The 72089-nt window shown below is 42.1% G+C and overlaps 3 protein-coding genes across 4 annotated transcripts; 1 reads left to right on the top strand and 2 right to left on the bottom strand.

The window, feature by feature from the left end:
* Nucleotides 1-15208: 15208 nt before the first annotated feature.
* Nucleotides 15209-19883, bottom strand: ZNF593 (zinc finger protein 593). The gene is made up of 3 exons (XM_070764941.1): nt 19626-19883; nt 18331-18393; nt 15209-17319 (listed from the first exon to the last, which is right to left on the bottom strand). The coding sequence occupies exons 1-3, from the start codon at nt 19820-19822 to the stop codon at nt 17187-17189; spliced, it is 393 nt and encodes a 130-aa protein (XP_070621042.1). The 5' UTR covers nt 19823-19883; the 3' UTR covers nt 15209-17186.
* Nucleotides 19884-23891: 4008 nt separating this feature from the next.
* On the top strand, nt 23892-35366 carry C11H1orf232 (chromosome 11 C1orf232 homolog). The gene is made up of 4 exons (XM_070764315.1): nt 23892-23978; nt 25628-25714; nt 25939-26036; nt 35069-35366. Exons 1-4 carry the CDS (start codon nt 23892-23894, stop codon nt 35364-35366), a joined length of 570 nt encoding a protein of 189 aa, XP_070620416.1.
* A 4204-nt stretch (nt 35367-39570) lies between these two features.
* On the bottom strand, nt 39571-57516 carry FAM110D (family with sequence similarity 110 member D). 2 transcript variants are annotated; one of them, XM_070764891.1, is made up of 3 exons: nt 57433-57516; nt 43397-44700; nt 39571-39888 (listed from the first exon to the last, which is right to left on the bottom strand). In XM_070764891.1, the coding sequence occupies exons 2-3, from the start codon at nt 44416-44418 to the stop codon at nt 39762-39764; spliced, it is 1149 nt and encodes a 382-aa protein (XP_070620992.1). In that variant the 5' UTR covers nt 44419-44700; nt 57433-57516; the 3' UTR covers nt 39571-39761. The 2 variants fall into 2 exon arrangements, with proteins under 2 accessions (XP_070620992.1, XP_070620993.1); XM_070764892.1 differs by lacking the exon at nt 39571-39888 and having other exon boundaries at nt 40753-44700.
* Between the last annotated feature and the right edge of the window lie 14573 nt (nt 57517-72089).

The raw sequence follows: 72089 nt of genomic DNA, 5'->3' as shown, positions 1-72089 counted from the left end.
TACGGTGAAGCCCTGCAGACGGTATCGCTGCCAGATATCAAAGAATGTTTGCCGAGGTTCCCGTCCTCCTGTTGTGTCCTAAGCTTCTCCCTTTCCTTCTACAGCTTCGTCCTGCCTAAATAACTCCAAACACCCACAAGACGAGAGTCTCTGTTTCTGCTATGGTCTTCCGACTCCGACGTCTGACTCCCGGATACTTCCGATTGTTGCAGGTAAGCAGAATTTCCCTCCCCTGTATCGGAGATCAGTGAAGGAAGGACAGGAATAGCCTGGCTGGAAAGTCATGAATTCAGTTATTACAGGCTGCAGATCCAAAGGAATCTTAATAATACAGGAAAAGACAACAAAAGGGGGGGGGGGGGGGAATAGCAGGAGTCCCACTTTTTCTCATATTCAGGCTGTGAGGGTTGGGTCAGTCACATAGAGGATCAAATCAATAATATAGAAACATAGAAACATAGAAGACTGACGGCAGAAAAAGACCTCATGGTCCATCTAGTCTGCCCTTATGCTATTTCCTGTATTTTATCTTACAATGGATATATGTTTATCCCAGGCATGTTTAAATTCAGTGACTGTGGATTGACCAACCACGTCTGCTGGAAGTTTGTTCCAAGCATCTTCTACTCTTTCAGTGAAATAATATTTTCTCACGTTGCTTTTGATCTTTCCCCCAACTAACTTCAGATTGTGTCCCCTTGTTCTTGTGTTCACTTTCCTATTAAAAACACTTCCCTCCTGAGCGTGGCTTGGTGGGTATGGTAGGGGAAGGATACGGCAAAATCCCCATTTTCTCCCGATCAGTTGAGACTCAGGAGGCAGAGAATGGATGGGGACAAGGCCAGTATTTATAGATTCTTCCAACTACAGTGGTCCCTCTACTTAAGAACTTAATTCGTTCCGTGACCAAGTTCTTAAGTAGAAAAGTTTGTAAGTAGAAGCCATTTTTGGAATGTGCTCAAATGGATATGCTAACCAAAAAATTAGATGGGAAAGAAGAAAGGGATTATTATAGAGTTTGGGATAAATTCTACAATTGGTTTAAACAAAGAAACAATCAAAGGTTTAAAAGATTAATTAAACAGTATGTTTATCTCTTTTTTCAAAATTGGAAACTAGATTTTCTCACTTTTTTGAAGTCTTTTCCCCCCCTATTCTCTTTCAAGTTCTTCTCTAAAATATTTCTTAGATACATAGAAACATAGAAGACTGACGGCAGAAAAAGACCTCATGGTCCATCTAGTCTGCCCTTATACTATTTCCTGTATTTTATCTTAGGATGGATCTATGTTTATCCCAGGCAGGTTTAAATTCAGTGACTGTGGATTTACCAACCACGTCTGCTGGAAGTTTGTTCCAAGGATCTACTACTCTTTCTATCTATCTATCTATCTATCTATCTATCTATCTATCTATCTATCTATCTATCTATCTATCTATTGTTAGAGTTGAAAGGGACCATGTAGGTCATCAAGTCCATGACCTACATGGACCTATGTCTGTTTCGTATTAATTTTTTAAAAAAAAGAGAATGTTCCATAAAGGTATATTAATGGGAGAAAAGCTATGGGCATCCCACTAATCTTTGCAGAAGAAAGTCCTTGTTCAATGCAAACCCAAGTGGGTTTTCTTCTGAGCAAGTTCCCCTGAGTACAGTAAAACCTCTTTCCTAATAGGGAGGAGGCTAAACTGGTTTGTATTTTAATGCAAAGGCACTGTAATCATAATTGTTAAAGCTTTAGGCAATTTGGAGGGCAATTATTCCAATTATTATTATTATTATTGGCGTAATGGTTTAAGGTGCCAGTTAGAACCTAGGAGACCATGAGTTCTTTTTTTTTTTTTAAATTTTTTAAAATTAAATTGATATACAGTGGAACCTCGACATACGAGCAGCTCTACTTACGAGCTACTCGAGATAAGAGCTGGGAGGGGAGCGACATTTTTGTTCGCCTCCCGAGCTCACATTCGGGATACGAGCGCCAAAGAGCTGTCTCCTGAAGCCGAACGCTAACTTCCGCGTTCGGCTTCAGGAGACAGCTGCGAAGCGGCGCGGGTGTTTTAAAAGGTTGCAGCCGGCCTGGGGGGCTCAGGGGGGTGCTGGCAAGCCCCCCAGGCCGGCTGCAACCTTTTAAAACACGCACGCCGCTTCGCAGCTGTCTCCTGAAGCCGAACGCTAACTTCCGCGTTCGGCGGCAGCGGTTTTTTTTTGTTGTTGCACGGATTAATTGACTTTACATTGTTTCCTATGGGAAACAATGTTTCGTCATACGAGCGTTCCGACTTACGAGCCTCCTTCCGGAACCAATTAGTCTCGTAAGTCGGGGTTCTACTGTACTGTACATTTAAAAGAAACATCCTGCAATCAATAATTATAGATCATAAATGTAATAACACCTAATCCATCTAAACGAAAAGACAAAAAAGAAAAAAAAAAGAGAAAAACACGAATAAGACAAACACATGCTGCCTGTCTTGACAGCTCATCCTTTTTCTCTAGGTTTATCTTACGGTGCTATCTATAGTTTACACTCAGTTTTTATATAAGACCTATCCAGTGAAGGGCTGCAAAAAAATTTATTTAGATTTGTATGTCACCCCTCTCTGAAGACTCGGGGTGGCTCACAACAATAATAAAACAGTGTGACAATGTAAACAAATCTAATATTTAAAAAGCATCTAAAAACCCATCATTTAAAAACCATGCCGCGCACACATTCCATACATAAAACTATAAAAAGCCTGGGGGAGATGTCTCAATTCCCCCATGCCTGGCGATACAGGTGGGTCTTAAATAGTTTGCAAAACACAAGGAGGGTGGGGGCAGTTCTGATCTCTTGGGGGGGGAGTTGATTCCAGAGGGCCGGGGGCGCCACAGAGAAGGCTCTTCCCCTGGGGCCTGCCAGATGACATTGTTTAGTCGACGGGACCCGGAGAAGGCCAACTCTTTGGGACCTAATCGGCAGCTGGGATTCGTGCGGCAGAAGACGCTCCCGGAGGTATTCTGGTCCGATGCCATGTAGGGCGTTAAAGGTCATTACCAACACTTTGAATTGCGACTGGAAACTGATCGGCAGCCAATGCAAGCCACGGAGTGTTGGAGAGACGTATAAGTTTAGAAGAGCTGTGTGTGCGAGTGTGTACATACATTTTAAATAGTAGATAATGTATATTTTTGTGTACCTGTGTGTAATATTTATTTATTTATTTATTTATTTATTTATTTATTCATTCATTCATTCATTTGATTTTTATGCCGCCCTTCTCCTTAGACTCAGGGTGGCTTACAACAGTGGTCCCCAACGTTTTTTCCACCAGGGACCAGTTTCAGCAAGACAATTTTTCTATGGCCCGGTGGGGGCGGAAAGGGGTGTGGTTGGAGGCGGGATTAAGCACAGGGGTGCTGGTCCTCCCCACCCCTCTTTACTGCCATCGCCCTGTGGCCGGCAGAACCTGCCTCCCAAGCCCTCTTGCCCAGCGGGAGCTAAGCGCTGGAGAGAGGGGGTCAGGCTGGCCCTCCTGCCTCCCCCCAGCCAAAAACGCAAAAGTGCCCCGCGGCAGAAGCCAAAAGAGGCTTGAACCTCTTGGTCCTTCCCGCCCCTCTGTCCCGTCCATCGTCCTGTGGCCGGCAGAACCTGCCTCCCGAGGCCTCTTGCCCGGCGGGAGGCGAAGCGCTGGAGGGAGGGGGTGGCGGCATGAGGGCCGGCAGCTGCTGACTCCACGGACCGGTGCAACATGCCCCGCGGCCCGGTACTGGTCCGCGGCCCGGTGGTTGGGGACCCCTGGCTTACAACATGTTAGCAATAGCACTTTTTAATAGAGCCCCCACAATCTGGGTCCTCGTTTTACCCACCTCGAAAGGCTGGAAGGCTGAGTCAACCTTGTGCCAGTGATGAGATTTGAACTGCTGACCTTCAGATCTACAGTCAGCTTCAGTGGCCTGTAGTACAGCACTCTACCTGCTGCGCCACCCCGGCTCGTTGTATGTATACATATGATATACGTAGAATAAATTGTATATTTTGGATGTTCAGCAATAGTTCAGCCCATAGCGTGGTAGTAAAAAAAATTGCACCCCTTCACTGGTTGCATCCCTCCATTTAAAATGTTTCATGTACTTTCCCTAAAACGTCTTTTCCCACAGATGCAGCTGGCCAGTGGGTCCGAATCGGAGCCTGAGGATCGGCTGGTGAATCACTTGGCCCTGATCTTAGCAATGATGGGACTGAGCCTTTCCTACTACAGTGTCCGGCAGCTGTCGGAAGAGATCAAGTCTCCTCCAGAAACTTTAGGCCCAGCTACCAAACAGGAGTGACCCAGACCAAAGCAGATGGCAGCATCTCCGGTAGTGTAATCAATCTGTGGACCCTTGGACATATTTCTGGTGGAGTTTGTATGCAGCCTTTAGTCCTGTCCATTACAATCAGCATTTTTTTTTTACAATGTTCTCCTACAAGGGAAGGGTAGTTCTTGATACTCCTTTCATCTATGCTTGCTTGGCTTCTCTGGATTCTCACCCAAAAGGACAGGGGGGCTCCAATGTTGTCAAGCCTGTTGGTATGTCTCGCTATAGCTAGGCTGTGAGACCTTAGACATACACCGAGCAGAGAATTTTAACAAGAGTGTGGATGTGTGATAAAGCCAAAGAATAAAGACACAGACTTAGTTATGCTTAATAAGTACTATTTACATATACAGTGGTACCTCATCTTGCGAACGCCTCTTCTAACGAACTTTTCAAGATACGAACCCAGTGTTTAAGATTTTTTTGCCTCTTCTTCCGAACTATTTTCACCTTACGAACCCAAGCCGCTGCTGCTGGGATGAAAGGGTTTCTTTTTTCCCCCTTTTTTGAAGAAAGAAAAGGGAGGGGCGGCTTGGAGGGGGAAAGACTTTGCATTAACAAAAGTAGAACAGCCTGCTTGCAGGCACTGAAAGAGTGTCTTTTGAAGAACGAAAAGGGAGGGGCAGCTTGGAGGAGTAAAGATTTTGCATGCTTGCAAAGGCACTGAAACTGTGTCTTTTGAAGAAAGAAAAGGGAGGGGCGTCCCCATTGCCTTTCTTCCTTCCCACTCACCCTTTAGCCTAGCCTTGTTTCTTCCACCCGGCCCCTTTAGCTGCTCCTCCCTGCCCTCTGTTCGCCTCCCTTCTAAAGTTTGGGATTTTCCTGAAGGATTTGCACGCATTATTTGCTTTTACATTGATTCCTATGGGAAACATTGTTTCGTCTTACGAACTTTTCACCTTACGAACCTCCTCCTGGAACCAATTAAAGTTCATATCATGAGGTACCACTGTATACAAAACAGAAACAATGCATAACAAGCACTAAGCCATACAATATAATAAGCACTAAGCAAACACACTCCACCCTCAAGGCAAAGCAAAAACGAATGAGCGTTAAAGCATCGTTGAAGGAAGGAGTACTGGCGCCCTCTTATGGCGAACCAGCCCAAAATATTTAAAGTGATAGTACAAGAGACTACAATAGGTAGTTTACAATGGCAAACCCTAACAACCATGTACCTTGTACTAACAAAACCTACATCATTTCCCTTCAATGAGGCTATCTTACAAATGTTGCAGGGTTTCATATAACTGTGTTAAGATGAAGATCTGCTTGGTTCACAAATCTCTCCCTGGATGTCACCTTGCTTTCCTGGTTCATAGAGAGCTTTTTTATCTGGCTGTATCACCTTTCAGCTAATCAGGTGGGATTTAGGCTTAGCAGTTAAATTGCTGGCTGGCCCTGTACCCCATTTTGGCTCCCAAGAGGCCTACTAGCAGTGAAGGGCTGCAAAAACATTTACTATCACACTGTGGGTGTAGCTTATTTTCTGGGTGTGGCTTGCCAACTATGTGACCAGGTGGGAATGGCTTGACGATCATGTGACCGGGGTGGCTTAAAGGTCATGTGACTGGCTTAAAGGTGGCCAACTTGGCAAATCATTTTTTTTATTTTTTTCTCTCCAATCACAGTACAATAAAAATTATAACAACAACATCAAATTGTTTTACAATAAATCAATTTCAGGAAATTATAGAACACAATGCTACCACCGTCACTTTTGACTTTTTGTAGGTGAGGTCTCCAGAACTGAACACAGTAGTCCAAATGTGGCCTCACCAGCGCTGTACGTAGCGGGATCACAATCTCCCTCTTCCTGCAGGCATTTCATTAACAGTTTCATTAACATCTAAGCGGTGACTTACGACCAGTGATGGGCTACCAAAATTTTTACTATCACACTGTGGGCGTAGCTTATGCATTTCGTTTCAACATCTCTCAGTGCAAATTGGGTGCTCTGGGGTGGAGCTCCAAATTTTGCTACCGGTACTGCATTCCTGACGGTACCCGTAGGAGCCCATCACTGCTTACGACACACATTCACTGGATCTGTTGTGCTGCTTTACTGCATTAATCTTCACTGGGTGGATTGGGAACTGCCCAGTGATGGACTACCAAAATTTTTACTGCTACACCGTGGGTGTGGTTTATTTTGTGGGCATGGCTTGTTGGCCATGTGACCAGGAAGGAGTGGCTTGACAATCATGTGGCTGGGGTGTCTTAAATGTCATGTGACTGGGTGGGAGTGGCTTAGCGACCAAGATAAGTTTTTAAATAGGTGCTTGGACTCTTTTTCAGTTGATTAAGTCACATTATTTGAATAGCCACAAACAGGACAAATGGTAGACAGCATTATTGGTTGAGGAGCACAGTAACATTTTAAGGTTTTGTCCTGAACCCACAAGGTTCAGTAGGATAACAGATTAGGCAAGTAGCTCAATTTTCTTTCATTGCTATAAAAGGTCAGTTTTTATGAATAGAATAGAATAGAATTTTTATTGGCCAAGTGTGATTGGACACACAAGGAATTTGTCTTGGTGCATATGCTCTCAATGTACATAAAATAAAATATACATTTGTCAAGAATCATGTGGTACAACACTTAATGATTGTCATAGGGGTCAAATAAGCAATGAAGAAGCAATATTAATAAAAAATCTTAGGATATAAGCAACAAATTACAGTCATACAGTCAACCTGGGAGGAAATGGGTGATAGGAATGATGAGAAAAACTAGTAGAATAGTTCTAGAGAATGATTAAAATTATTAAAGCATTTATGGGTAAAAACATAGTCTTTAATTATTTTCTATTTTAAAAGTAATTAAGGATCTTATTAAGGTACTAGAGAAGGAAGGACTAAAAAGCCCATTACTGGAACTGCCTCTCCACCCAGTGAATGGCAACACGGCCAAAATTGTGCTTCTGGGCTTCTCTTGAGATTGTTTGGAGGTGTTTTTTTCTCCTGATCTCTTGCCCACCGGGTCTATTTTACTTCCTTTTCTAACCAAGGTGCATAGCTACCTTAAAAGGCACAGGGTCAGGAAACGTGATTCGATGTGACCCGAGGAGAAAAAAGGGGGAAAAGATGGGAGAATTAGCAAATAAAATCAGATCAACCCTGGGTTCGGTGTTACAGATGGAAACGGTGAACTCCAAGGGAAAAAACCCACCTCATTCTGGCGTTCTAAGGATAAAAGGTTTCCAATGGGTCACTTTAGTGTCATTTGCCGATGACTCTAAATTTGCCGATGACTCTAAAGTGTGCAATAGGGTTGATATTCCTGGAGGGGTCTGTAATATGGTAAATGATTTAGCTTTACTAGATAAGTGGTCAAAACAATGGAAACTGCAGTTTAATGTTTCCAAATGTAAAATAAGGCACTTGGGGAAAAGGAATCCTCAATCTGAGTATTGCATTGGCAGTTCTGTGTTAGCAAAAAATTCAGAAGAGAAGGATTTAGGGGTAGTGATTTCTGACAGTCTCAAAATGGGTGAGCAGTGTGGTCGGGCAGTAGGAAAAGCAAGTAGGATGCTTGGCTGCATAGCTAGAGGTATAACAAGCAGGAAGAGGGAGATTGTGATCCCCTTATATAGAGCGCTGGTGAGACCACATTTGGAATACCGTGTTCAGTTCTGGAGACCTCACCTACAAAAAGATATTGACAAAATTGAAGGGGTCCAAAGACGGGCTACAAGAATGGTGGAAGGTCTTAAGCATAAAACGTATCAGGAAAGACTTAATGAACTCAATCTGTATAGTCTGGAGGATAGAAGGAAAATGGGGGACATGATTGAAACATTTAAATATGTTAAAGGGTTAAATAAGGTTCGGGAGGGAAGTGTTTTTAATAGGAAAGTGAACCCAAGAACAAGGGGACACAATCTGAAATTAGTTGGGGGAAAGATCAAAAGCAACGTGAGAAAATATTATTTTACTGAAAGAGTAGTAGATCCTTGGAACAAACTTCCAGCAGACGTGGTTGGTAAATCCACAGGAACTGAATTTAAACATGCCTGGGATAAACATATATCCATTGTAAGATAAAATACAGGAAATAGTATAAGGGCAGACTAGATGGACCATGAGGTCTTTTTCTGCCGTCAGTCTTCTATGTTTCTATGTTTCCTTCTTAATCTATATTGATGGGAAAAATTGGGAGGGTGGGGGGGAAGAGAGTTAGAACAGCAGAGCAAAGTGATTGTGTAATGTCCCTGTGGCTCTAGGCACAAAAACTGCTTTATGGGAAAGTGCAGCCTGCCAGCGTTGCATAAGAGAACATGTGTCCAGACATCTGTGACCTAAATAACATTAAACTGGTGATTAGAATGGAGGCTGGGGGATTGAGAACATTCTTTTTTCCATTAGAATAATGCATCAACAGGGCGAGAGGGAGGAGGGTTGGATGGCTGTATATTTTCCTCCCGTGATTTATTTTTAAATAAAACCCTCCCGTATCAAGACAATCACATCCAAGGTCAGCTATGATCAAATCAGTCCAGCTATGCCAGGGATCTTTGCAAATAGTATACAGACGGGTTTTTTTATCGGCAGCGATGGGCTCACCTTTCAATAGGTAACTGTTGGGAACCAGGGCAAGGCAAAGCCATCGCCTTCTCATCGTAGTTACGATCGCTTCCTAAAGACACTTCCCTGCAGGATCTCCTGTTGTTATCTTTCCATCTCAGGCTCCTATCATTCACGCCAAAATTGCAAAGCACCTACAGCCTCCACTCTTCAACTTTTTGCTTTTGCACCTGATATCAGTAATCTGAGATGGAGGGAGCCCTTTGCTTATAGTAAGAGGTCCCTACTCCAATGTTTCCCAACCTTGGCAACTTGAAGATATTTGGACTTCAACTCCCAGAATTCCCCAGCCAGCAAATCCTGGCTGGGGAATTCTGGGAGTTGAAGTCCAGATATCTCCAAGTTGCCAAGGTTGGGAAACATTGCTCTACTCTACCCCTGTACAGTGATACCTTGTCTAACAAACGTCTTGTCATACAAACTTTTTGAGATACAAACCCGGGGTTTAAGTTTATTCTGCCTCTTCTTACAAACTATTTTCACCTTACAAACCCACCACCGCCGCTGGGATGCCCCGTCTCCGGACTTCCGTTACCAGCGAAGCACCCGTTTTTGTGCTGCTGGGATTCCCCTGAGGCTCCCCTCCATGGGAAACCCCATCTCCGGACTTCCATGTTTTGTGATGCTGCAGGGGAATCCCAGCAGGGGAATCCCAGCAGTGCAAAACTGAGCACTTCGCTGGCAACGGAAGTCCAGAGGTGGGGTTTCCCAGCGAGGGGAGCCTCAGTGAAATCGCAGCATCGCAAAAACACAGAGGTCCAGAGGTGTGGTTTCGAGGACTTTGGTGTTTTTGCGATGCTGTGATTTCACTGAGCCTCCCCCCGCTGGGTAACTCCACCTCCAGACTTCCGTTGCCAGCGAAGCACCCATTTTTGCACTGCTGGGATTCCCCTGCAGCACAAAAACACAGAAGTCCAGAGGTGGGGTTTCCCATGGAGGGGAGCCTCAGGAGAATCCCAGCAGCGCAAAAACAGGCACTTCGGCTGGCAAAAGGGGTGAATTTTGGACTTGCACGCATTAATCGCTTTTCCATTGATTCCTATGGGAAACATTGCTTCGTCTTACAAACTTTTCACCCTAAGAACCTCATCCCGGAACCAATTAAGCTTGTAAGACAAGGCATCACTGTATTTTACAAAAATAAATATTCTGTGTCATTTGGGGACCTCTCAAAAGCTAATCCAGCCTTCGTTGCATGATTGTTGACCACGATCAGCAACTCTTGATCTGTGTCCCTAAGAATTGCGGAAAAATCTATTTTTAATGTACTGTATATATTTTTCTAGCTTATGCTAAGTTTGAAATGCCGAATAAAGTATTTTCAAAGCACAGGCTAGCGCCAAGGATTCTGTCTTGTCTCAGTTCATTGACTCACTCTCTCACGCACAAAAGAAATCACATCTAATAGGACACGTGGGAAGAATGGTTATGTAATTTCGCGTGCTTTATACAGGCTGCTGGGTTCTTCTGTTGTACTGCTAAATATTTCACTTGGAGCAAAAACTATGTGGAGTGGAAAACTGGAACACCCTTGTTTTTCTGAGTTTGCACCAAACGAAAACAAAAAAAATCAAGAGTGAACAAAGTTTTGAAGATTACATTCCAAGAGCTCAGTTTTGCATTAATCTGGTGCTGCAGGGTAAACAACCAACATTATAGAGCATGCTATAATTGCCTGTCTGGGCCTCAACGGGGAACATGCCCAGTGAAATCTGCATAGATCATACCCAGCTGTCAAGTGAAGGAGAATCAGAAGTCCAGGCTGTTCAAAGGAATATTTGGCGGGACCCTTCTCTGTGGCGGCCCCGGCCCTCTGGAACCAACTCCCCCCAAAGATTAGAATTGCCTCCGCCCTCCTTGCATTTCGTAAGCTGCTTAAAACCCACCTCTGCCGTCAGGCATGGGGGAATTGAGATCCTCTTTCTCCCTAGGCCTTTACAATTCTATGCATGGTATGTATGTATGTATGCTTGGTTTTCTATATTAATGGGCTTTTAATTATTTCTAACATCAGACTACTATTGTACACTGCTTTATTGTTGCTGTTAGCCACCCTGAGTCTCCGGAGAGGGGCGGCATACAAATCCAATAAATAAATAAATGAGTGAGTGAGTGAGTGAGTGAGTGAGTGAGTGAGTGAGTGAGTGAATAAGTAAGTAAGTAAATAAATATAATGATTGATTGTCTAAATCTTACTTTTCCTGCAAGAATCTGAACTGTTAACACTCAAAGCAAATTGGTGGTAGATAAAGAGTCAATGGAATTTCAAAGTGGGCTGAAATTAGATCTTTTGTAGGTGCTAAGGAACTCAAGGCTGACCTTTCTCTGGTCATCTTGTGTATCAGCATTTATATACACTGCTCAAAAAAAAAATAAAGGGAACACTTAAAAAACAGAATATAACTTCAAGTAAATCAAACTTCTGTGAAATCAAACTGTCCACTTAGGAAGCAACACTGATTGACAATCAATTTCACCTGCTGTTGTCCAAATGGAATAGTTGTGCAAATGAAATATTCAATGAGAACATTTCATTCATTCAGATCTAGGATGTGTTGGGTGTTCCTTTTATTTATTTTTTGAGCAGTATATGGTCAATCTATAATTTTAAAACCACATCCTACTGACAAAAGAAAAAGAATCTTTTGAGCCAAACGGGGTTCTTGATAATTTCATAATCATGTTTGAAGGCGCCAGGTTAGAAACCTGGATAGTGTGAATTCTAAATCTGCCCAAGACATTAAAATTTGCTGGGTGACCTTGGGCTAATCAGTCTCTTTCAGCCCAACCTCACAAGGTTGTTGTGGGGAAAACAGGAGGAGGAAGAGGCGTTAGATATGTTTGCCATTTTGAGTTACTTATAAAAATAATAAAGGTGGACTATAAAATAACTACGGTATTTTTCCAAGTATAAGACACATCTTTTTTCCCCTAAAAGAGGCTGAAAATTTGGGTGCATCTTATACTCCAAATGTAATTTTTTCAAAGCTTTTTTCCCTAGTCCTATTGAGGTGCTAACAATCTTCCCAGCTTGCAGGCTTGTTTTCATTGCTACTCCTTCCAAAGAAGGTTTTTTCCACCACTAAGTCTTTGCAGGCTTGTTTTCATTGCTACTCCTCCCAAGTTTTTTCCAGCACTAAGTCTTTGCAGGCTTGTTTTCCTTGCTACTCCTCCCAAAGGTTTTTTCCAGCACTAAGTCTTTGCAGGCTTGTTTTCCTTGCTACTCCTCCCAAAGGTTTTTTCCAGCACTAAGTCTTTGCAGGCTTGTTTTCATTGCTACTCCTCCCAAGTTTTTTCCACCACTAAGTCTTTGCAGGCTTGTTTTCATTGCTACTCCTCCCAAGTTTTTTCCAGCACTAAGTCTTTGCAGGCTTGTTTTCATTGCTTTGAAGAGAAAAGCTGTACTCATAATCAATGCAATGCCAGAATAAGTTATGAAATCTACATAGATTTGCCTTAGCATGTTGTTATCTGGGAAAGCCATAAATCTTTTGTTAGAGCATAGCATGTAATGTGAAAATAATTATGCACTCTGAATTCATATTTAGGGTTACAAAATTTCCCAACGTCACCAAGTTAGTTTTCATGTCTAGGGCAGGATTGGAATCTCATGCAACAAGTTGATGTGTTTACCTAAAAGCACTGTATTTTTGCAAGAGAATGGCTTATTATTATTATTATTATTATTATTATTATTATTATTATTATTATTAATTAGATTTGTATGCCGCCCCTCTCCGCAGACTTGGAGCGGCTCACAACAACAAAACAGTACAAATCCAATTATTAAAACAATTTAAAACCCTTAATATAAAAACAATCATACATCTCATACAAACCATACATAAAATGGAAACGGCCCAGGGGAATCAATTTCCCCATGCCTGATGACAGAGGTGGGTTTTAAGGAGTTTGTGAAAGGCAAGGAGGGTGGGGGCAATCCTAATGTCCGGGGGGGAGTTGATTCCAGAGGGTCAGGGCCGCCACAGAGAAGGCTCTTCCCCTGGGTCCCGCCAGACGACATTGTTTCGTCGACGGGACCCGGAGAAGGCCAACTCTGTGGGACTTTACCGGTCGCTGGGATTCATTTTGAGTTTTATTATCCAGTTGCTCAATTTAAAGGAGTTGTAAGTGGCAATGACAGGCCAAAAATGCTTTCCTAGGCACCACGTTGTTAATCTTTAAAACCATCCTAATACTCCTTGTAGTACGTTTGGTTGTTTCCATTATCAAAACTTTCCTCTCTGAAATAATATCCCCCTAATCATGAGGACTTGAAAATTTTAAAAAATTTAGAACCTTGGAGTGTAAAAGGAGATAACAGAATTAATCACAATTAATAAGCAAAATTCAATTTAGCATTTTGTCTCTACTAGACGGGAAAAGGAGAGTGTAGTAATGATGAAAAACGTTTCTCTTTCTTCTTCCAAAGAAGAAAGCTGTTAGCTTTGCTGATTCAGAACTAACAATATGCTGCTTCAGCAGATGTCAACAGCTAAATGTGCATCCTGGGATAATGTTTGACTAATGTAGCAAAGGATTAATTCTGCTCCCAGTGCACGGTTTAGATCATCTAAATATTTTAATGGAACAAATCCTCCATTCAATGGGAACCTGAGATGTGATCCAGTTCACTCATCTAAACTATAATTTGGTTTGTTTTTGGCTCATGCAAATCCATTCCTCTGGCTTTGTGTTATTTGAAAACTATCTTAGAGTGCTCAACATACCACAGCAGAAAATGTCAATGCGCTTATTATACAACCAGTACAAGAATTATATTTAAAAAGCTAGGATATTTCCATATGGGTTAGAATGTGAATGAATAGGAAAAATGTCATAGGGAAGGGGGATACATGTAATCTTTGATTTTTATATTTTTCTTGGATGCTGTTACACTTACACTTAACACCAAAAAAACTAAAGAACTGATATTTGACTTAAGGAGGAAGAAAGATGTATATTTACCATTGCACATAAATGGCGAGGAGGTGGAGAGGGTTGGTAGTTTCAAATTTCTGGCCACTTATATCTCGGAGGACCTCTCATGGACGATGAATGTTAAATGTTGCAAAAATTGGAATGTTTTTGCCTCCCCACAGCCCCAGAAGTACTTTGCAGGCCTCCCAAACCTTCTGTACACCCTATTTTTGTGAAATACGGGCCCATTTTTCCCAAAATGGGGCATGCAGAAGGTTTGGGAAGCTTGCAGAATGCTCCTGGGGGTTGGGGGAAGGCAAAAATGACCCCGTTTTTTCAAAAAACGGTCCGGGGTAGGTTTTTTTTTTTTTTTGCAAAAACGGGGATGGTTTTGCCTCACTACAGCCCCTAAGAGCAGTTTGTAGGTCTCCCAAACCCTCTGTGGACCCTATTTTTGCAAAATACGGGCCCATTTTTCACAAAAATGGGAGGTGGGGCAGGGCTTTGGGGAGGCCAAAAATGTCTGTATTCAGTGTAGAAGATGCACTGACATTTCCACCCTCTTTTGGAGGTGTGTGTGTGTGTATCATTCATTCATTCACTTACTTACTTACTAACTTACTTACTGTTGTGGTCAGCTCTGCCCCAGCTCCTGCCCCAAGGACTGTGGATGTGGGGGAGACATTCTCATGCTGCTGGCATGTTTCCCCCCCCCCCCCCCCGGTTCGAATCTGCTGATGAAGGCTCCTCTGACCAAGAAGACATGAGTGACAGGGAGGAGGAGAGTGTGGCAGACAGCTCAGAAGGAGATCAATTCTCTAGCTCCTCCTTGGATTCAGAACAAGAGTTAATGATACAGCCACACATGCGGAGAGCGATGCATAGGCAACAACAACTGAGAGATTATTATCAAAGAAAATGAGGCCACCTGTGGTTGGGTGGGGCTGTGGTCATTAGTGAGGCTGCTATAAAGAGCAGCCTGTGGGTTTGGCCATTGTGGAGGATTATCTGATCGTTGTGTTTCGTGACTGCTTTACTGACTTTGACCTTTTGTGTACTGATTTTTCCCCGCTTTGAAACTAAACCAGAGCAAAGTGTGTTTCACTTTGTGAAAGAAGGACTGTGAATTGCCTCACAGCTGCAAGCTAAGTATCACAGGACTGATAAGGGACTTGTACAAATTACCAGTTTGTTTGGAGACCAGTGCTCTTTGCTATACCAAAAGAGGGCTTAATTTAAGTGAATTTTCATTATAAAGAACATTGTTTTGAATTTTCAAACCTGTGTGTGCCTGAAATTTGTACCTGTGAATTTTTGGGAGGAGTCTACCAGAGAGCCCGACAGAACACTTACTTATTTCATTTATTCCATTTTTTATTCCTTAGATTCAGGGCGGCTTACAACAATAGCAATTAGCAATAGCACTTTTTAACAGAGCCAGTATATTGCCCCACAATCCAGGTCCTCATTTTACCCACCTCGGAGGGATGGAAGGCTGAGTCAACCTTGAGCCGGTGAAGAGATTTGAACCGCTGAACTGCAGATCTGGCAGTCAGCTTTAGCGGCCTGCAGTACTGCCCTCTACCCCTTGCGCCACCTCGGCTTACACGCCGAAAAATATGTTACGTCTCAGTTCTTAACCAACATTCTATCTCTGAACCAAACTAGAATGCGTTTTCCTTCCCTAGCGATTCATCAATAGCACAAACTTGTAACTCTCCAATTTAGAGGATTCCCCCCTATCAAACACCTTGACTCTACTTTCAAGGGAAAGTATACACACCTATTCCTAGGCAGGCTTAATGAGATTGTGTTCCGTGCCATCAATGTGACTTTTAAAAGCTCAACACCCCCACCCAAATTCAAAATAGCATCAGTTGCTCCTCTTCTTACAAGTTACAGAAAAACATCTTTCAACACCTTGAAAGCAAACCCCCAAAGCAAAATAGGTAAGGATTAGTTCATTTATTAAGTGGGCGCCCAATGGAAGAGTAGAACATGAAGAGTGGAAAGTTGGAAGTCTATAGCAGTGTTTCCCAACCTCGGCAACTTGAATATATTTGGACTTCAACTCCCAGAATTCCCCTGGCTGGGGAATTCTGGGAGTTGAAGTCCAGATATCTTCAAGTTGCCAAGGTTTGGAAACACTGGTCTATAGTAACATTGAAAACCATTGCAAGAGGATCAAAACCAAGTTCATTTGAGAACCATGGCCCCTGTGACTGACTTTGCTGAATTCTAATTCATACCAAACAAGAAGGGGGTAAAATGTCTTTTTTTCCCATCCTTTCTCATACTCATATTTATTTATTTATTCGATTTTTATGCTGCCCTTCTCCTTAAACTCAGGGCGGCTTATAACATGTTAGCAATAGCACTTTTTAATAGAGCCAGCATATTGCCCCCACAATCCGGGTCCTCATTTTACCCACCTCGGAAGGATGGAAGGCTGAGTCAACCTTGAGCCGGTGATGCCTATTAGATCAAGTTGATGTGTCGCCCATCTCTTGATGGTAGTTTACAGTTGGAGGCTATATAGAAACTTTAGGATATGGGCTTTCCATCAGCAGTGGAAGTTCCATTGTTCTCTCATATCATCAAAACAGCAACACAGAAATCTTAAACCTCCAAAGATAATTTGGTGGATGCAGCAGACAAAGGGAAGTAAAGAAGTAATTTATCTATTTAGTAGTGTCAAAGTTTTCTACTTATACATAGGGATCTTGTGGTTTAATCGTACCTCCCTCTGGCAGCTACAATTCTTTAACCGATAGATACATATGTCTACAATTACGAATATAGAGTGGAATATAGAAATCTATATACATTTCAATGTGCTGTATTTTTTGGACTATAAGACGCACAGGAGTTTATCAGATGCATCTTAGTTTTGGGGGAAGAAAGTAAGGAAAAGGCTAATCGGCAGGTGGATCGGCCTCTGGAATATCCCAAATCAGCTGTTCCCGGAGGTGAATTTTAGCAACAGGTTCATTGGTTGTAAGCTCTGCACCTTGCTTTTTCCCCCTGAATCTGAAACCTCCATTTTAGAGACTTTTTTTTCTGAATATGTTTCAGGTTTGGTTTTTTTTCAGCCTGTGTTTGAGAGGCTGGGAGGGGCTACATTCGGAGTACAAGACACACCCAGATTTTCACCTCCTTTTTGGGGGTGGAAAGGTATGTTTTATACTCCAAAAATACTGTAAATACTGCAAACATACTGCAATAAATAGTACGACTTAAAAGATATAACCATCTAGTTATACCGATGCTTTCATATCTTAGTTATCTCCAGATTTTTCACAAGGGGGGGGGGGGGGAATGTCCTTGTGCCTTAGCTGGATTCATCCATCTCATCAAGAGGCTGTGTGTGGACTTCAATCTTCTTGGGAGGAATGTAAGATCCCATCCCTGCAGCCCTCTCAGCTTCCTCCTGGGTGTAGGGCTCCTCACTCAGTTGCTTCAGTCTTTGGAGAAAAAAACAAAACAGAAACAAATCGATAAGTTTTGCAAATGCTGATATGCCAGTTGGCGAAGGACACAAAATCTGAATGGAGTCCCATGTCCTTCACCACTGGCATACATTTTGATTCTATATTTGCTAGATAAATATGACAGACAGGCCATTCAAGAGATATTTCAGGTTCAAGAAAATGGACTAATAATAGAAACGTAGAAGACTGACAGCAGAAAAAGACCTCAAGATCCATCTAGTCTATGTCCTGTATTTTATCTTAGGTTTATCCCAGGCATGTTTAAATTCAGTTACGGTGGATTTATCAACCACGTCTGCTGGAAGTTTGTTCCAAGGATCTACTACTCTTTCAGTAAAATAATATTTTCTCATGTTGCTTCTGATCTTTCCCCCAACTAACTTCAGATTGTGCCCCCTTGTTCTTGTGTTCACTTTCCTATTAAAAACACTTCCCTCCTGGACCTTATTTAACCCTTTAACATATTTAAATGTTTCGATCATGTCCCCCCCTTTTCCTTCTGTCCTCCAGACTATACAGATTGAGTTTATTAAGTCTTTCCTGAACTGAACACAGTATTCCAAATGTGGTCTCACCAGCGCTCTATATAAGGGGATCACAATCTCCCTCTTCCTGCTTGTTATACCGCTAGCTATGCAGCCAAGCATCCTACTTGCTTTTCCTACCGCCCGACCACACTGCTCACCCATTTTGAGACTGTCAGAAATCACTACCCCTAAATCCTTCTCTTCTGACTAATAGCAATAGCACTGACTAATATAGTGCTTCACAGTGCTTTACAGCCCCCTCAGGCCTCTTTTCAATGCTCATTTTACCCACCTTGGAATGACGGAAGGCTGAGTCAACCTTGAGCCTGGTGGGATTTGAACTGCCAAATTGCAGTCAGCCGGCAGTCAGCAGAAGCAGCCTGCAGTACTGCAGTCTAACCACTGCGCCACCAAGGTACTCCCTCCCCCGCCACCGATTAAATGAAGTTAACATTACCTCCTTTTGTGCACTTTTGATCTGAAATGATCCTTCATACTTTTTAAGTCAATGAAATATCGCCTAAGAAGAAAGAAGAAACAAGCAGGCTGTAAGCTAATGAAAAGTCAAGTTGGGCCTAGTGATTAATGGAGTGACCAGATGTGGGCTGAAATTTAAGAACTGACTTCACTTATCTTTTCTCACCACCACCCCAACCCCCCCCCCAAAAAACCCCCCGAAGGGAAATGTAAAGTTTCAACTTTGCTCCCTTTGTCTACAACAGTGGTTCCCAACCTTTCTAATGCCGTGACCCCTTAATACAGTTCTTCGTGTTGTGGTAACCCCCAACCATAGGTCTGGTGCCAATTCTCCCAACAGAGGTTTAAGCTGATTGGCAGGCAGGTCAGAGGCACACTCCCACTATAAACACCTGATTGGTTGGATTGTAAAAGTAGGTTCCAAGGCGCCAGAATAGAAGCTTTAATTCCTAACATCAAAGGAAATTTGTCTTTTCCCATGGTCTTAGGCAGGGGTCCCCAAACTAGGCAACTTTAAGACTTGTGGACTTCAACTCCCAGAATTCTCCAGCCAGCTGTGCTGGCTGGAGAATTCTGGGAGTTGAAGTCCACAAGTCTTAAAGTTGTCTAGTTTGGAGACCTCTGGTCTTAGGCAACTGTGAAATGGTAGTTCGACCGCCAAAGGGGTTCCAACCCCCAGGCTGAGAACCACTGGTCTACAATTAGGGCTCTGGGTTTGGATTGCAAAAATCTGGTTGGGATGGCAAAATAATGCAGAAATCTCTGGCTTTGTTGCCACCTACCATCTGTGGTATTTGTTTGTTTGAATCCTGCAGTAATTAGTTTAAATTTTTAACCCCATAAAATAGGACGTCTTTGTAAAAGGGGGGGGGGGGAGCAAATTTTTCAGTTTTCCTGCATCCATTCTGCAGCTAAAATCTTACATTTTGATAGGCAACTTCTCATTTATGTCTAAATGGAATATTTTCAAAATGGCTACTTTTAAGCCGAGAGCTTAACTCCCAATAATTCACCAAACCAGGGGTAGGCAAAGTTGGCTAGCTTAGGAATTCTGGGAGCTGAAGTCCACATTATCGTGGAAGAGCCAATTTTGCCTATCTCTGCCCCAAACAACATGTTAGCTAGGGAATTTGGGGAGTTGAACTCCACACATTGTCAAGCAATGTAACCCACAACCGAGAAAGTTGGTCAGATCTAATCCTTATCTCTATATGCAAGGTGTATTCCACTGAGACAAACCCCTTCCGCCCCCCCCGCCTTTCTCTCTTGACGCACGCGCAGTGCAGGCAGTAGTGCTGGGCATTGCCAGGCAGGTCGGGATCCAGTTCTTGGCGCAGCAGCTTCGTTGCGTTCTCAGGCAACATGTCGCGGTGGATCTCATCCAGATCTCGTCGCCGCCGCTTCGTTTTCCACTGGCGGGCCAAGGAGTGGGTCTTATGCGAACCCGTTCGACGGGAACTCTTGGGGGCCATACTCCAATTCCAAACCTCGCCGGAAAGAGAGAGAGAGAGAAAGGAAGCTTTTCTTCCGCTTCCGATAGGCGCGCTTTGACGTCATCTCACGGCGCCATCCCCTGAGCGTTTCCAAGCGGATTTGAATATGAATGAGATGAAGTTCCGTAACCAATCAGGGCTATGAATGAAATGAACAATGGGAAGCACCAAGGAAGTGCATAAGCGCACCATTGTGCCTAACGTCCCTGTCCTATTGTCCTCTTATAGTTACTTTTTACTTATGTTTATACAAACTATTCTATCCTATACATGTTTGACAAATAAATAATTTCTATGAATACGTATTCATATATATATGGATGGATGGATATAGATATACAGTACATATAAATATTCAACATGTATCCCCAAGTTTCCACTATTCATCTGAAAGTAATAGCTCGAAAAGAATAAAATAAATTAACCAAGTATTTGCAAAATTTGGCAGCTTTTAAGATGTGTGGACTTTGAACTCCCATTTTGGGAGTTGAAATGCACACATCTTAAAAGTTGCTGAATTTGAAAAATACTGAATTATCCTTTTTTAAAAAAAATAATTGTATTAGTTTTAAATGTTAAAACATACAAACTACATACATACAACATAAAAACAGTGTCCTGTGAAGGTGCACCCATCACCTGACAACATACATATATACCCCACCACCAACTAGAGGGTCTGTACTAACATCTTTAATATTCTAAGCTGGAATCTGCATTCTATTTACATATCAAAGAGTGATTCTAATTTATTCTTTATGGCTAGATCACAAATTCTACTTGTCATATAACCTCTCACATCCATCTGAATGTAATAGCTCGAAAAGAATAAAATAAATTAACCAAGTGTTTGCAAAATTTGGCAACTTTTAAGATGTGTGGACTTTTAACTCCCTTTTTGGGAGTTGAAGTGCACATATCTTAAAAGTTGCTGAATTTGAAAAACACTGAATTATCCTAACATCAAATAATGGTACAGTTCCGTTGAAAGGCTCATTTACAAAGATACAAAAGTTTGCAATTTGACCAATATTGGGGGAAAGCAGTTATGGTTGATTAACAAACAAGCAACATGACTTACTTGTTTGTCAAATATATATAGGATAGTAGTTTGTATAAATATAGCACAAGTAAAAAGTAATGATAAAAGAGGACAGTAGGACAGGGACGGTAGGCACAGTGGTGCGCTTATGCACACCCCTTACAAACCAAAGGTTAAAAATTTTGGGGGTTTGGGGAAGAAACCACAGAGTCAGGTAGAGTCTTCGGAGAGGGGCCGCACGAATCCCAGTGACCGATTAGGTCCCACAGAGTGGGCCTTCTCCGGGTCCCGTCAACTAAATAATGTCGCTTGGCGGGCCCCAGGGGAAGAGCCTTCTCTGTGGCGGCCCCGACTCTCTGGAACCAGCTCCCCCCAGAGATTAGAACTGCCCCTACCCTCCTTGCCTTTCGTAAACTCCTTACAACCCACATTTGTCGTCAGTCATGGTGGAACTGAGATACAGTATCTCCCCCGGGCCTATCCAATTCAATTTATGTATGGTATGCTTGTATGTATGTTTGCTTAATAATGGGGTTTTTAATATTTTAAATTGTAAATTATTAGATTTGTCATGAACTGTTTTATTGTGTTGTGAGCCGCCCCGAGTCCACGGAAATGGGCGGCACACAAATAAATAAATAAATAAACAAACAAACAAACAAACAAACAAATAAATAAATAAATAAATAAATCTAATAAATAAATAAATTAATTAATTCCAGGCACTGATCACTCTATTGCTGAAGTTGTATTTTCTGCCGTCGAGTTTAGCGCGGTTTACATTTAGTTTAAAATCTATTATGTGTTCTTGTATTGCTGCGGTTGAAGATGAAGTAGTCATTAACAGGAAGGACATTTTGGTATATGATTTTATGAACTACATTTAGATCAGATCTGCGGCGACTTTGTAAATTGTCTAATCCCAGTATTTCAAGTATGGTGGAATAAGATAAAAAAAGTTCACCATTACTGAATTAGAGCACAATCTGGAATTAGAGCGCAATCCAGCTTCCTTGCAGGTTTTAAGACACTATTTGGACGTTTGGCAGAGCAGGGCGAAGAGGTTGGCACTCTGCCTGAAGCAGAAACTAAATCCAGGAAGGAACGAGAAGACGCCGGTCTGCGTGGCTATCAGCCCTACAAAATAATTTATCCATCAGCATCTATTTTAAGCCGGCTGCCTAGCTCCTACATTCCATAGCCTGTTCTTGCAGGAGATCAGTTACAGGGTGCAGACAATGGGGTGTAAAGCAGCAACTCAGGAAGTCTTTCTTCCAAAGTGGGAGAAACAGTCTTCTTGGGATTAGGGAACTTCTGAAGTCAAATGGCACTTTCCGAAGAAGAGGGGGCTTTCTTGGGTGTTTGCCCATTAAAAAAAAGTTTAACGGACAAAGGATAGTCTAGAAGGATTACTGTATTTTTCAGAGTATAAAATGCACCTTAGGTTTTGAGGAAGAAAATAGGGAAAAGAATATACTTAGCAGATATTCATCTGGCTAGCATCCATAGTCTGGTCAGTTTCAGCACATTATTTTATCCCCTGGTTAGGGCTTTAAAAAAATCTTATTCAGAGAGAGTAACATTGAAAGAGCTTGCAAGCCAGTAAGATCTGGGAAAATCATTAGCGCCTGGAAAGAAACATTCGGAGCAAGTAGAACAATGAAAAAAAACCCTGCAAATACTTAGGGCTTGGAAAACATTCTTTGCAGAGAGTAACAATGAAAGAGCTTGCAAGGTAAAAGCTGGGAAGATCGTTAGCACCTAATTAGGGCTGGGGGGAAAAAGCTTCCCAAAAGCTACATTCAGAGTATAAGATGCACCTGAATTTCCAGCCTCTTTTGAAGAGGAAAAGAGTGCGTCTTATGCTCCGAAAAATATGGTAGTTTTCCATGTGTGGGCTGAAGAAGTGTTCTGTCGGGCTCTCTGGTAGACTTCTCCCCAAAATTCACAGGTACAAATTTCAGACACACACGTTTGAAAATTCAAAACAATGTTCTTTATAATGAAAAATCACTTAACCTAAGGCCTCTTTTGGTATAGCCAAGAGCACTGGTCTCCAAACAAACTGGTAATTTGTACAAGTCCCTTATCAGTTCTGTGATACTTAGCTTGCAGCTGTGAGGCAATTCACAGTCCTTCTTCTTTCACAAACACACTTTGCTCTGGTTTAGTTTCAAAGCGGGGGGAAATCAGCACACAAAAGGTCAAAGTCAGTAAAGCAGTCACGAAACACCACAATCAGATAATCCTCCACAATGGCCAAACCCACAGGCTGCTCTTTATAGCAGCCTCACTAATTACCCCAGCCCCACCCAACCACAAGTGGCGTCATTTTCTGTGATAATAATCTCTCAGTTGTTGTTGCCTATGCATCGCTCTCCGCATGCGTGGCTGTACCATTAACTCTTGTTCTGAATCCAAGGAGGAGCTAGATAATTGATCTCCTGAGCTGTCTGCCACACACTCCTCCTCCCTGTCACTCATGTCTTCTTGGTCAGAGGAGCCTTCATCAGCAGATTCCAACCAGGGGCAAAACAGGCCTGCAGCATGTGGATGTCTCCCCCACATCCACAGTCCTTGGGGCAGGAGCTGGGCCAGAGCTAACCACAATAAGGCAATTATATTTTTTGCAGAACTTATCTGGAGGGTGGTTTGCCTGTTCCCCCGCCCCCCAAGAGCTGTCACCCATTATTATTCCGTTTCAGCCATGTATCCGATTCTACTTTGTTCTTTGAGATGAATGCTGTATGCTTCTGAATGTTTAATGAAGACACCAGATCTAAGGAGGAGGCCGCTAGAAACAGGTGTGAAGTAGCAGGACAAACTAGCTTCTAGCTGAGCTACTAATATCCCGCAGAACCTCCAAAGCAGCTGAAAGCCACGACACCATGGCCGCTGGAACTTAAACTTGTTTAGTTTTCTCAACGCAGAAACTTAGAAAAAAGGGAGTATAAAGCTTGAAGCTTCTCTCGCATCTGAAGAAACTGAGATCTGGCAGTTGCAACGATGACGCAGGGATTCTGGAGAGTCTACAAGACAAAAGTAATGCAAGCTCTTGGTGGAGAGCTCCAGGAAGAGGATCTCCAAGATGAGGTAGAGAGATTCATGATCAAACCTCTTCTTTTTCCTTGGTCATTGGACGTGGGCTGTGTTAGCTTTCCCATCCGTTCCAGATGGGTGGACTCCTAATGTTTTTCAGACGGCAAAGCCATTGGCAAAAATTCTGGAGGTTAAAGGCCACACATATCTGGAAGGTGGTGGGGGAGACCCCAGATCATAAGGGAATGGAATGGAATAATAATGGAATGGAATAATAATGGAATGGAGTGGAATGGAATAATAATGGAATGGAATAATGGAATGGAGTGGAATGAATAATGGAATGGAATGGGATAATAATGGAAAGGAATAATAATAGAATAGAATAATAATGGAATGGAATAATAATGGAATAGAATAATAATGGAATGGAATAATAATGGAATAGAATAATAATGGAATGGAATAATAATGGAATAGAATAATAATGGAATGGAATAATAATGGAATGGAATGGGATAATAATGGAAAGGAATAATAATGGAATGGAATAGAATGGAATAATAATGGAATAGAATGGAATGGAACTTTCCCCATGTAAGATGGGTAGTGACTGTCCTCTTCCTCCTCCTCCTCCCACCCAAATTCCGAGCTTTTATTTCTTTCCTAATGGGTTTGCACGCATTATTTGCTTTCACATTGATTCCTATGGGAAAAATGGCTTCTACTTACAAACATTTCTACTTAAGAACCTGGTCACGGAATGAATTAAGCTCTTAAGCAGAGGTAACACTATATTATTATTCAATAATCTTTGGAAATGGGGAGGAGAGATATTGATAGATGATTTGCAACACTTTAGTTCAAAATGGAGTCAGGCAGCTCAGCTGTTCTTATTCTGCTCTCTTTAATGCAGGGGTGTCAAATTCAAGGCCCCAGGGCTGGATCCAGCCCGCCAGCGTGCTTATATCTGGCCCCGTTGTGCTGCCCTGGAAACTGCAAGGGCCTGGCCCGTATGCCTCTGTCAGTGAAAACGGAGCTCCATTTTCACTGGCAGAGTGGAAGGAGGCCATTGCAGCCAAAAACAGAGCTTATGAGGGCCACGGGAAGCACTCCCAAGCTCTGTTTTTGCTGGCGGAAGGTTGCAGGTGGCTGTTGCACATGAAAATACAGCTCAGGAGCCCGTTTTGCTCGCAGAGTACTTGCGTCACCACAGGTGCCCCCTCCCACAAGTGATGTCGAGCTGGCCCGGCCCACCGTACACTTACCCCTCAGGTCAAACACAATGCTGATGAATTTGATGCCTCTGCTCTACTGAATGGAGTCACAGATCCCTGTAGAAGGAAACTCCTTAAAACCCACCTTCGTAAACTCCTTAAAACCCACCTTTGTTGTCAGGCATGGGGGAACTGAGATATTTCTCCCGGGCCTATATAATTTATGTATGGTATGTTTGTTTGTATGTATGTCTGCTTAATAATGGTTTTTTTAAAAATATTTTAAATTGTAAATTGTAAATTATTAGATTTGTCATGAACTGTTTTATTGTGTTGTGAGCCGCCCCGAGTCTACGGAGAGGGGCGGCATACAAATCTAATAAATAAATAAATAAATAAACAAACAAACAAACAAACAAACAAATAAAAGGCCACGGTTGCCTATTCTTGCACCAACAATTCTCAAAAGACGATTTCTTATTTCAGAGCGAGAATCCTCAACTCGTGGAAACTACAGACTCTATAATGCTGTCAGAGGAGGGACTGAACTCCGTTGCTCAGTTGGCTCAGCGGGTAAGAACAGTCGCTGTCCTCGTCCAAAGAGCTGAAAGCCTCTTTTAGATTTCTGAAGTTATTGTTGCAATACAGAAAATTTAAGACTTGTGGACTTCAACTCCCAGAATTACTGGCTGAGGAATTCTGGGAGTTGAAGTCCACAAGTCTTAAAGTTGCTAGGTTTGGAGACCCCTGTTCCATGATGTCTGTCCACAACCCAAATTTCTGATTTTGGCATGTAGGTCCAGGGAGCTGGAGTCAAAGGCTGGAGGACCATGTCATCTTTGTTCAATCGGGAGGATGAAGATCAGTTGCTGGCTCCTGAACCATCTGCTGACCAGTAAGAGATATCTATCTAATTACAATTCTAAAAATGTGCCCAAATATACACCTTCATTCAATCACTTTTTATCCTCTTGGTAGTGATTTTCAACCTTGAGAACTTTAAAGATATGTGGACTTCAACTCCCACAAGTCTCCAGCCAACCAGACAAATATAAGAGAGTTGAAGTCCCCCTATTAACTTTACATAAATGATCTTTGTGATCATATTAAAAGCAACTGTGTTCTCTTTGCTGATGATGTAAAAACATTCACCACCAACAACAAGGCTGCTACCCTTCAAAAAGACCTTGACTATGTGTCAGAATGGTCAAACAAGTGGCAACTTCAAATCTCAACCAACAATTGCTCTGCCTTACATATATTGCTCAAAAAAATAAATAAAAGGAACATTCAAAGAACACATCCTAGATCTCAATGAATGAAATATTCTCATTTGTTCTGTAAAAAATTGTTCTGTACGGCATACAAATCTAATAAATAATAATAATAATAATTTTCACAACAGCATGTAAAATTGATTGACAAACAGTGTTGCTTCCTAAGTGGACAGTTTGATTTCACAGAAGTTTGATTTACTTGGGAGTTATATTGTGTTGTTTAATTGTTCCCTAAAAAATCAGAACATAAAATAGAAACTAGATGGACAATGACCTTGTAGATGACCCTCACTTTGTCAAAGACTTGGAGTACTCATCTCTAATGATCTAAGTGCCAGAGCCCACTGTAACAACATTGCAAAAAAAAAAAAGCATTAAGAGTTGTTAATTTAATCTTGTGTTGCTTCTTCTCTGGTAATATTGTATTGCTCGCTAGAGCATTCAAAACATTTGCTGGACCAATTCTCAAATACAGCTCATCTGTCTGCATATCTGACATAAATACAATTGAGAGAGTCCAGAGATATTTCACGAGAAGATTCCTCCACTTCTCTGCTCACAACAGAATACTTTATGCCACCAGACTGGAAATTTTGGGCTCTGACAACTTAGAACTACGCTGACTTCAGTCTGACCTAAGCATAGTACGTAAAATTATCTACTACAATGTCCTACCTGTCAATGATTACTTCACTTTCAACCAGGGGTGGGAAGTAGTCAGGACGGGGTGGAACACAGTTCCACCAGTGGAAATTTATTTATTTATTTATTGGATTTGTATGCCGCCCCTCTCCAAGGACTCGGGGCGGCTCACAACATAAATGAAGCTCTGTGTCCAGCTCCAGGTGACCATCCCACCCGCCCATCCTCCTCCTCGGAAAGTGACAGGGAGACCAGCACCGGCAGGAGTTGTAGGGGGGCCATTTCCTCCTCCATCTTTTCTCAACAGCTGATCAGCACCTGTTCATCTAGCTACCTAGCCTAAGGCAGGGGGCGACCCATGACGGAGAGCGTGGGAAGCGCGAAACAAAATGTCACCCCAGAGAGCGACACTGGTGAGGTTGTAAGTCGAGGACTTAACAGTTCACTTGAACGATGATGATCGTTCAAGCCACTCCCACCTGGTCTCGTGGCCGGCAAGCCACTCCTACCCAATCACGTGACCATCAAGCCACACCTACAAAATAAGCCACACCCACACTGTGGCAGTAAACATTTTGGCTGCCCATTACTGCCTTCAACCACAACAATACCCAAACACTCAAATATGAGCCGGGGTGGCGCAGCAGGTAGAGTGCTGTACTGCAGGCCAGTGAAGCTGACTTGTAGTTCTGAAGGTCAGCGGTTCAAATCTCATCACCGGCTCAAGGTTGACTCAGCCTTCCATCCTTCTGAGGTGGGTAAAATGAGGACCCGGATTGTGGGGGGCAATAGGCTGGCTCTGTTAAAAAAGTGCTATTGCTAACATGTTGTAAGCCGCCCTGAGTCTAAGGAGAAGGGCAGCATAAATATTGAATGAATGAATGAATGAATGAATGAATGAATGAATGAATGAATGAATGAATAAATAAATAAATAAATAGATGCAAATTTAATTTAAACCACAACAAACTCGATTGCAGGAAATGTGACCAGCAACAGTGTGTTCAATACCTGGAATATACTACCTGATTCCGTAGTTACTTCATCGAACCCCCCCATAGCTTCAACCTTAAACGATCTACCGTGGACCTCACCCCATTCCTAAGAGGTGTGTAAGGGTGCCCGTAAGCGCACCGATGATGTCAATCAAGAGGCAGGAGGCAAGAATGCATGTTGTTGGGGAAGGTACATCATTTCATGTATTAATAACCATGTTTATACCTATATCCGTTATCTAATACAGTAACTTTCAACCTTTTTTGAGCCGCGGCACATTTTTTACATTTACGAAACCCTGGGGCACATTGAGCGGGGTGGGGGTGGGGGCCGCTAAAAAAAGTTTGGACAAAAAAAATCTCTCTCTTCCTCCCTTTTGCATTATTTCTCTCTCCCTCTTTCTCTCCCTCTTTCTTTCTCTCTCCATCCCTCTTTCTTTCTCTTCCTTCCTCTCTCTTTTTGCTCTCTCTCTCCCTCCCTACCTCCCTCTATGTCTTTCTCTCTCTCTCCTTCCCTCCCTCTGTTTCTCTCTCTCTCTTGCTTTCTTTCTCTCTCTTTCTCTCTCTTGCTTTCTTTTTCTTGTTCTCTTTCTCTCTCTCTTGTTCTCTTTCTCTCTTGCTTTCTTTCTCTCTCTCTCTCTTGCTTTCTCTCTCTCTCTCTTCCTTCCTTTCTTTCTCTCTGTGCTTCGCGGCATACCTGACCATGTCTCGCGGCACACTAGTGTGCCACGGCACACTGGTTGAAAAACACTGATCTAATATATGCTTGACAACACAAATAAATAATAATAATAAATAAAATGATTATCTTAAAGTTGTCACGGTTGGGAAACACTGTTTTAATGAAATAGCACATACAGTACTTCCCTTTACACAGAATGCCTGTTCATTTTTATAGTTGTAGCAAGCATTTATGTAGGAGAACTCCTCCCTCCAAACCTGGAGTGCCCCAGATTCTGCAAAAAAACAAAACCAAACCCCAAAACAAACAACCCCGAGAAATATTGCCATCAATCAATTCACATTCTCAGCCCCTTATTCAAAGCCACAACCACCCTGAATCTTTCATTTCCTTATATTTTTCTGATAGGAGCTGTTTTTGGCTGCTATCGGCAGAGAATTGAATTGCCCGAAGAATTAGGAAGGAAATACACTATGCCTTCAGCTTCCTTATATTTGTCTAGAAATAAGTGTTAGTGTTTTGTTTTCTAGTCACGCCCACCTTGCAAAACCAGATTAATGTTAAGGAGCGGTTGGCTTGGGTTTTCTCCCATTGTGGTCGATGGTTTTGCACCCTTTTGTAATTACGTACAAATATTTTTATTGATTGATTGATTGATTTTGTCCATTGCACAATGAGAGTTATATTGGGTATACAGTGATCCCCCGATTATCGCGAGGGTTCCGTTCCAAGACCCCTCGCAATAATCGATATTTCGGGATGTAGTGGTGCGGAAGTAAAAACACCATCTGCGCATGCGCGCCCCTTTTTCCATGGCCGCACATGCGCAGATGGTGGAGTTTGCGTGTGGGCGGCGGGGAAGACCGGGGAAGGTTCCTTCGGCCGCCCAACAGCTGATCTGCTCCGTAGCGCGGCAGCAGCGAGGAGCCGAAGATGGGGTTTCCCCGTTGCCGCTTGCCGCTTGCCCGTCACCCGCTTGCCCGGCCGCTCGCTTGCCGCTTGCCCGTTTGCCCGCCCGGCTGCTCGCTTGCCGCTTGCCCGTCACCCGCTCGCCCGGCCGCCCGGCTGCTCGCTTGCCGCTCGAGAGCAAGAGGGGGAGAGATAGAGAAAGAGAGAGAAGGAAAGAAAGAGATGAGAGAGGGAGGAAGAGAGTGTGAGAGAGGAAGAAGCAAGATAGAGAAATAGAGAGAGAAAGAAAGATGAGAAAGGAAGGGAGTGATGTCATCGGGTGGAAAAATCGCGATATAGCCTTTCGCAATGATCGGGATCGCGAAACTCGGGGGATCACTGTACATATAGTAAATATATAATGAAGGTTATAGAGGATATACAGTGTTCCCTCGACTTTCGCGGGTTCGAACTTCGCGAAAAGTCTATACCACGGTTTTTCAAAAATATTAACTAAAAAATACTTTGCGGGTTTCCCCCCCCTATACCACGGTTCTTCCCGCCCGATGACGTCATATGTCATCACCAAACTTTTGTCCACCTTTGATAAATATTTTTTTTAATAAACTTTAATAAAGAAACATGGTGAGTAATAATCTAAATAGTTGCTAAGGGAATGGGAAATTGCAATTTAGGGATGGCATGTGATACTGTTCATAGCCAAAAATAGTGTATTTACTTCTGCATCTCTACTTCATGGAAATTCAACTTTTGCGGGCGGTCTCGGAACGCATCCCCTGCGGAAATTGAGGGAACACTGTACTCATAGTAAAGTATACCTAAGAAAGAAGAGAAGAGAAGAAATAGGAATAAAATATATCAGTGAAAGAATAGAATAAATACAGGAAAGAAGAATGGTATAGGAGATATAGGAGAGCAATAGGACAGGGGATGGAAGGCACGCTGGTGCACTTAGTGACCTCTTAGGAATCTGGAGAGGTCAACCGTGGATAGTATAAGAGTAAAGTGTTGGGGGTTTGGGGATGACACTACAGAGTCCGGCAGTGAGTTCCACGCTTCAACAACTCGGTTACTGAAGTCATATTTTTTACAGTCAAGTTTGGAGCGGTTAATATTAAGTTTAAATCTGTTGTGAGCTCTTGGGTTGTTGTGGTTGAAGCTGAAGTAGTCGCCGACAGGCAGGACGTTGCAGCATATGATCTTGTGGGATCATGTTTAAGGGGTCTTAGTTCTAGGCTTTCTAGGCCCAGGATTGAAAGTCTAGTCTCGTAGGGTATTCTATTTTGAGTGGAGGAGTGAAGGGCTCTTCTGGTGAAGCATCTTTGGACATTTTCAAGGGTGTTGATGTCTGAGATGCGATATGGGTTCCAAACGGATGAGCTGTGTTCGAGGATGGACCTGGCGAACGTTTTGTAAGCTCTGGTGAGTAATGATATAAAAATGATGTTGAGACCAGGAAAGGGTTCCTCCCAGTTCACACTGGTTCACCCAAGTAGTGGGGCTGCAGCATGGACAGTCCCGTATGCCCTCCCGGTATGAAAAATGGAGATGCACATGCATCTCCGCGCCCCGGACGCATGCATGCACATATACACGCATTGGTGTGAGATTCAGCTTCTGAGCATGTGCATATGTTTTGGTGAGGTTTTTTGCATGGAAGGATGCGCAGAAGCAAAAAACCTGACCGAAACACGTGCGCACATTTATTTATTTTTTGCTTGTTTGTTTGTCTGTCTGTCTGTCTAATCTATCTATCTATCTATCTATCTATCTATCTATCTATCTATCTATCTATCTATCTATCTATCTATCTATCTATCTATCTATCTATCTATCTATCTACCACCTACCCACCTTATCTGTCTGTCTACCTACCTACCTATCTAATTTATCTATCTATCTGTCTGTCTGTCTATTGTCTAGCTGTCTATCTACCTACCTACCCACCCACCCACCTACCTACCTTATCTGTCTCTCTGTCTATCAACCTACCTACCTACCTACATATCTAATCTATCTATCTATCTATCTATCTATCTATCTATCTATCTATCTATCTATCTATCTATCTATCTATCTATCTATCTATCTACCTACCTACCTACCTACCTACATACATACATATCTAATCTATCTATCTATCTATCTATCTATCTATCTATCTATCTATCTATCTATCTATCTATCTATCTATCTATCTATCTATCTATCTATCTATCTATCTAACTACCTACCTACCTACCTACATATCTAATCTATCTATCTATCTATCTATCTATCTATCTATCTATCTATCTATCTATCTATCTATCTATCTATCATCTATCTACCCACCCACCCACCCACCCACCTACTCACCTTATCTGTCTATCTATCTGTCTATCTGTCTGTCTGTCTGTCTGTCTGTCTGTCTGTCTGTCTGTCTGTCTGTCTGTCTGTCTGTCTCTCTATCTATCTATCTATCTATCTATCTATCTATCTATCTATCTATCTATCTATCTACCTACATATCTAATCTATCTATCTATCTATCTATCTATCTATCTATCTATCTATCTGTCATCTATCATCTATCTATCTATCTATCTATCTATCTATCTATCTATCTATCTATCTATCTATCTATCTATCTATCTGTCATCTATCATCTATCTATCTATCTATCTATCTATCTATCTATCTATCTATCTATCTATCTATCTATCTATCTATCTATCTACATATCTAATCTATCTATCTATCTATCTATCTATCTATCTATCTATCTATCTATCTATCTATCTATCTATCTATCTATCTATCTATCTATCTATATATCTATCTACGGTATCTATATATCTATCTACCTATCTACCTATCTACCTATCTACCTATCTACCTATCTACCTATCATCTATCTATCTATCTATCATCTATCTATCTATCTATCTATCTATCTATCTATCTATCTATCTATCTATCATCTATCATCTATCTATCATCTATCTATCATCTATCTATCTATCTACCTACATATCTAATCTATCTATCAATCTGTCTGTCTGTCTGTCTGTCTGTCTGTCTGTCTGTCTGTCTATTCAACTTCTATGCCGCCCATTCCTGAAGGGCTGAGGGAGGCTTACAACAACAGTACGAATATAAGAATAAATACCACACAGTAAAAGAAGTCGAATAGTTACCTGAGGTTAAAACATAACAAACTAAAAACCCATTAAAAAGTTATCATAAAAAAAAGAAAAAACACACTCATATACATACACACCATTCTTACAGTTGGCCATCAAGCTGTGAATTTATGGCCCCAGGCCTGTCGGCAAAGCCAGGTCTTTGTGGCCTTGCGAAAGGCCAGCAGGATGGGAGCAATACGGGGGAAGTTGGTTCCATAGAGCTGGGGCGGCCACAGAGAAGGCCCTCCCCTTTGCTTAGTCGACGGGACCCGGAGGAGGCCAACTCTGTGAGCTCTTATTGGTCTCTGGGAGGTATGAGTCCCCGGGTGCAGGAAACAGAATTTCTTTCAAACGCACGCTCGTGCGTCAGTGCTGCGGACCACCCAAATTTGTTGGCCATTGGACTAGAAGATCTCCAAGGTCCATTTCAACCTATTATTCTATATGGGTATAGCCCTACTGATGCCCAGTGAAGGGCTACTAAAAGTTTTACTACCACACTGTGGGCGTGGCTTATGCATTTTCTTTCAACATCTTTCAGTGCAAATTGGGTGCCCTGGGGTGGAGCTCCATTTTTGCTACCCCACTGCGCTCCCCCCCCCCGCATCCAGGCAGTAGCCCACCCCTGCTCATACCCCTCCTAACAAGGTCCCTGCAAACTACAGTAATTGCAAATGTATTCCTTGTTCTCTCTGCTTATCTAGAATCAGTCAGCTGTTCCTTTTGGCCTTCTGCCCTCTAGTGGGCAGATAAAATGTGACACACCGTAGTTGAATGGAGTCTTCGGCCTCCAGGAGCCATTCATTCATTCATTCATTCATTCATTCATTCATTCATTCATTCATTCATTCAGTAATGGGCTGCTGTGCCCACTGGGGGGGGGATGCAATGGGGGTAATAAGTTTATGCACTATTTATTGAGCCAGGGCAAAGGCTCGCATGCCAGCAGATATGGCTCCGCGTGCCACCTGTGGCACCCATGCCATAGGTTTGCCATCACTGGTGTATACCAAGATAAATAGGTCACCAAGTAATTTGGTGTGTTTGAGCACAGGGCCTTAAATACCATCACTAACAGTTTATTCTTAGGAAATAATAATAATAATAATAATAATAATAATAATAATAATAATAATAATAAGTCAACGAAGCAGTGGAAGTGATGTGCCGGTGTCTGGAGGCTGTTGGGGTTTGGATGGGTGTCAACAGACTCAAACTCAACATGGATAAGATGGAGTGGCTGTGGGTTTTGCCTCCCAAGGACAATTCCATCTGTCCATCCATAACCCTGGGGGGGAATTATTGACCCCCTCAGAGAGGGTCTGCAACTTTGGCGTCCTCCTTGATCCACAGCTCACATTAGAGAAACAACTTTCAGCTGTGGCGAGGGGGGCGTTTGCCCAGGTTCGCCTGGTGCACCAGTTGTGGCCCTATCTGGACCGGGACTCAATGCTCACAGTCACTCATGCCCTCATCACCTCGAGGCTCGACTACTGTAATGCTCTCTACATGTGGCGACCTTTGAAAAGTTTTCGGAAACTTCAGATCGTGCAGAATGCAGCTGCGAGAGCAGTCATGGGCTTCCCAAGGTATGCCCATGTTACACCAACACTCCGCAGTCTGCATTGGTTGCCGATCAATTTCCGGTCACAATTCAAAGTGTTGGTCTTGACCTATAAAGCCCTTCATGGCATCGGACCAGAATATCTCCAGGACCACCTTCTGTTGCACGAATCCCAGCGACCGATTAGGTCCCACAGAGTTGACCTTCTCCGGGTCCCGTCGACTAAACAATGTCGTTTGGCGGGTCCCAGGGGAAGAGCCTTCTCTGTGGTGGCCCCGACCCTCTGGAACCAGCTCCACGCTGAGATTAGTACTGCCCCCACCCTCCTTGCCTTCCGCAAACTCCTTAAAACCCACCTCTGCCGTCGGGCATGGGGGAACTGAAATATCTTCCCCAGGCCTGTACTGTTCATGTATGGTATGTTGTGTGCATGTTTTTTAAATTATGGGTTTTTAGCTTTCTAATGATTGAATTTGTATTATATATTGTTTTCTGTTGCTGTTGTGAGCCGCCCCGAGTCTGCGGAGAGGGGCGGCATACAAATTTAATAAATAAATAAAATAAAAATAAATAATAATTTATTAGATTTGTATGCCGCCCCTCTCCAAAGACTTGGGGGAAACCACTTTTAACACACCATCCAATGTAGTTTTAACGCCTCTCCGTTCCTAAATCCCTTTTCTCCTTTCAGTCCTCTAGCTGCCAAACCAGCAGAAGAAACAGCTGAGAAGAAGACGGCTGGTTTTTGGGATGTCTTTGCTAACAAGTGGCAGCAAACCTCACCTCTGGAAAAAATGACAGCCAAGGTGGATCCCAGCGAAGAAAGGGTTGAGGGCAGTGGGGGTTCCGGGGTGAGGCCAACTGAGGAAGTCAGTGACCTTGGCCATGACAACGATCTCCGAGAGGCTGAAGGCGTGGCCTTCAAGTGGAGCTTCGTAACCAACAAACTGGCTGAGTTGAAGAACAAGAACATTCCCAAAAGTAACTAGGACAGACCCAGAAATGGAGGACTTTGAGCGAGCGACCCTTTCTCAGTGGTAGCAATATATTTTATGATTTTCCAACAGCTTTGTGGGCGGGGGGGGGGGAGTGCTGGGCTTAATGTGAAATACAGTATTCAGTTCCAGATATGGGTGATGATAACTTTATGAAGCTTTCCCAAAGTGTGTGTCTTGGTGGTCTTCATTCCATTTCTCTCCTTTTCTTCCTGCTCTTAGAATACAGGGTACATTCCAAAACTAATGCAATTTTTTAAAAAGTAATTTATTGGACAGATTTGCACAAACACTTAAAATTATTCAAAGTTCTGTCCTTGGGCCTCTACACATTTTTCCCAGTGACTCTGCCGTGACCGGTACGTGCCCTGGAAGGCGTCTTAGGGCAGTGTTTTTCAACCAGTGTGCCGCGGCACACTAGTGTGCCGTGGAACATGGTCAGGTGTGCCGCAAGAGGGGAGAGAGAAAGAGAAAGAGAAAGAAAGCAAGAGAGAGAGAAAGAAACAAAAAAGCGAAAGAAAGCAAGAGAGAGAGAAAGAAACAAAAAAATGAAAGAAAGAGAGAGAGAGATAAAGAAAGCAAGAGAGAGAGAAAAAGAAAGTAAATGAGAGAGAGAGAAAGCAAGAGAGAGCGGGGGGAGAGAGAAAGAGAGAGAAAGAAAGCAAGAGAGAAAGAAAGCAAGAGAGAGAGTTTGTGTGTGAGAGAAAGAAAGCAAGAGAGAGAGGGAGAGAGAGAAAGAAAGAAAGAGAGAGAAGGAGAGAGAGAAATGTGAGAAAAAAGGGGGGGAAAGAGAGAAAATAATTGAGGCAGACAATGAGAGGAAAGAGAGAGAAACAAAAGAGAGAAGTGACTCTTGATGTAAAGCATATGATAAAAAGCACCCAAAGAATAAGAGAGAAAAAACCCCCAGCCGTCACCTGTTTTTGGAAATGGTTCAAGAGTGTGTATACACACACACACACAAGGGGGGGGCAATATGTATAATATGTACTGTCTTAGAGTATCATTTTGGTTGGTGGTATGCCCCAGGATTTTGTAAATGTAAAAAATGTGCCGCAGCTCAAAAAAGATTGAAAATCACTGTCTTAGCGCAATGTTTCCCAACCTTGGCAACTTGAAGACATCTGGACTTCAATTCCCAGAATTCCCCAGCCAGCATTCGCTGGCTGAGGAATTCTGGGAGTTGAAGTCCAAATATCTTCAAATTGCCAAGGTTGGGAAACACTGTCTTAGGGGACCTCTCGCAAGGTCTTCGTCATGGCTGATTGGATCTCTTCTATGGATGAAAAACGGATCCCTTTCAGGGCCGGGAACAAAAAGCAGTCAACTGGGGCAATGTCAGGACTATAGGGTGTGGTGGGGCAGCATTGGCACCTGGTGTTTGGCCAGGAACTCGCAGACTCGTAGCGCGTTGTGGCAAGGTGCTTTTTCCGTCCATAGAAGAGATCCAATCAGTTGTAACGAAGACCTTGCGAGAGGTCCTCGAAGATGCCTTCCAGGGCACATACCGGTCATGGCAGAGTCGCTGGAAAAAATGTGTAGAGGCCCAAGGACAGTACTTTGAAGAATGTTAAGTATTTGTGCAAATCTGTTCAATAAATTACTTTAAAAAAATAATTGCATTACTTTTGGAACTCACCCTGTAATTATGTTAATGGACATTTAGGAAAATCTCCCTTGCCAGAGACTGCTTCCTGTCAAAAAAAATAATAATAGGCATTTCCTGGTCTCTCTTTCCACATTCACCTATTTGGATTGGAACCAACCTTGGCTTTCTAAGAAAGCAGCTGTCGCAGAACGATTCATCCAATTAATCTAATCTGTAGCAGTCGACAGGCTGATTCTGTGATAACTTTCTGCAACTTGGATGGAGGAGATCTGGAATACACAGATCCCTGGTCAGCCATGATGAGGCCACTGACTTATGAGGATAAAATGGGAGAGCTCCAGGCGTGGACATTCCAAACTCTTCCCGCGAAGAAAAAGTACGATGCAAACGTTGGCGACATAAAGGAGTTAAATCTGTATGTGGAGGCAGTTTCCAAGAACCCATAAAGGCCTTCCAAGCTAGCCAAGGAGATTGTAGAGGTGCTTGGTGCTGGTGTATGCAGGGCGGTTAGAGCCTGGAAATTCTGTTTTCCAGTAATCTCCTCAATTTATTTATCTATTTATAAGATTTATGGGCCGCCGAGTAGATACCGGTATACATAAGTAATTTTTCAAAGGAAGTAAGTATTTTGCATACTTTTTGCAGTGCTACCTATGTTGCAATATGTTGCCTAGTCAGAGTAAATTTTGTATAAAAGGATTATGATGTATCTAGCTACCACAAGGTGGCAACGGATAGATTGTCGTCAGAATTTAAAACTTTTCTGCAGAGCAATAATCCAGAGTTTGCCATGCAGCGCTCATCATCACTCCCAGGCTGCAAGATTTCATGGGCATTGGATGGAAAGTAGCAATTGCCTTAGAAGGCATGTAAGATCTGTGCAAGCACACTGTTTCTGAAATGAGCCTTCAGTTACAAAGTCAACCTTTCACAAATTGGTGCCATGATAATGTCTGGGATTTGGAGCATCCACATTATTAGAGAGCAAGTGTTACCATAGAAACATAGAAACATAGAAGACTGACGGCAGAAAAAGACCCCATGGTCCATCTAGTCTGCCCTTTTACTATTTCCTGTATTTTATCTTACAATGGATATTTATTACCATTTATTGATTTAATTTAAGAAATGTATACGGCTGCCCAACTTTCGCAGATGCAACTCATGGCAGTTCTACGGATCTCTTGATTCCAAAGGGCCGGGGCTGCCACAGAGAAGGCTCTTCCCCTAGGGCCCACCAGCCGACATTGCTTGGCTGACCGGACCTGGAGAAGGCCAATTCTGTGGGCCCTGACCAGACACTGGGATACATGAGGCAAGAGACGGTCCCATAAGTGTTGTGGTTGGCTTCAGGCCAGCTCCTGTGGTTGCTAATTTTGACACAGAGGATGGGAGCCATCAGTTTACAGAAGACCAGTCTGGCTGGAGGATGAATCAGACAGTGAACCAGAAGCAGAGACAGGGAGAGAAATGGAGCAGGAAAGGACTGGAGAGACAGAGGGGGGAAGGGAGTCAGTCAGATCTCCAGCCAGAGATTCACCTGAATCAGAAGGGGAAGAGTTAATGAACAACCCTATTCTGAATGCTCGGGTCCAGAGAATGCTGGGAAGACAAGAGCAGCTGCGCAAATGCAGAAACAAATTATAAGTCACAGGTGATAAGAACTAATGACGCTGCTGCAACCATGAAAAAAGGGAGGGTTGGAGTGATTTGTGTGGGAGTCTATCATTCAGCATTTGAAGAAAGTGTGATGAATTGTGGTTTAGTGTTTGCTGTGGATTTCTGGACATTCTGACATTCAAATTGTGAGCTATTTCTGGCTGACATAAGCCTGAAAGGCTCCTGCACTGACTGGAGTAATTAACTCTGACCTATTGACTTCTTAAACTAACATTGCTCGGAAACTCCGTGGTTTGCTGTTTTCTGAATATAAAGAACAACCCTTGTTTGATTTTTACAAATCTGTTTGTGTATGTTTGATTAATTACTTTGTTCCTGGATGGCTCAAGGCCAGGCAGAACAGTAAGTAACCAAGCCATGTAGGGCTTGAAGTGCAGTATTACAAGCAAACTCTGCCCACAGTTTGATTCTGATGGGGCTCAAGTTTTGAGCCTTCCAGCTTGAGAATCCAGATTCTTGGGGATGAATATGCAAATAATATTTACATTGTAAAATCTCCAGAGAGCCCTACATGTTATGGCTATTTGTACTTCCACTACTCTAATGGGCCCAGAAAGGGTAATGGTGGTTTTTACAACTTTGTATCCTGCCCCAGCTCCCCAGTGAAGCAGGGATGAAATTGACAAGATTTATAATTATATTCCTACTTCTTCTAGAGGACAGAAGGGAAAGGGGGGACATGATCGATACATTTAAATATGTTAAAGGGTTAAATGTGGTTCAGGAGTGAAGTGTTTTTAATAGGAAAGTGAACCCAAGAACAAGGGGGCACAATCTGATGTTAGTTGGGGGAAAGACGAGAAGCAACATGAGAAAATATTATTTTACTGAAAGATTAGTAGATGCTTGGAACAAACTTCCAGCAGAGGTTGTTGGTAAATCCACAGTAACTGAATTTAAACATGCCTGGGATAAACATAGATCCATCCTAAGATAAAATACAGGAAATAGTACAAGATGGACCATGAGGTCTTTTTCTGTCGTCAATCTTCTAGGTTTCTAGGTTTCTTTGTGTTGATATATTTATCCCCTTCCCTGTTTTAGGGAGGGGAAGGGAGAATTTTGTTGCTGTGTGTGCTAGATATTTTTGTTCCTTATTCTCACAGCTGCAAGTAATGCAATAGGCTACATTTCAAAGTGTGATTGAAGATTAGAAGCAGAGGAGGTAGGGAAGGATCCTTAGAGAGTCCTTTTCGATTCTTCCCATCATCAAAGTCCCGGAGAGTCCTGAAGGGAAGGAAACACAGCCGAATAAACTCCTCAGACCTCTCATAGAAACATAGAAACATATAAGTCTGACGGCAGAAAAAGACCTCGTGGTCCATCTAGTCTGCCCTTATACTATTTCCTGTATTTCATCTTACAATGGATATATGTTTATCCCAGGCATGTTTAAATTCAGTTACTGTGGATTTACCAACGTCTTCTGGAAGTTTGTTCCAAGGATCTACTACTCTTTCAATGAAATAATATTTTCTCACGTTGCTTTTGATCTTTCCCCCAACTAACTTCAGATTGTGTCCCCTTGTTCTTGTGTTCACTTTCCTATTAAAAACACTTCCCTCCTGGACCTTATTTAACCCTTTAATATATTTAAATGTTTCGATCATGTCCCCCTTGTCCTCCAGACTATACAGATTGAGTTCATTAAGTCTTTCCTGATACGTTTTATGCTTAAGACCTTCCACCATTCTTGTAGCCCGTCTTTGGACCCGTTCAATTTTGTCAATATCTTTTTGTAGGTGAGGTCTCTAGAACTGGACACAGTATTCTAAATGTGGTCTCACCAGCACTCTATATAAGGGGATCACAATCTCCCTCTTCCTGCTTGTTATACCTCTAGCTATGCAGCCAAGCATCCTACTTGCTTTTCCTACTGCCCGACCTCTCATTGAAATAATTCCGGTTTTCCAGAAGTACATGTATCTTCCCCCCCGAGTTTAACCGAAGTCAAAGGTTGTAATCTGTGGCTGCCTAGTGCTTCTCCCAGACCAGAAAATAAATAAATAAATAAGTAAATAAACAAACAAACAAATTAATAATAATAATAATAATAATATAAAATAATAATAATAATAATAATAATAATAATAATAATAATAATAATTTATTAGATTTGTATGCCGCCCCGCTCCGAAAACTCAGGGCAGCTCACAACAACAATAAAACAATACAGAAATCTAATAATTAAAACTGTAACTTTAACCCATTATCTTAAAAACTACCAATACTACACAATCATACCCACTCATAACTTTAATGGTCAGAAAAGGGGATACATTCGTTGCCCCATGCCTGGTGACATAGATAGGTCTTCAGGCTCTTGCGAAAGGCGAGGAGGGTGGGAGCAGTTCAAATCTCCGGGGGGAGTTGATTCCAGAGGGCCGGGGCCACCACAGAGAAGGCTCTTCCCCTAGGTCCCGCCAAACAACATTGTTTGGTTGACGGGACCTGGAGAAGGCCAACTCTGTGGGACGTAATTGGCTGCTGGGATTTATATGTATTTATCTATTAATCAAATTTATAGAACTCTCCGACTCACATACAGTGACTCCAGCATTACAAAAAACCAATATAAAAGTCATCCAGCCTTACATTAGCTGAACCCTGTCAAAATGCCGTTTTTATAAAAGTTGGCATTGAGCAAAGGAGGGCAAGTTTATAAACAACTTTGTTTTAATTAAAAACACTGGGGAGCACAATCCTCTTGCACAGTGAAGCCAGTCATACAGGTTTTGACATAAAGGAAGAGCCAAACACAATGGACTTGAACCAAGTTATCAGGAAAAAAGAAACCTTGGATGATTCAATATAGAGCTACATTCAGATAGTTCTGCCAATGGGAGTGGAAATTCCTTAGAGCTCAGCATTTTGTCTCAGGTCTAAATAAGCAGTGATTATTATTATTTATTTATTGTATTTGTATGCCGCCCCTCTCCGTAGACTTGGATTAAATAACCCAACAGGTCAGTTGGGTTATTAACTGAGGTTGTTTGTTAGCGGGATATCAGGATATATCTTTACAACAACCTTGCTGTAGAAAGGTTGCCAAGTAAACCTAATCTTCCATTTTAAAAATCTTCATAGGCGAGTAGAGATTTCAACCAATTCTTCATGTGTTCTCTGCTACCAGTTCGCCTGAATCTGTGTTCTTCTACTTCCTGTATTCTCTACTACCAGTTCTTCCAAACCGAACCGAACCGGTTGGGTACAACCTTGGATTATGAGGTGGTATTCAACCAGTTCAGACCAGTTTGGGCGAACTGGTAGTAACGACCTGCAGGTGGCCCTGCTCACCCACCCCGGCACTATGCCATCCTATTTTCTAAGCCACACGTATCCGTGCAAGCTGCACGTATGAGCAAAGTGCAAGCACGGAAGGCCACATGCTCATATTTTTGGTGCTGGTCGAACTGGTAGGTGAATTATGTGAATCCCACCACTCATCCCAATGGCTCTCAGTCAATGAGGAAGGAATGGATCCGCTTTGGATGGCAGCAAGAAATTTTAGTCCTTAAATTAGCCTGGGAACTGTATCCTTATTGCCAAGGATACCTTTAGGCCGTAAAGATGGTTATCAACCTGGGGGTTAGGACCCCTTTGGGGGTCAAATGACCATTTCACAGAGGTTGCCTAAGACCAGGGGAAAAGACAAATTTCCCATGATATTAGGAATTCTGACATAGAAACATAGAAGTCTGACAGCAGAAAAAGACCTCATGATCCATCTAGTCTGCCCTTATACTATTTTCTGTATTTTACCTTAGGATGGATATATGTTTATCCCAGGCATGTTTAAATTCAGTTACTGTGGATTTACCAACCACATCTGCTGGAAGTTTGTTCCAAGCATCTACTACTCTTTCAGTCAAATAATATTTTCTCACGTTACTTCTAATTTCCCCCCAACTAACCTCAGATTGTGCCCCCTTGTTCTTGTGTTCACTTTCCTATTAAAAACACTTCTCACCTGAACCTTATTTAATCCTTTAACATATTTAAATGTTTCGATCATGTCCCCCCTTTTTCCTTCTGTCCTCCAGACTCTACAGATTGAGTTCATGAAGTCTTTCCTGATACGTTTTATGCTTAAGACCTTGCACCATTCTTGTAGCCCGTCTTTGGACCCTTTCAACGCCTTGGAACATATTTTTACAATCCGACCAATCAGGCGTTTACAGTGGGGATGTTTTACTGACTTTCCTGCCAATCAGCTTCAAGCTCTGTCGGGAGAATTGGTGCTGGACTTACGGTTGGGGGGTCACCACCATGTAAGGAGCTGTATTAAGGGGTCACGACATTAGAAAGGTTGAGAACCGCTGCTTTAGGGAATATTTTTCTATTTGAGGCCTGTTAGGTTTCAATTCTTAGAATTCTCCGTATGGTAATTCAGTATTTCCCAACCTTGGCTACTTGAAGATATTTGGACTTCAACTCCCAGAATTCCCCAGCCAGCGAATGCTGGCTGGGGACTTCTGGGAGTTGAAGTCCAGATATTTTCAAGTTGCCACGGTTGGGAAACATTGTGATAAGTGATCGTTATTACGTAGCCACAGCAGGGGAAAAAATTCAGCAAAAAGTTCAAGACCCACTGGTTTTTCACAATCCTTTTGCGAAAGGCAGCTCTGGCCAAACCCCCTGCTCTGTATCCCATGGTGAACCTTGCCATTTCCCCTCCCTCCCCCTCCCCTCCCTTGGAGGACCTCTATAAGTTCACACTGTAGATTCTTTGGACCTCGTTTGCGCTTGCTGACAGCTGTAGAGCCATTTAATGACACGGGCGTTTCGCTCCACGACGGAGACCGACGCAGACAGCTTGTCATTCGGGTCGTCAGCGGACAAGGGCTCCCCATTATGGGAAAGGCCACCGTGTTCCGAACTAGCTGACCCAATGCAGAAGGAGCCAGCTTCCCAGCTGCCTGGCTTGAAGCGTTCGATTCCCAGCCCCTCGACCAAATTCCAATCCAAGCCGCAGTAATTAAAGAATCGTTCTTTCTCGGAAAGAGGAAGCGAATAACTCAACGTCAGCTCTTTCTTGGGTCCTGTTGGGTAATGGCCCGAGGAAGGAAAGGGAGGGTCCACTTTGAGCGGAGAGTCGGACTGGGGTTTCGGACAAGGCCCAGACTCACAACCCACGAATCCATCTAACACGTCCACTGAATTTGCAGTCCTGGTCTCCTCCTTTTCTACAGGGACCCAAACCATGGGGCTCTCTTCTTGAGTCACTTCCAGATGCCCATCTCTTAAAAGACTCCTTGAAGGAGAACAGTTATGAGGTCCGTCCCTCAGCGGGCCCTGAAACAACCACTTCATTAGGCTGTAGCCTTTGCTGTTCTCCTTGTTGACCAAAGGACAGTCGCGTTTTTGCCGGTAGATGACTAGTGAGTCAGGCCTCAGAAGGCGCCTACTGCCCCCTCGCCGCGCTATAGGGGACTGAGGAGAGGTGGACTGCTTCTTGGGCCTGAGGCCATCTTGGTCTGAGGTCAAGCCCTGGGGAAATTCACTCTGCTGGTGGAGGGTCAGGGGTCTCCTGCAGCATGGAGAAGACTGGGGATTGTGGCTGAGCAGAACGGGCTCTTGACGGCTGTTGATCACTTCCCGAGATTTGACATATTTGGCTTTGTCAGCTTCCAGCCTCTCCACGGCACTCGGCGTCCGGCCACCTCCGCTCATCTCCAGCTGCTTACGCAAGTGGTCAGGCCCTCGGGTGAGCAGACCTGGAGGGGACAGTCCATCTCCTGGAGAAAGAGGCCTCATTCTATAGCCACCGTTTCAGATATTGGGCCAATTTCCAAAACCAGGATGTTTTTGGTCCGCAATAATTGCCTAAACAGATTGTGGCTAACGGGTTAAAAAGAAGGAGCAGAATTTGGTCCAAACGCCACGCCCAGGGGAAAAAGTATAGGGTTGTCCCACGTGAAGCTTTAGCTACTCTTCTGCCGTGCTGGAAACCAGTTTACTTGCTTATTAGTTTTCGTTTTATTGGGATTTAGCAGCACTGCCAATGAAGAGTGAAATCCTCACCATTCCACAATGGTCCTACAGAGAGAGAAGAAGATTCATTGATTGATTGATTGCATATCTCGCATATAGAAACATAGAAACATAGAAGACTGATGGCAGAAAAAGACCTCATGGTCCATCTAGTCTGCCCTTATACTATTTCCTGTATTTTATTTTAGGATGGATATATGTTTATCCCAAGCATATTTAAATTCAGTGACTGTGGATTTACCAACCACGTCTGCTGGAAGTTTGTTCCAAGGATCTACTACTCTTTCAGTAAAATAATATTTTCTTATGTTGCTTTTGATCTTTCCCCCAACTAACTTCAGATTGTGTCCCCTTGTTCTTGTGTTCACTTTCCTATTAAAAACACTTCCCTCCTGAACCTTATTTAACCCTTTAACATATTTAAATGTTTCAATCATGTCCCCCCTTTTCCTTCTGTCCTCCAGACTATACAGATTGAGTTCATTAAGTCTTTCCTGATACGTTTTATGCTTAAGACCTTCCACCATTCTTGTAGCCCGTCTTTGGACCCGTTCAATTTCATCAATATCTTTTTGTAGGTGAGGTCTCCAGAACTGAACACAGTATTCCAAATGTGGTCTCACCATTGCTCTATATAGCGGGATCTCAATCTCCCTCTTCCTGCTTGTTATACCTCTAGCTATGCAGCCAAGCATCCTACTTGCTTTTCCTACCACCCAACCACACTGCTCACCCATTTAGAGACTGTCAGAAATCACTACCCCTAAATCCTTGCATATTTATATGTCACTCACTCCAAATGTACTCTGAGCAGCTAACAATCGGAATAAATACAGCAATAAAAACAGTTAAAATCTAATAATAAAAGTCAGTAATAACTAATATAAAAAAAAACATACATACTTGCAACCTTCCTACTTCCAGGCCTGCCAGAAAAGCCAGGTCTTAACGGCTTTCTGGAAGACCGGTAGGGTGGAGATAATGTGGATCTCTGGAGGCAGTTGGTTTCAAAAGGTCGGAGCCGCCACAGAGAAGGCTCTTCCCCAAGGTCCCGCCAACTGACATTGCTTGGCGGACGGGACTTGGAGAAGGCCGACTCTGTGGGCCCTTACTGAGGGAGGAGGCGGTCCGGTAAATAGCCTGGCCCTGGTCCATTTATGGCTTTAATGGTGATAACCAACATCTTGAATTGCATTTGGAGACCGACTGGCAATGAGATAACGATATAATGCAGATTACAGAATGGTATTTCCTATCACGTCTTGATTCTTGAAAGATGAGAATTGTCGGGAAATACAGACACAATTAATCAGCCGTGATTAATATTTTGATTTTATTTTAAAAAATGAAGTGAATGTTTGTTTAAGCGCTGCCCTACTCTTTGGGAAATTCCAGTGTTCTGGCTCAAAATGGATCAGCTGCAGGAAGCCAAGTTGTAAAAACTCTTACTACAAAATAATTCTGACTTTGTTCTATGGCGGGGGTCTCCAAACTGGGCAACTTTTAAAGACTTGTGGGATGGGGGAGTTGAGATATTCCTTCCCCCTAGGCCATTACAAGTTATGTATGGTATGTCTGTGTGTATGTTTGGTTTTATAATAAGGGTTTTTAGTTGTTTTATTATTGGATTGTCACATGTTGTTTTTATCATTGTTGTTAGCCACCCCGAGTCTACAGAGAGGGGCGGCATACAAATCCAATAGATTATTATTATTATTATTATTACTTCAACTCCCAGAATTCTGGGAGCTGAAGTCCACAAGTCTTAAAGTTGCCAAGTTTGAAGACCTCTGTTCTACGGTTTTCTGAATGTTCCTGTTTAGGATAATGTTTTTTAATTATAACTCTTGTGATGAATTGGATTTTTTAATTTCCATAATTCTTGACCAGCATGAATAAGGGGATTTCAGCTAAACATGAGATAGAACTCTTGATAATGTACAAGATTCAGTAGTGGATACAGACTGTCTTAGAAAACAGCATTTCCTTTCATCAGCTATTTTTAAGCAAAGACTGGGTGACTGCTTATTAAATTCTGTATGTGAGTTTGCTGTGTCAGCAAGGCAGGGTTTTTCAAGCAGTGCCTACACTCAGACTGCCTTAGCATATGGGAGAAACCTATTCCAAAAACATCATTTAACATCTTTTACATTGGATGACATACATTTAATAATAATTATTATTATAATCCAAAAAAAATAATAATCCAAAGACGGGCTACAAGAATGGTGGAAGGTGGATTATGAAATGGAAAGAAAGATCTCCAAGCAGCTGCTTTTGGCTGCCCATCGCTTCCTCTCCACAGGTAGGGCGTCAGGATCAGGCCCAAAGCCCACACGCCAAAACCAATGGCACTCCATCCTCTATTTGCTTAACCCAAATGGACAGAATCTCACCGAACTAAAGTTATAACCTTCTTACAGTCATAGCTGCATAGCTAGAGGTATAACAAGCAGGAAGAGGGAGATTGTGATCCTGCTGTATAGAGCGCTGGTGAGACCCCATTTGGAATAATACTGGGCCCAGTTCTGGAGACCTCACCTACAAAAAGAGATGGATAAAATTGACCGGGTCCAAAGACAGGCTACAAAAGTGGTGGAAGGTCTTCAACATAAAACTGATCAGGAAAGACAAAATGAACTCAATCTGTATAGTCTGGAGGACAGAAGGAAAAGGGGGGACATGATCGAAACATTTAAATATGTTAAAGGGTTAAATAAGGTTCAGGAGGGAAGTGTTTTTTATAGGAAAGTGAACACAAGAACAAGGAGACACAATCTGAAGTTAGTTGGGGGAAAGATCAAAAGCAACATGAGAAAATATTATTTCACTGAAAGGGTAGTAGATCCTTGGAACAAACTTCCAGCAGACGTGGTAGATAAATCCACAGTCACTGAATTTAAACATGCCTGGGATAAACATATATCCATCCTAAGATAAAATACAGAAAATAGTATAAGGGCAGACTAGATGGACCATGAGGATTTTTTCTGCCATCAGACTTCTATGTTTCTATGTTTCTATAATAACAACAGCAACAACAACAACAACAATAATAAGAATAATAAGAATAATAAGAATAATAAGAATAATAAGAATAATAAGAATAATAAGAATAATAAGAATAATAAGAATAATAAGAATAATTTATTAGATTTGTATGCCGCCCCTCTCCGAGGACTCGGTGCGACTCGCAACAACAATACAACATGTACAAATCTAATGTTAAAAAACAATTTAAAACCCTTATTATGACAATAAAAACAATCCCACAACCTAACAGACCATACATAAGACCATAGTAGCTAGGGGTATATCAGTTTCTCCATGCCTGGCGACATAGGTGGGTCTTCAGAAGCTTTCAAAAGGCAAGGAGGGTGGGGGCAGTCCTAATCTCTGGGGGGAGTTGATTCCAGAGGGCCGGGGCCACCACAGAGAAGGCTCTTCCCCTGGGTCCCGCCAGACATAATTGTTTAGTCGACAGGACCCGGAGAAGGCCAACTCTGTGAGACCTAATCGGTCGTACCAAAGGTATTCTGGTCCGATGCCATGTAGGTCTTTATAGGTCATAACCAACCCTTTAGCCAGTTTTGCTGCAATTGTTCATTCTAGTCCCATCCTTGGCACAAACTTGGCTGGGTGACTTTGTGCCAGCCCTTGTTTCTTGGTCCTAGTAAGAATGCAAAGGCAAATAACTTCCAAAAACCACTGTGCCATCATGGCTCTTGAATATTGATTGATTGATTGATTGAATGAATGAATGAATTATTTTTTCCCCTTCTTCTACACGAAATATAATCAATTGTTTACAAGAATGGAAAGGGAAACCTACCACTGTTACGAATGTCAGCCATTCAAAGTTGGCCAGATCAACAGAGTCCTCAAGATTATTGGAAGTATCTTTTATTAAGATAAGAAGTTGTAATATAACAGTAATTTATAATCCTGACCACGTTTTCCCGTCGTATACTCTAGGGAGGGGCTACTAAGATTCTTCCTAATAGTTTCCTTGGCTCAAAGCATATTTTAACACCTTCTGCTGTTGGAACAATTTCCGAATCCTTTCTCCAAGGTTATCATTGTGGCTCCCTTCGGTGACTAAACCACTAGGTTATTCCATAACAATTCCTGGCATATTTCATTTAGTCCGTTGACCACTTAGATTCAACCAAAGTCTTGGCCCTGGATAAGAAAGGACAGATATAATTTTTATGCTTCAACATTAAAATGCCAGTTGTTGTTTTTCTTTTAAGTTCATTCCAGCATGTTTAAAATGCTCTGGAGTGCTAAAAGATTCTCCAGAAAGATTCAGAAGTTTCCCAGGCAGGATGTCAAACAAGTTCCACGGTTTCATACAGAGGTTTCAAGAGGAAGCCAAGCAGGAAAAAATAGAGGAACTAGGAGCCTTATCTTTATAGACTCAGCCATTCCATGAACAAAGCAAGACCCAGAAGTAAAAAATGAGTACAAAAGCTCTTCTACACAACTCTGGGCAACCAGTTGCATGGAATTAGCCAACTCTGAGGCAGGAAGATGGAGACAGTGTGAGGTTAGAACAGAGCCAGACTGGGTGTTATAGACTTCCTTTCTGTTTCATGCAATTTGAAGTCAATCTCAGTTCCTAAAAGGAGGGTAGGCCAGAGGGGGACCACCGTGCTTGCTTCCTCTTCATAAAACAATGCCCAGAAATGTTGGCGATGCTTTAGAACAGGATAGAAACATAGAAACATCGACAATTCTAATTTTTTCAATTCTTCCTCTAATTTTTGATAATATATTTTCTTCTCTTTAATAATAATAATAATAATAATAATAATAATAATAATAATAATAATAATGTGATTGGCTTAAAGGTGGCCAACTTGACGTCACTCATGCCAAGGGTTAGGGTTAGGGTACTTGGCCTCTCTTAGCCTCAAAGAGATGCAATTTCCCTCTCTATTTACTATTACTGAACATCCAAAATATACTATTTAATCATATTATTATTATTATTAATAATAATAATAATAATAATAATTATTATTATTATTATTATTATTATTATTATTATTATTATTATTATTAATTGGATTTGTATGCCGCCCCTCTCCACAGACTCAGGGCGGCTAATAACAGTGGTAAAACAACATGAACAATCCAATTAATAAAAACAACTAAAAAAAACCTTATTATAAAAAAAATGAAACATACACACAAACATACCATGCATAACTTGTAGTAGCCTAAGGGGAAAGGATAACTTAACTCCCCCATGCCATATGTGTACATACATATTACACACAGGGACACAAAAATATACATTATCTGCTATATAAACTATATATATCTATGTAAACACACACACATGCATTCTTCTAAAATTATACACATTCAACCTCGTTCACTGCCATAGGAAAAACATACCCAGAGCCCAGAAGGGGGAAAAAAAATAAAAAATCATAATTTTATTATCAGTACTGCGTACCTGGCTGTACCTGCAGGAGCCCATCACCTAGCCAACTGTTACAGATGCCCAAGTGAAGTATCGGTCATTGCACAACTCTGTTACTTCACTCGTTCCTAACCACTCAAGCAGAAGTCACGTACTGAACTCACTGCCCCCATTGTCTGGAGGGGAAAAAAGGAAGCCATTTCCTGCGTGGTCTGTTCTATCACGACTTTCTTAAGCTCTCTCTCTCCCTTCCTCTTCAGCCTCGGCAGTTGTTGTAAGACAGTGTTTCCCAACCTGGGCAACTTGAAGATATCTGGACTTCAACTCCCAGAATTCCCCAGCCAGCAAATGCTGGCTGAGGACTTCTGGGAGTTGGAGTCCAAATATCTTCAAGTTGCCCAGGTTGGGAAACACTGTTGTAAGAGATGCTTCTAGCCAAAGAGCAAATTCTAGCAGGGGTGGGTTTTATTTTTATTTATTTGTTTGTTTGTTTGTTTTGTCCAATACACAATAATACACAATGAGGGTTATAGAGGATATAATCAGGTAGAATGTATTAAAGGGGGAATGGAGGAGAAAATAAAGGAGTGAAATATAACTATGAGAGAATAGCAGGAAAAGATATAGGTATAGAAGAGAAGATATATATTTTAGAAGATATATATTTTTATATTTTAGGCTTTTAATATAAAGTTGCTATTTTAGACTTTTATTATTATTATTATTATTATTATTATTTATTAAATTTGTATGCCGCCCCTCTCCGTATATTAGATTTGTTATTATATATTGTTTTGTCAATGCTGTGAGCCGCCCCGAGTCTGCGGAGAGGGGCGGCATACAAATCTAATAGATAGATAGATAGATAGATAGATAGATAGATAGATAGATAGATAGATAGATAGATAGATAGATAGATAGATAGATAGACAGACAGACAGACAGACAGACAGACAAACAAATAAACAAATAAACAAACAAGTAAAATAAATAAATAAATAAATAAATAAATAAATAAATAAATAAATAAATAAATAAATAAATAAATAAATAAATAAATAAATAAATAAATAAATAAATAAATAAATAAATAAATGAGATATAGGAGAGACAGTAGGACAGGGGACAGTAGGCACTCTGGTGCACTTATGTACGCCCCTTACTGACCTCTTAGGAACTTGGTGAGGTCAACCGTGGATAGTCTAAGGGTAAAGTGTTGGGGGTTAGGGGATGATACTACAGAGTCCAGTAGTGAATTCCATGCTTCGACAACTCGATTACTAAAGTCGTATTTTTTACAGTCAAGTTTGGAGCTTGTATCTGTTGTGGGCTCTTGTGTTATTGTGGTTGAAGCTGAAGTAACAGATCTGGTTTGGACCAGATCGCCTGTTAGTGACCTGATCGTGATGATAATAATAATAATAATAATAATAATAATAATAATAATAATAATAATAATTTATTAGATTTGTATGCCGCCCCTCTCCGAAGACTCGGGGCGGCTCACAAATGATGGCATTGCAGATCTGGTTTGGTCAGAACCGGTCCATGGGCACCATCATCTTTTTTTGGGGGGGGGGGATTTTTGGCAATTTTATTTTTTTAATGTTTTGAAGGTTTTTTCCTATTCTGCTGCTTGTAAAAAGGCTTGAAAATATTTACAGACCTCTCACATCCTGGGCATAAACTGTTTCAACTCCTACCCTCAAAACGTCGCTATAGGGCACCGCACACCAAGACAACTAGACACAAGAATAGTTTTTTCCTGTACAAATTGGAAAGTTTGTCAATGGCAAATCCAGTATGGGAGGAAGTCATAGAATCTTAATGCTGTAAGGGATCTTGGAGGTCTTCTAGTCAAACCCCCTGCCCATGGCAGGAGACCTTATACTCCATTCTGGGCAAATGGCTGTTGAAACTGTTATTGAAAACCTACAGTCATGGAGCACCCACAACTCGGGAAGGCAGGCTGTTCCAGATTAAATCTTTCTTTGATGAACTTCCATCCATTGCTTTTTGTCCTTCCCTTTGGGGGGGGGGCAGAGGAGGAGGAGGAGGGGGGGAGGGGGAGGAGGAGATATCTAAGGTAGGGAGCAAGGTTCTGTGAAGTAAACTTCAGAGGAGAATTAGAACTGCAGAAAAAACAATGGCTTCCAACCTGCCTTCCATTGAGGACCTGTAGACTGCACAAGTCAAAAAGAGGACAGTGGAAAATATTTACTGACCCCTCGCATCCTGGACACAAACTGTTTCAACTCCTACCCTCAAAATATTGCTAGAGCACTGCACACCAAGACAACTAGACACAAGAACATTTTTCCCGAATGCCCTCACTCTGCTAAACAAATAATTCCATCAACACTGTCTAACTATTTACTAAGTGTACCAAGGTATGTCCATGTTTCACCAACACTCCGCAGTCTGCATTGGTTGCTGATCAGTTTCCGGTCACAATTCAAAGTGTTGGTTATGACCTATAAAGCCCTTCATGGCATCGGACCAGAATATCTCCGGGACAGCCTTCTGCTGCACGAATCCCAGCGACCAGTTAGGTCCCACAGAGTTGGCCTTCTCCAGGTCCCGTCGACTAAACAATGTCGTCTGGCGGGACTCAGGGGAAGAGCCTTCTCTGTGGCAGCCCCAACCCTCTGGAACCAGCTCTCCCCGGAGATTAGAATTGCCCCCACCCTCCTTGCCATTCATAAACTTCTTAAAACCCACCTCTGCCGTCAGGCATGGGGGGACTGAGATATCTTTCCCAGGCCTATATAGTTTATGTATGGTATGCTGTGTGTGTTTTTAAAATTATGGTATTTTAGTTTTTTAAATATTAGATTTGTATTCTACATTGTTTTCTATTAGTGCTGTGAGCCGCCCCGAGTCTACGGAGAGGGGCGGCATACAAATTTAATAAATAATAACAATAATAATCTGAGGAATAGAATAGAATAGAATAGAATTTTTATTGGCCAAGTGTGATTGAACACACAAGGAATTTGTCTTGGTGCATATGCTCTCAGCGTACATAAAATAAAATATACATTTGTTAAGAATCATGTGATACAACACTTAATGATTGTCATAGGGGTCAAATAAGCAATGAAGAAGCAATATTAATAAAAATCTTAGGATACAAGCAACAAGTTACAGCCATACAGTCAACATGGGAGGAAATGGGTGAAAGGAATGATGAGAAAAACTAGTAGAATAGAAGTGCAGATTTTTTGTAAAGACCGGTGGGGTTGAAGTTGCAGATAGCTGCTCCTTAAAGAAATGTTCTTTAATTCTTAGCAGATGGTCTCTTGAGTAGGAAATCCATTGAGAAGAGCATTTACAAAAAAACAGTTTACTGAACGAATTTCTACTGAACTTTTGCCTCTTAGAATTCGCAGCTATAAATAAGCCTGTCTGGTGCTAGCAGTCTCCTTCCACCCTGGGCCACACCCTCCAAATTTGGAGGTTTAAATACAGACCTCACCAAATGGGATACATATGCCTAGATGCCAAACCCCACGCCAGCCACAGGAGACTCCTCCAAAAGCTTATTTTGGGTTTGCCACTTGCTTGCCAGAGGAAAACACGCCACCACAGTCTCAAGAGTTGGCGCTCAGACAAGGATCTTATGCCATTTTGGGGGTTATCTACCCCAACCAAGGGTGGGTTCCTCCCTGTTTGTCCAGATTGCCCGAATCGTTAGCGACCCACTGGTGACGTGCAGTAATGGGCTGCTGCCCCCATGGAGGCACAGTGGGGGTAATTTTTTTTTTTTAAAATTTATTGGATTTGTATGCCGCCCCTCTCCGTAGACTTGGGGCGGCTAACAACAATGATAAAAACAGCATGTACAATCCAATAATAAAAAAACAACTAAAACCCCTATTATAAAACCAAACATACACACAGACATACCATGCATAACTTGTAATGGCCTAGGGGGAAGGAATATCTCAACTCCCCCATGCCTGGCGGTATAAGTGAGTCTTGAGTAGTTTACGAAAGGCAGGGAGGGTGGGGGCAATTCTAATCTCCGGGGGAGTTGGTTCCAGAGGGCCAGGGCCGCCACAGAGAAGGCTCTTCCCCTGGGGCCTGCCAAACGACATTGTTTAGTCGACGGGACCTGGAGAAGGCCAAATTGTGGGACCTTATCAGTCGCTGGGATTCGTGCGGTAGCAAGCAGTTCTGGAGGTAATCTGGTCCAATGCCATGTAGGGCTTTAAAGGTCATGACCAACACTTTGAATTGTGACCGGAAACTGATCAGCAGCCAATGCAAGCCACGGAGTGTTGAAGAAACATGGGCGAATCTTGGAAGCCCCATGATGGCTCTCGCGGCTGCGTTCTGCACGATCTGAAGTTTCCGAACACTTTTCACAGGTAGCCCCATGTAGAGAGCGTTGCAGCAATCGAACCTCGAGGTGATGAGGGCATGAGTGACTGTGAGTAGTGACTCCCTGTCCAAATAGGGCCGCAACTGGTGCACCAGGCAGACCTGGGCAAACGCCCCCCTCACCACAGCCGAAAGATGATGTTCCAATGTCAGCTGTGGATCGAGGAGGACGCCCAAGTTGCAAACCTTCTCTGAGGGGGTCAGTAGTTCACCCCCCCAGGGTAATGGACGGACAGATGGAATTGTCCTTGGGAGGCAAGACTCACAGCCACTCCATCTTGTCTGGGTTGAGTTTGAGTTTGTTGACACCCATCCAGGCCCCAACAGCCTCCAGGCACCGGCACATCACTTCCACTGCTTCGTTGACTGGGCATGTAAGTTTATGCACTATTTATTGAATACTTAATAGTTTTTTTTTATTGTCCTCCCTTCAATAGTACTTTAGTATGATCCTTAATTACTTTTAAAATAGTATGTTTTTACCCATAAACACTTTAATCGTTTTAACCATTATCTAGAACTGAACATTTATAGCAATTAAAGAAAATTGAGCTACTTGCCTAATCTGTTATCCTACTGAACCTGTTACTGTGCTCCTCAACGTAATAATGCTGTCTAACATTTGTCCTTTTTGTGGCTATTCAAATAATGTGACTTAATCGACTGAAAAAGAGTCCGAGCACCTATTTGAAAACTTATCTTAGTCAATAAGCCACTCCTACTCAGTCATATGACCTTTAAGCCACCTCCCAGTCACATGATTGCCAAGCCACTCCTACCCGGTCACATGACACACCCACCATCAAGACACACTCACAAAACAAGCCACACCCACAGTGTGGCAGTAAAAAATTTGGCAGCCCATCACTAGTGACGTGACAATGGTGTCATGAATCCAATTCGGTCAGTGCCAATCTATGGGTGCCGCCATCTCTTTTTTGGGAATTTTTTGGCAATTTTTTTTTACTGTTTTGAAGGTTTTTCCTGTTCTGCTGTTGGTAAAAAGGGCCTTCCCGCCCGCCTCCGGGTTTAAACTGACCTTTATTCCTTCTCTCGAAGCACAGCTGATCAGCTGTGTTTCGGGCCAATTTGCACAGAAGCCAAATTGCACAAAATAACGTGTGCGTGCGTTAGCGAATGGAGCGTGCGCGCGCACGCAAAATGTTGTGATGCGAACTGGTGGCAAAGGTAAGTGGAGCCCGGGCGGCAGGAAAAGCAAGTAGGATGCTTGGCTGCATAGCTAGAGGTATAACAAGCAGGAAGAGGGAGATTGTGATCCCCTTATATAGACCGCTGGTGAGACCCCATTTGGAATACTGTGTTCAGTTCTGTAGACCTCACCTACAAAAGGATATTGACAAAATTGAACGGGTCCAAAGACGGGCTACAAGAATGGTGGAAGGTCTTAAGTATCAGGAAAGACTTAATGAACGCAATCTGTATAGTCTGGAGGACAGAAGGGAAAGGGGGGAAGTGTTTTTAATAGGAAAGTGAACCCAAGAACAAGGGGACACAATCTGAAGTTAGTTGGGGGAAAGATCAACAGCAACATGAGAAAATATTATTTTACTGAAAGAGTAGTAGATCCTTGGAACAAACTTCCAGCAGACGTGGTTGGTAAACCCACAGTAACTGAATTTAAACATGCCTGGGATAAACATATATCCATTGTAAGATAAAATACAGGAAATAGTATAAGGGCAGACTAGATGGACCATGAGGTCTTTTTCTGCCGTCAGTCTTCTATGTTTCTAACCCATCCCTGCCCCAAACCGATGGCTTTTGGATATGTGGATTAGCGTCTGCCCCCCCTTGATATGATCCTGAGACATGCTTAAACTAGTGATGGGCTCCCACAGGTACGGTCAGGTACGCAGAAGTGGTAGAAACATTTTGGTCAGGTATGCAGAACCGATAGAAAAAAATTTGATCCCGGACCCTTTTTTTCCTTCTGGGCTCTGGGTATGTTTTTCCTATCGCAGTAAATGACGTTGAATGTGTATAATTTTAGAAGAGCTGTGCGTGTGTGTGTGTGCATACAATTTATATAGTAGATCATGTATATTTTTATGTGCCTGTGCGTAATAGGTATGTACACATATGGCCTATATACATAGAATTAAATAGCATAGTTTGGATGTTCAGTAATGGTAAATAGACAGGGAAATTGTATCTCTTTGAGGCAAGGAGAGGCCGGGCACCCTAACCCGAACACTTGACCTGAATGAAATCACATTGGCCACCTTTAAGCCAGTCACATGACCTTTAAGCCACCCCCGGTCACATGATCATCAAGCCACTCCCAACTGGTCACATGGCCGGCAAGCCACACCCACAAAATAAGCCTTCAGGAGACGTCTATCATAACAGATCCATCAAATCCATTGCATAACTATCCACAACCTTGCCTCTTACAGCTGCCTTGGATTCGGGGGGGGGGGGACACAGTGGGGTAGAGTTGGCCTTCTCCAGGTCCCGTCGACGAAACAATGTCGTCTGGCGGGATCCAGGGGAAGAGCCTTCTCTGTGGCGGCCCCGACCCTCTGGAATCAGGAGATCAGGACTGCTCCCACTATCTGCAATTGACCTCTCCCCCTATCTGCAATTGACCTCTCCCACTATCTGCAATTGACCTCTCCCCCTTTCTAAGAGGTCTGTAAGGGGCGTGCATAAGTGCACCACTGTGCCTACCGTCCCTGTCCTATTGTCTTCTTTTGTTACTTTTTATCATTACTTATCTAATGTTTTATTTGTACAAATTACCACCCTATAATTGTTTGACAAAATAAATAAATAAATAAACGAATGAATGAATGAACAAATAAATAAATAAATACATAAATAAAAATAAAGAATTCGTAGCCAGTAAGGTCATTAGCCAAGCCATTCCTGAACAGCTGTCCTATAATCTGGCAGTCACCCGATACGCTGGCAACCAGGTCTGTTGATGGACTCACCTTCTGCTCCCGTTTAAAAGCATGGCAGCATCTTCAATAACATCCGAGCACCAGAAGATTTTTGGGGCAAGTAAGGGAAGTGGAACGCCGTGCAGCCAGCCGGCAGCTGGTCTGCCTGCTGTATATACAGGCTGTCAAGACAGGAAAACGCTAATCCACACCCTCCCTGGTCTTAACCCCTTCTGAACCACGTTGTTCTTTCAGGCTGCTTTACACCCACCTTCGCCCAATGCTTTTCATACATTTTTGCCAAAGAATTCGCTTTTTGCTCTCAACGCAGACCTTAAAATGAGTTTCTTTGCAAGGGAAGCATGCTTGTGCATGTGTGGAGGGTTGATTTTGTATTTCCCATACCTATAATGTAGGTGCACGTTTTGAGAAAACTTGGTTAAATCCTGGTGGAGAGAAATGGCCATCAGCTCAGCATAGCCAAGAATTTATTTCATGGTCTCAGCCTTCCAATCTGCAATATGGGAATCGTAAGAGCAGCCTTCCTTGGCTCTTTAATTTACAAAGAAAAAAAGCTGTGTGCATATTGATTATTAAAACTTTGTTTATTTGTAGAAACATAGAAACATAGAAGATTGACGGCAGAAAAAGACCTCATGGTCCATCTAGTCTGCCCTTATACTATTTTCTGTATTTTATCTTAGGATGGATCTATGTTTATCCCAGGTAGGTTTAAATTCAGTGACTGTGGATTTGCCAACCACGTCTGCTGGAAGTTTGTTCCAAGCATCTACTACTTTCAGTAAAATAATATTTTCTCATGTTGCTTTTGATCTTTCCCCCAACTAACTGGCGGGACCCAGGGGAAGTGCCTTCTCTGTGGTGGCTCCGACCCTCTGGAACCAGCCCCCCCCTTGATTAGGATTGCCCCCACCCTCCTTGCCTTTCGCAAACTCCTTAAAACCCACCTCTGCCGTCAGGCATGGGGGAACTGAAACATCTCCCCCTTGCCCATGTTGTTTTGGTGTTAGATTGATTGTGTGCTTGTTTTTTAATATTCTGGGGTTGTTTTTTTATGAATTTTTTAGCTTAAAATTGTAATTGGATTGGTGGGTATTGGATTTGCTATTATGTATTGTTTTTACTTTGTTGTGAGCCGCCCCGAGTTTGCGGAGAGGGGCGGCATATAAATCCAATAAATCTAATCTAATCTAATCTAACTTCAGATTGTGACCCCCTTGTTCTTGTGTTCACTTTCCTATTAAAACCACTTCCCTCCTGAACCTTATTTAACCCTTTAACATATTTAAATGTTTCGATAATGTCCCCTCTTTTCCTTCTGATTGAGTTCATGAAGTCTTTCCTGATACGTTTTATGCTTAAGACCTTCCACCATTCTTGTAGCCCGTCTTTGGACCCGTTAACATAAGTGGCATTTGTTTGTTCAGTCAAGTATGAATTGGTAGTATACAAAGATATAACAATGTTTATATACATGATACTAGTAAGAGAGAAACATTAGGACAGGGGATGGAAGGCACGCTGGTGCACTTATGCACGCCCCTTAAATATTCCAAAGGTGTCAAAATTATTCATTCCTTTGCAGGCTAATTCCAGGTGGTGGCTACAGAAATGGAGGCCAAGTGGCACGTCAGATAGCTACAAATTTGCAAGGAAAGAGAAGGCTTGCCTTTTTGTCCTTAAGGCAGGGAAGTGAATCCCAGTGAATCGCACGAATCCCAGCGACCAGTTAGGTCCCACAGAGTTGGTCTTCTCCGGGTCCCGTCAACTAAACAATGTCGGTTGGCGGGGCCTAGGGGAAGAGCCTTCTCTGTGGCGGCCCCGACCCTTTGGAACCAACTCCCCCCAGATATCAGAGTTGCCCCCACCCTCCTAGCCTTTCGTAAGCTCCTTAAAACCCACCTCTGTTGTCAGGCATGGGGGAATTGACATGTTCCTTCTCCCTAGGCTTATAAAATTTATGTATGGTACGCTAGTGTGTATGATTGGTTTTAACTTGTGGGGTTTTTAAAATTAATTTAAATATTGGATTTGTTGTACATTGTGTTGCTGTTGCTGTGAGCCGCCCCGAGTCTGCGGAGAGGGGCGGCATACAAATCTGATTAAACTTAAACTTAAACTTAAACTTAAGAACTTAATTCGTTCCGTGACCAGGTTCTTAAGTGGAAAAGTTTGTAAGTAGAAGCAATTTTTCCCATAGGAATCAATATAAAAGCAAATAATGCATGCAAACCCATTAGGAAAGAAATAAACAACACAATCCATGCTTCAGGATGTTCCAGCCTCTCATGCTGAAAACTGGCTTTAAAAAAAAAACCTTTTCTGTTTTGTACTTTGCCCAGAATTGAACTAGATGCAGGTCACGGTCCAATCTTGACCACTGTAGACTTCATGTTATGGGTCACTGTCTTTAACAAGAAAGCCAATAATTCCGCCACAGACAATTGATTTTAAGAGTCATGGAAGATCAGCAGCTTTGTTAAATATTACATTTGTTAGTTCCTAGTTTTACTGCCAGGAAAGGACAAAGGCCCTGGTTAGGTACTGTACCTTTTTTTCTTTCCTGTCTCAAAGGCCAAAATAATATGTTTAACTGTTGTGGTTAGCTCTGGCCCAGCTCCTGCCCCAAGGACTGTGGATGTGGGGGAGACATCCACATGTTGCAGGCCTGTTTTGCCCCCGGTGGAATCTGCTGATGAAGGCTCCTCTGACCAAGAAGACATGAGTGACAGGGAGGAGGAGAGTGTGGCAGACAGCTCAGAAGGAGATCAATTATCTAGCTCCTCCTTGGATTCGTAACAAGAGTTAATGATACAGCCACGCATGCGGAGAGCGATGCATAGGCAGCAACAACTGAGAGATTATTATCAAAGAAAATGAGGCCACCTGTGGTTGGGTGGGGCTGTGGTCATTAGTGAGGCTATAAATAGCAGTCTGTGGGTTTGGCCATTGTGGAGGATTACCTGATCGTTGTGTTTCGTGACTGCGTTACTGACTTTGACTTTTTGTGTGCTGATTTCCCCCCGCTTTGAAACTAAACCAGAGCAAAGTGTGTTTCACTTTGTGAAAGAAGGACTGTGAATTGCCTCACAGCTGCAAGCTAAGTATCACAGGACTGATAAGGGACTTGTACAAATTACCAGTTTGTTTGGAGACGAGTTCTCTTTGCTATACCAAAAGAGGGCTTAGTTTAAGTGATTTTTCATTATAAAGAACATTGTTTTCAATTTTCAAGCGTGTGTGTGTCTGAAATTTGTACCTGTGAATTTTTGGGAGGATTCTACCAGAGAGCCCGACAGAACATTTAACCATGGGCAAAAAGAATCAGAACACAAATACAAGCTGAATAAACAAGACCTTCCAGACAACCCTCACTTTGTAAAAGACCTCTCAAATGACCAAAGTGCCAAAGCCCACTGCAACAACATCGCCAAAAAGGCTGCAAGAGTTGTTAACCTAATCCTACGTAGCTTCTGCTCTGGTAATCTCACACCACTAACCAGAGCACACAAAACTTTCACCAGACCAATCCTGGAATACAGCTCATTTGTCTTGAACCCGCATCACATTTTGAACATAAACACTCAAGCAAATGTCCAAAGATACTTCACCAGAAGAGCCCTTCACTCCTCCACTCGAAACAGAATGCCCTATGAAAGCAGACTATCAATCCTAGGTCTAGAAAGCTTAGAACTACGATGCCTAAAACACGATCTAAGTATTGCCCACAAAATCATATGCTGCAACGTCCTGCCTGTCAATGACTACTTCAGCTTCAACCGCAACAACACAAGAGCACGCAACCAATTCAAACTTAATATTAACCGCTCCAAGCTTGACTGTAAAAAATATGACTTTAGCAATCGAGTTGTCGAAGCGTGGAACTTATTACCGGACTCAGTAGTGTCAACCCCTAACCCCCAATATTTCTCCCTTAGACTATCCACGATTGACCTCTCCAGGTTTCTAAAAGGTCAGTAAGGGGCATACATAAGTGCACTAGCCTGCCTTTCATCCCCTGTCCAATTGTCTCTCCTTATCTCATATATCATATATCTTTTCTTCCTTCCATATATCTTCTCCTCTACTTTTATATCTTTTCTTTATATATAATACTTCATGTCTATCCTCTTCAATATGTATTGTGTATTGGACAGAATAAATAAATAAATATACAAATAAATAAATAGAAAAGCCCTCCCCTCGCAACAGAATACACTACGCAACTAGACTTACAAACCTAGGTTTAGAAAGCTTAGAACTACGTTGCCTTAAACATGACCTAAGCATAGACCAAATCATCTGATACAATGTCCTTCCTGTCAATGACTACTCCAGCTTCAACCACAACAACACACGAAAGCACAACAAATACAAACTTCAAGTAAACCACTCCAAACTCGACTGCAGGAAATATGACATTAGTAACTGAAAAGCTAATATATGGAATTCACTACCAGACTCTGTAGTATAATCACCTAACTCCCCAAACTTCACCCTTAGGCTATCCACTGTTGACATCTCCCGATTCCTAAGAGGTCAGTAAGGGGCGTGCATAAGTGCACCAACGTGCCTTCCGTCCCGTCCTTATGTTTCTCTCTTACTAGTATCATGTATGTAAACATTGTTATATAGAATGGAATGGAATAGAATAGAATTTTTATTGGCCATGTGTGATTGGACACACAAGGAATTTGTCTTGGTGCATATGCTCTCATCGTACATAAAATAAAATATACATTTGTCCAGAATCAGGTGGTACAACACTTAATGATTGTCATAGGGGTCAAATAAGCAATGAAGAAGCAATATGAATAAAAATCTTAGGATATAAGCAACAAGTTACAGTCATACAGTCAACATGGGAGGAAATGGGTGAAAGGAATGATGAGAAAAACTAGTAGAATAGAAGTGCAGATTTAGTAGAAAGTCTGACAGTGTTGAGGGAATTATTTGTTTAGTAGAGTGATGGCGTTCGGAAAAACACTGTTCTTGTGTCTAGTTGTCTTGGTGTGCAGTGCTCTGTAGCGACGTTTTGAGGGTAGGAGTTGAAACAGTTTGTGTCCAGGATGTGAGGGGTCAGTCAATATTTTCCCCGCCCTCTTTTTGACTCGTGCAGTCTACAGGTCCTCAATGGAAGGCAGGTTGGCAGCAATTGTTTTTTCTGCAGTTCTGATTCTCCTCTGAAGTCTGTGTCGGTCTTGTTGGGTTGCAGCACCAAACCAGACAGTGATAGAGGTGCAGATGACAGACTCAATGATTCCTCTGTAGAACTGTATCAGCAGCTCCTTGGGCAGTTTGAGCTTCCTGAGCTGGCGCAGAAAGAAAATTCTTTGTTGTGCTTTTTTGATGATGTTTTTGATGTTAGGTGACCATTTTAGGTCTTGAGATATATCTTTGTATACTACCAATATGTACTTGACTGACTGACTGAAGAAATGGATGGATGGATGGATGGATGGATGGATGGATGGATGGATGGATGGGAAGGTAGGTAGATAGAAACATAGAAGATTGACAGCAGAAAAGGACAAAACGCGTGCTTCCAAACCAGTAAAGAATGGTAAGTAAATTTCACCATTGCTTTAAATATGCTGCAGCTAAGCAAGATCCTAAATTGACTTTACTACCAGACAGTAGTGAGGTAAGGTTAGACATGCGTGAGCTGATTCAGAACTGACACAAAGATTTCATAAGGAAGTGTCTTTGATTGCAACAAACTAAGACATCCTTGTGACATCTTAAAAAAAACAATCACATATAAGGTGGTGAAGGACTGCAAAAATTTTTATTACCACACTGTGGTTGTGGGGTCATTTTGTGGGTGTGGCTTGCCAACCATGTGACCAGGTGGGAGTGGCTTGACGATCATGTGACTAGGGGCTTAAAGGTCATGTGACTGGCTTAAAGGTGGCCAACTTGACGTCATTCAGGTCAAGGGTTAGGGTTTGGGTTAGGGTGCCTGGCCTCTCCCTGCCTCAAAGAGAGACAATTTCCCTATCTATTGACTATTACTGAACATCCAAAATATACCATTTTATTTTTATTTTATTATTATTATTATTATTATTATTATTATTATTATTATTATTATTAATTAGATTTGTATGCTGCTCTTCCTCTCCGAAGACTCCGAAGATTTAAATTATATGTATATATGCCATATGTGTACATACATATTACACACAGGCACACGGAAATATACTGTACATTATCTACTATATAAACTGTATGTGTATGTACACACACACACACAGCTCTTCTAAAATTATACACATTCAACCTCATTTACTGCGATAGGAAAAACATACCCAGAGCCCAGAAGGGGAAAAAAGAAAAAAATTCAAAATTTTTCTACAGGTTCTGCGTACTTGACCGTACCCATAGGAGCCCATCACTGATATTAGGGCACAACCAGGGGTGGGCAGCAGGCAGGACGGGGTGGAATGCAATTCCACCGGCAGAAATGAAGATGCGTGCGCAGCTTCAGCTGATCGGCGGCTGTCACTTCCTGGATTACTGGTCTCAGCTTAGCTCTCCTTTCTTTCCCTGCTGCTGTGTCTGCGCTCCTTGCTTTTTTCCTTTTTCCTCCTTCCTGGTCTCGAACGAGCTTCCCTCTCTCCTGCCTGGCTCCCCTCCAGCCTCATGCGGCCACCTCCCGCCTGAAGGACAAGCAGAAGGTGTGGGTGGAAGCCCCACTGGCAGCATTTATGTTCTGGCACCCCCAGTCACTACCCAGCCTGAGGCGGGGAGGGGGGCAACCCAGGAAGGAGAGCGCGGGAAACGCGAAGCAAATTGTCACCCCAGCGAGCAACACTGGTAATGTTGTAAGTGTAGGACTTAACAGTTCACTTGAATAATGACCGTTTAAGCCACTCCCACCTGGCCACCTGGCCAGCAAGCCACTCTTACCTAGTCACATGATCATTAAGCCACACCCACAAAATAAGCCACACCCACAGTGTGGCAGTAAAAAATTTGGCTGCCCATTACTGGGCACAACACAAAACCTTCTCCAAAAAGGCCATTTCTGGAGAAGTCTGCATTTACATTTATCCTACCAGGGAAAAAAGGAACAGGAATCCAATGCAATTGGAGAAAGCACCAGGTTAGAGAAAGTCTTTTTTTTTAAATTAAAAATTTATTAATTTTCAAAAAAGACAAACAAGACAGACACACATTTAACATATATAGGGGCTACAATTGCCCTGCTCAAAATAGAAATCTGTCTAAAGTGTGCAATAGGGTTGATATTCCTGGAGGGGTCTGTAATATGGTAAATGATTTAGCTTTACTAGATAAATGGTCAAAGCAATGGAAACTGCAGTTTAATGTTTCCAAATGTAAAATAATGCACTTGGGGAAAAGGAATCCTCAATCTGAGTACTATTGCATTGGCAGTTCTGTGTTAGCAAAAACTTCAGAAGAGAAGGATTTAGGGGCAGTGATTTCTGACAGTCTCAAAATGGGTGAGCAGTGTGGTCGGGCAGTAGGAAAAGCAAGTAGGATGCTTGGCTGCATAGTTAGAGGTATAACAAGCAGGAAGAGGGAGATTGTGATCCCCTTATATAGAGCGCTGGTGAGACCACATTTGGAGTACTGTGTTCAGTTCTGGAGACCTCATCTACAAAAAGATATTGACAAAATTGAAGGGGTCCAAAGACGGGCTACAAGAATGGTGGAAGGTCTTAAGCATCAAACCTATCAGGAAAGACTTAATGAACTCAGTCTGTATAGTCTGGAGGACAGAAGGAAAAGGGGGGACATGATCGAAACATTTAAATATGTCAAAGGGTTAAATAAGGTTCAGGAGGGAAGTGTTTTTAGTAGGAAAGTGAACACAAGAACAAGGGGACCCAATCTGAAGTTAGTTGAGGGAAAGATCAAAAGCAATGTGAGAAAATATTATTTCACTGAAAGAGTAGTAGATCCTTGGAACAAACTTCCAGCAGACATGGTTGGTAAATCCACAGTAACTGAATTTAAACACGCCTGGGATAAACATCTATCCATCCTAAGATAAAATACAGAAACTAGTATAAGGGCAGACTAGATGGACCATGAGGTCTTTTTCTGCCGTCAGACTTCTATGTTTCTATGTTTCTAACACAGAAAAGAAAAACACTAAAATTTGTAAGAACAATACAGAGAATAGAAAAGAAAAAAAATCTTATATATTTAAACTTTTCTTAAAAAATCTATTCCTATCGGTTAGAGAAAGTCTTTATGGACCGTGATCCAGTTGATCTCAGGGGGGTAGTCTTTGGTTTGGCACTAACAGAGTTAAAAGCTGGAACATCCTCATTTTGGCTGTCTACCCAGCCAAGAGGAAGTTTGGGTCACTCTCTTTCCTGGGGTGATTTAAATTGCAGGAAGCCACAAGAGAAATCTAGAGAAAAGCCAGGGTTTATTTTTGTGGCTAATCTTCCAGAGCGTAGAATGTTGTTTCTTTTTATAGAGAAATGGAAATGGATGTTTTTTTCCTTGCGTCCCCACCCGTATGCGACAACACGGATCCCATAGGGGGAGCAGGCAGCCACCGTTTGCAAAATAATATCCGAGAACGGTGAGAAATATTTAGACAACAACAACACAGAGTCACAAAACAGGCTCTCCTCTGCCTTGGTTGACGGGGTTGTCATGCAGGCTTTATAAATATAAATAAATAAATAAATAAATAAATAAATAAATAAATAAATAAATAAATAAATAAATAAATAAATAAATAAATAAATAAATAAATAAATAAATAAATAAATAAATAAATAAAGAAAGAAAGAAAGAAAGAAAGAAAGAAAGAAAGAAAGAAAGAAAGATATCATATGCTTCAATGTTCTTCCGGTCAACGACTACTTCAGCCTCAACCGCAACAACACACGAGCACACAACAGATACAAACTTAATGTAAAACGCTCCAAACTCGACTGCAGGAAATACGACTTCAGTAACCGTGTAGTTCATGCATGGAATTCATTATCAGACTCTGTAGCATCATCTCCTAACCCCCCAAACTTTATCCTTAGACTGTCCACTGTTGACCTCACCCAATTCCTAAGAGGTCAGTAAGGGGCGTGCATAAGTGCACCAGTGTGCCTTCCGTCCCCTACCCTTAGAGTTTCTTTATTTTTCTTTATCTATCTATCTATCTATCTATCTATCTATCTATCTATCTATCTATCTATCTATCTATCTATCTAGTCATATAATATTAATATACAAGGTACGAGTAAATGTCTTAATATTCAAATACATGCAACAGTTTGGCAGTAAAAAAATTTGGCTCCCCATTACTGGCGTGCGATTCTACGCATGCTCAGAAGCCAAATCTTGTGCAAGGACCCATGCGCGAGAGAGATTGTGCTGATTTTGGGCATTTTTGCCATAGGTTCGTCATCACTGCCCTACACCATTTCTGACAAATAGCAGTCCAATCTCTTAATTATTTTATTTTATTTATTTATTTTGACTTCTATGCTGCCCAATCCCGAAGGACTTACAACATAATAATAATAATACAAAAAGATACAGCAATAAATACAAGCTGAATATAAACTCTAAAAACCCAATCAAATCTATGCACGCACACCATTCATAAAAATTTTTGCCTGCCAGCAAAGCCAGGTCTTTGTGGCCTTGCAGAAAGCCAGTAGAGTGGGAGCAGTATGGACATATGGGGGTAGTTGGTTCCATAGAGCCGGGGCAGCTACAGAGAAGGCTCTCCCCCTACGGTCCAGCCAATCTACATTTAGTCGACAGGACCCAGAGGAGGCCAACTCTGTGAGATCTTATTGGTCTTTGGGAGGTATATGGCAGGAGACGGTCCCGTAAATAGTCTGGCCCTGAGCCATGTAGGGTTTTAGAGGAAATAACCAACACCTTGAATTGTGCCCGGAGACTAAGTGATGAAGCTCCCACAACTTCTGGAGGCAACTTCTGTTCCATTGGTTGAGACCTCTGAGATTTTTATTTATTTATTTATTTTGTCAAACAATTATAGGGTGGTAATTTGTACAAATAAAACATTAGATAAGTAATGATAAAAAGTAACAAAAGAAGACAATAGGACAGGGACGGTAGGTACAGTGTTGCGCTTATGCACGACCTCTTAGAAAGGGGGAGAGGTCAATTGTAGTCTAAGGTTAAAGGTTTTGGGGTTAGGAGTAGAAACCACAGAATCAGGTAGTGCATTCCAGGCGTTGATGACTCTGTTGCCGAAGTCGTATTTTTTGCAGTCAAGTTTGGAGCGGTTGACATTTAGTTTAAATCGAGTTCGTGCTCGTGTGTTGTTGCGGTTGAAGGTGAAGTAGTCGTTAACAGGTAGATCTTCACATTTCCCTTTGAGAGGGCTGCTCTCCAGCACAAAGGGTGTAAAACAATAGTTCAAGAAGAAAGGCACTCAAGGGGAAATTACCTTTTCCATAGCAAGGAAACAAAATTAAGTCTGGAAGTGAGGACACAGTGTCGAGTGGCCAGCCAGAGAAGTGTAAACAAAATTTTTAAATAGCTTGTTTCGGAGAACTCTTTTGAACATGAATCATCTCAGTTCCCAGTCATTTCTGCATGTTATTTTGGGAAGACCAAAGACTAACAAAAGCAAAACAGAGTAACAATTTTAAATAATGTACCTGACTCAGTAGAAAGGGAGTTAAAGACTTCAACCACAACAATACATGAGCACACAATAGACACGAACGTATGGTAAAGGGGCGAGTACAAGTGCACTAGAGCAGTGTTTTTCAACCAGTGTGCCGCGAGACATGGTCAGGTGTGCCGCGAAGCTCAGAGAGAGAGAGAAAGGAAGAGAGAGAGAGAGAAAGAGAGGGAGGGAAGGAGAGAAAGAGAAAGACATAGAGGGAGGGGGGAGGGAGAGAGAAAGAGAGCAAAAAAGAGAGGAAGGAAGGAAGAGAAAGAAAGAGGGATGGAGAGAGAGAGAAAGAAAGAGGAAGGGAGAGAAAGAGGGAGGGAGAGAGAAATAGAGCAAAAGGGAGGAAGAGAGAGAGAGAGAATTTTTTTGTCCAAACTTTTTTTAGCCGCCCCCCCCCTCAATGTGCCCCAGGGTTTCGTAAATGTAAAAAATGTGTCGCGGCTCAAAAAAGGTTGAAAATCACTGCACTAGAGTGCCTTCCATCCCCTGTCCTATTGCTCTCCTATATCTCCTATACCTTTCTTCTATTCCTATATCTCTTCTTCTATTCTTTCATTGATATGTTTTATTACTATATCTTCTTTTCTATTATTTCTTAGATATATTTTGCTATGAGTATGTCCTCTATAACCTTCATCATGTATTTTACTATGTGTATATAGATATATACCCACTAAAACCCTCATTGTGTATTGGACAAAATAAATAAACAAATAAACAAACTAACTAACTAACTGCACCAAACATGATTGCAGAAAATACGACTTCAGTAACAGAATGGTCAATGCCTGGAATTGCACTACCTGACTCTGTGGTTTCTTCCCCAATTTCCCAAAACTTTAACCTTAGATTGTCGACTTCACTCCATTCCTAAGAGGTCTGTAAAGGGACGTGCATAAGCGCACCAGTGTGCCTGCCGTCCCTGTCCTAATGTTCCCTTTTATTGGTATCCATTTCATGTATTCATAATGATGTTTATACTTATATCATGCTTGACAAAATAAATAAATATAATAAAATAAATATAATAAAAATGTATTTATGACAATTGCACTGTCCTGGGGTCATATGATCGCCATTTGTAAATGTCAGTACCTTGTATGCAATTATATTGGGTTACAATGCCTACAAGCTATGAATGTATGTTTATATAATATACCTTTAAGAGATGGATCATAGTTGGCCATAATAGGGAGTTCCTGTTTAGGGGGAGTTTTATACTGATAGTTACTTTATGTCTAGAGCTGTGTGCGGAAGTTAACTGGTTTGTATTGGATATTGAGATTGTGATTAAAAATGTAAATAGATTACCTTGTGGCTGTATATAATATATATTTTGCACTGGTTCCTGTGTCAGAGCAGTCCAATAGTAATGGACTGTGTCCAAACAGTCCATTACTATTACTATCACAATAGAATTTCTCTACGGAAAGGGGCGGCATACAAATCTAATAAATAAATAAATAACACTGTTTTTTGAATTGTTTTGTGGATATATGTTTCCCTAAATGTTCTGTCGGGCTCTCTGGTAGAAGTCTACGGAGAGGGGCGGCATACAAATCTAATAATAAATAAATAAATCCTCCCAAAAATTCACAGGTACAAATTTCAGACACACACACACACGTTTGAAAATTCAAAACAATGTTCTTTATAATGAAAATTCACTTAAACCAAGCCCTCTTTTGGTATAGCAAAGAGCACTGGTCTCCAAACAAACTGGTAATTTGTACAAGTCCCTTATCAGTTCTGTGATACTTAGCTTGCAGCTGTGAGGCAATTCACAGTCCTTCTTCTTTCACAAAGTGAAACACACTTTGCTCTGGTTTAGTTTCAAAGCGGGGAAAAATCAGCACACAAAAGGTCAAAGTCAGTAAAGCAGTCACGAAACACAACGATCAGATAATCCTCCACAATGGCCAAACCCACAGGCTGCTATTTATAGCAGCCTCACTAATGACCCCAGCCCCACCCAACCACAGGTGGCCTCATTTTCTTTGATAATAATCTCTCAGTTGTTGTTGCCTATGCATCGCTCTCCACATGCGTGGCTGTATCATTAACTCTTGTTCTGAATCCAAGGAGGAGCTAGAGAATTGATCTCCTTCTGAGCTGTCTGCCACACTCTCCTCCTCCCTGTCACTCATGTCTTCTTGGTCAGAGGAGCCTTCATCATCAGATTCCACCGGGAGCAAAACAGGCCTGCAGCATGTGGATGTATCCCCCACATCTACAGTCCTTGGGGCAGGAGCTGGGCCAGAGCTAACCACAACACTAAATCTATCAGTAAACTTCCCAGCGGGCGTCTAACTAGCAAAGTCAATGGGGAGAACCCAATTGGCTTAACAACCCCATGGTTCACTTAATAAGTATGGCCAAAAAAAGGTGTAAAACGGGGTGCAACTCACTTAACAATGGAAATTTTAGGATCAATTGTGGTCGCAAATCGAAGACTAACTGTGTTGCGTACTTGTACATCTGCCTCAAAATATTATTTATTTGAAATACTCTTCTGTTTGTGATGGTCCTGAGTTGTCATTTCCTGAAATCAAAGAATAACTTGCGTGGTGACCTCTGGAATTTTTAATGCTGGGAACTTGTGTTTCCTTTTAAAAAAGAAGTTTAATAATTTGGGACAGTCTGTTTAGTCATCACATTATTTCCCCCAACCTCAATACGGAAAATCCAATGTGGAATGAGTGCCAAATTCATTTTATGATCATAAGAAAGGACATTTTATTTATTTATTTACTTTGTCCAATACACAATAATACACAATGAAGGTTATAGAGGATATAGTAGAGAAGAAATATGAGATATAGGAGAGACTATAGGACAGGGGATGGAAGGCACTCTAGTGCACTTATGCACGCCCCTTACTGACCTCTTAGGCATCTGGAGAGGTCAACCGTAGATAGTCTAAGGATAAAATGTTTGGGGTTAGGGGATGATACTATAGAGTCCGGTAAGGAATTCCACGCTTCACCAACCCAATTAGTAAAGTCATATTTTTTTACAGTCAAGTTTGGAGCGGTTAATATTAAGCTTGAATCTGTTGTATGCTTTTGCGTTGTTGTGGTTGAAGCGGAAGTAGTCTTTGACAGGCAGGACATTGCAACATATGATCTGGTGGGCAATACTTAGAACATGTTTAAAGTGTCGTAGTTCTAAGCTTTCAAGACCCAGGATTGTAAGTCTAGTTTCGTAGGGTATTCTGTTTCGAGTGGAGGAGTGAAGGGCTCTTCTGGTGAAGTTCTCATTCTTACAAGAATGGTGGAAGGTCTTCAGCATAAAACGTATCAGGAAAGACTTAATGAACCCAATCTGTATAGTCTGGAGGACAGAAGGAAAAGGGGGGACATGATCGAAACATTTAAATATGTTAAAGGGTTAAATAAGGTTCAGGAGGGAAGTGTTTTTAATAGGAAAGTGAACACAAGAACAAGGGGACACAATCTGAAGTTAGTTGGGGGAAAGATCAAAAGCAACGTGAGGAAATATTATTTCACTGAAAGTAGTAGATCCTTGGAACAAACTTCCAGCAGACGTGGTTGGTAAATCCACAGTAACTGAATTTAAACATGCCTGGGATAAACATATATCCATCCTAAGATAAAACACAGGAAATAGTATAAAGGCAGACTAGATGGACCATGAGGTCTTTTTCTGCCATCAGTCTTCTATGTTTCTAAGTATCTTTGAACATTTTCAAGGGTGTTAATGTCTGAGATGCGATATGGGTTCCAAACAGATGAGCTGTATTCGAGGATGGGTCTGGCGAAAATTTTGTAAGCTCTGGTAAGTAGTGTGAGATTTCCAGAGCAGAAGCTATGTAGGATTAGATTAACAACTCTTGAGGCTTTCTTAGCGATGTTGTTGCAGTGGGCTTTGGCACTTAGATCTTTAGTTATGAGTATCCCGAGGTCCTTGACCGAGTGGGGATTATCTGTGACAATTTGTTTATTCAGTTTGTATTTGAAGTTCTGATTCTTTTTGCCGATGTGTAGGACAGAGCATTTGCTGGTTGAGATTTGGAGTTGCC

Source organism: Erythrolamprus reginae, chromosome 11 (genome assembly GCF_031021105.1).
Source record: "Erythrolamprus reginae isolate rEryReg1 chromosome 11, rEryReg1.hap1, whole genome shotgun sequence".
NCBI classification, from domain to species: Eukaryota; Metazoa; Chordata; class Lepidosauria; order Squamata; family Dipsadidae; genus Erythrolamprus; species Erythrolamprus reginae.
Note: the sequence above shows the minus strand (reverse complement) of the source record. Positions and strands in the feature narration are given on the sequence as shown.

Bases quoted from the DNA above. Each gene is read 5' to 3' on its own strand.
- C11H1orf232 (XM_070764315.1), top strand. From the start codon at position 23,892: ATGACGCAGGGATTCTGGAGAGTCTACAAGACAAAAGTAATGCAAGCT. The intron at 23,979-25,627 runs GTAGAGAGATTC...TTCTTATTTCAG, and splicing joins AAGAGGATCTCCAAGATGAG to AGCGAGAATCCTCAACTCGT. The intron at 26,037-35,068 runs GTAAGAGATATC...TTCTCCTTTCAG, and splicing joins CCTGAACCATCTGCTGACCA to TCCTCTAGCTGCCAAACCAG.
- ZNF593 (XM_070764941.1), bottom strand. From the start codon at position 19,822: ATGGCCCCCAAGAGTTCCCGTCGAACGGGTTCGCATAAGACCCACTCC. The intron at 18,394-19,625 runs GTGCGTCAAGAG...CTTTCTTCTTAG, and splicing joins CACTACTGCCTGCACTGCGC to GCGATATTTCATTGACTTAA. The intron at 17,320-18,330 runs GTAATGTTAACT...TTTTCTCCAAAG, and splicing joins TCAAAAGTGCACAAAAGGAG to ACTGAAGCAACTGAGTGAGG.
- FAM110D (XM_070764891.1), bottom strand. From the start codon at position 44,418: ATGAGGCCTCTTTCTCCAGGAGATGGACTGTCCCCTCCAGGTCTGCTC. The intron at 39,889-43,396 runs GTCCAAAGAATC...CCTTCCCTTCAG, and splicing joins TGTCAGCAAGCGCAAACGAG to GACTCTCCGGGACTTTGATG.